This window comes from Akebia trifoliata, chromosome 5 (genome assembly GCF_017979445.1).
Source record: "Akebia trifoliata isolate Shusen 1 chromosome 5, ASM1797944v1, whole genome shotgun sequence".
In the NCBI taxonomy this organism is placed as follows: domain Eukaryota; kingdom Viridiplantae; phylum Streptophyta; class Magnoliopsida; order Ranunculales; family Lardizabalaceae; genus Akebia; species Akebia trifoliata.
The window spans coordinates 6,925,762-6,997,850 of record NC_141379.1 but is presented as its reverse complement, the minus strand read 5'-3'; the positions used below and the strand labels follow the sequence as shown (position 1 = coordinate 6,997,850).

Sequence of the window (72,089 nt, the reverse complement as noted above, 5' to 3'; positions counted from 1 at the left end):
ATGCATGTTCCCAAGTCCTATTAGAATATGACCGTTCTTACTGCTGCTTTCTTCCTAAATCATGTTTTGAGCCGCACTTTAGGGGGACAGGTGCCTCTTCACATTCTTCGACCTAATAACACTCTCTTCCCTATTATACCTAGAGTTTTTGGGTGTACTTGCTTTATTCAGGATATAACTCCTCATTGCACCAAGCTAGATGACAAAGCTGTCCGTTGTGTCTTCTTGGGTTACTCTTCTATGTCAAAGGGGTATCGGTGTTATGATCCCCTCTCTCATCGTATTATTCATTCTCTGGATGTCACATTTTTTGAAAATGTTCCATATTTTCGTACTTCATCTTCTTTGCAGAACTCTTCTCCTTTGTAGGATTCTTCTCCAATAGTGCTACAATCCCCAGTTTTCGCTCCATCTTCATCTTCATCTTCGCCGCCACCATTGCAAGTTTACTCTCGTCGGCCCCCTATCAAACTTTGCCAACCTCTTCCTTGGACTCAGGTATATCCCTTTCTATGGTTACACCTATTCTTTCTATTTCTGACTCTCACTTACCTATTGCACTTTGCAAAGGTAAGCGAAGGTATGTTACTAATCACCCTATCGTCCAATTTGTTTCTTATTAGGGTCTTTCTCCTTCCTATCGAGCCTACCTTGCTACCACAGACTCTATTTGGGTTTCTCGATCTGTATCTGAGGCTTTACGTGATCCTATGTGGAGTAGAGCCATGACTACTGAGATGGATGCATTGCATAAAAATCACACTTGAGATCTTATTTCTCTTCCTTCTAGGAGAGGACTGTTGGTTGTAAATGGGTTTTCACAGTCAAGTACCTTGCAGATGGTATTGTTGATCGCTACAAGGCCTGGTAGTCGTTAAGGGATTTACGCAGATTCTGGGAAAAGACTTTGGAGCCACATTTGCACCTGTAGCCAAACTGTCGACTGTCCGTTTACTTATCTCTTTAGCGGCCTGTCATTCATGGTCTCTTCACTAGCTTGATGTGAAGAATGATTTCCTTAATGGTGATCTGACAGATGTCATTTATATGGACCCCCCTTCGGGATTTCGTCTTCAAGGGGAGTATTCTAGGAAAGTATGTCGCCTTCTCAAATCTCTATATGGCCTAAAGCAGTCTCCGCGAGCTTGGTTCCAACGTTTCTCTGAGGTCATTCTATCTATGGGGTTTTCTAGATGCCACTCTGACCATATTTGCTTTACTCGATGAGGAGTAGATGGTCGCAATACTATTATCTTGGTTTATGTGGATGATATTATAGTAACTAGAAATGATGCATAATGGATTGACAGAGTTAATAGGCAATTGGGTAATGCTTTTGAGGTTAAGGACTTAGGTTCCCTCAAGTACTTTTTGGGGATATAGGTAGTCCGCTCATATCGTGGTATTTCGTTATTTCAACGTAAATATACATTAGATCTTCTTCAGGACACCGGTATGCTTGGTTGTGGTCCTGCATCTTTCCCAATGGATCAGAACCATCGTCTTCATGCTGAATCTGGAGAATTGTTATTTGATCCTTCATCTTACTAGAGACTTGCTGGCCGTCTAATTTATCTGACTAATACTAGACTGGATTTGACCTTTACGGTTAGTGTAGTCAGCCAGTTTATGCATGCTCTGCGTACCTCTTATCTTGAAGTTATGTATCGTATTCTTCGCTACTTGAAGTCTCGTCCTGGTCTAGGCTTATTTTATTTGTCTACTATTCAGCCACATTTGTCTTGTTTCACTGATGCTGATTATGCGGGTTCTCTTACAGATAGAAGATCTACATCTGATTTTTGTACTTTCTATGGTGGTAACCTTATTTCATGGAAAAGTAAGAAACAGAGTGTGGTTTCCCGTTCGTCTGCTGAAGCTGAGTATCGTGTTATGGCTCTTGGCACATGTGAGCTTCTTTGACTTAGATCTTTGCTGACAGAGTTGGGATTTCCTATTTCTAGTTCCTCATCGCTGTTCTGTGACAACAAGTCTGCTATCATACTCGCATCTGACTCAGTCCTTTATGAAAGAACTAAGCATATCGAGGTTGATGTTCACTTTCTTAGGGAGAAAGTTCGATATGGGCTCTTAAGACAGTCTTTGTTCCTTCTTCAGATCAACTGGTCGATATGCTTACAAAATCTGTTGGACCTTCTGTCACTAACTCTCACCTTGCCAAGCTGGGTCTAGTTGATATATTTGCCCCAGCTTGAGGAGGAGTATTGGAAATATTAGAATAGTTAGTTCTAGTTTGACTAAAATTAGTTTATTTAGTTTTATTTCTTTGTAAGTGCATTTATGTCCATTCCCTTATTATTGATTATAAATATATGCCAAGATCTCATTATGAGACTTGACTTTTCTCTTCTAAATTTCTTCTAACTACAATATTGACTTAATTACTTTGAAAACATAAATGTACTTTTCATTATTTGAGAAATCCCTCCCTTCTTTAAGGTTCACAACTTATCAAAAGAAGATCAAGTTAAAATTAGTTCCTTTCAAGGATGGTGACTGAAAAATTACAAAATGCCATAACTCAAGTAGTATACTTGCCAATTTTCATTTGTAGTATACAACAGAAGGTTGTGTATTGTGATAGATGCTAGAAGTGATGCCCTACTCATAGAGGAAGAATGAAAAATGGACCATATGGGATAACAAAAAAGCACAAACTTCCATAATGAAAAGTAAAACAAAAGGTTATGCTTGATGCGGTTTCATTCATAATAAAGCAATCTGAAAAATAAATCTAAGTATGCAAACTGCAATCCGAAAAATAAATCTAAGTATGCAAACTTTTTTCTACGGACTCCTGATCAGTTAATATACATGAGATGCATTAAGGGAATAAATGCAATAATAACAATCAGATCCTATATCAATAACACATTCAGCCACAGTGGTTATCCATAAAAGGCTTCTTGTCATTGTAAATTTATGCCCTTTATGTAAATCTATTTCTTGTAAGGAGCCGGATTTAGTCCTTAAGATCTCAAGAGTCAGTGAACCAATAAATGATAAGGCAAACAACCTCTTGAACTTCAGGGAAGGAACTGGTGAGAATGTAAGGATGATATTCAAGTTTGTCAAGGCAATGCCAAGCAGGTACAATGTAGAAAGCTTACTTATATCTGGTGATAGACATGGCTTGTCCACTATAATTAGAAGAACGTAAATTCTCTCAGACCATTTCCTTGTGATAACATCTCTCCATGGGCCTTCAAACTCATATGTTGCACATGTATGTTATGTTTCCCAAGTCTAAGAAAGTTATAGAACGCATCATCGAGCAGTCAAAATTTGAAGTTCAAGTGTTTAAGGTAGAGGCTATTACGATACAAAAATTGACATTCTAAACAATAAAGAAAACAATGGACAAGTAGAATTATATTTGTGGCTTAGAATTGTGTGCTATTTCAAAATGTTTCGACAGAACATCCGGTTTAGTTGAAACCAGAACATCGAATGTTTTGGGAATATTTTGAAATGTCTTGGAATTTCAATTTTTTTTCCAAGAACGAAAAATTACCTCAAAACAAGATTTAAACATTTGTTATATGATCATAAGAGAACATATACATAGTTGCAAGGAGTGAAAGGAATGTATTAAGGTGCAGTAGTTGAGAAGTGGAATCCAAAATATGTTTAGAAGTCAAGTTTTATCTTATCCAGTCTCTATCAAATGTAAACATACTTCGACTTATGAATCCAACTTTTGTCCATCAAGGGTATATTTGTGAATCTAACATCCATCAAAGAAACCAACATTAAAATGGAGAAACGAGAAAGAATTAGATATATTCTAACTTTTATATCATAACATTCCTAAAACTTCATACTTGCATCCAAGTAAAAGACAAGGTTACTCATCGTCCATGAAGTATTTATAGAATTACCTAAGGTATGAATCAACCAAGTATACCAAACTCATCATTACCATGGCTGAGTAATAACAAGTTTAAAATCCAAACATTCATACAACATACCTATTGTTGTTAATAAGATCAATAGGAATAGAAATCATCATCACATCTAATAACAAGAAAATTATAAAAGTACCCCACGTATTAATAAAGGCAACCCACATAGCCGAACTATTTAGTCTGATATAGGTTAAAAGTTTTGGAATGTGCTGATTTTGGGTGAAGATGATCTTTATGATGAGTAGATCATCCTTACCAAAAATCAGCTCATTCTGAAAATTCTAACCTCATCAAAACAAGTTAAAGAATCTTATTGTGATTTTTCACTTATTAACAAAAATGCGTGTACCAAATTGAATATTGGAAAGTATCTAACTGAAATTCAAACTGCAACAGGCTTATCAAATTACAACTAATTACCAAAACTAACAACTAATTCCTTAACTGAATTTCAAACTCAGTTTTGTATCAAACTGACAATTTTCTAAAATTTTGTAGGTCAGGCTCATGTGAGCAAAAATCTTCTTACTGCATATTACAATACATAAAAACATGATTATGTGTATGACAATATAACATGTTACAATACATTTAGTAATATTTGGATACTCTTCATTTACAAACAGTGACAACCCTTTCCATTTTCTTTAAGCTAATCAGACGCTCAACCCTCCAAAAACGTAACTCAAATTCAACAAATGCCAAACCTCTCTCCTGCTTCTAGAACTGTTGCTACTAGCAAAGCATTCCAACTATTCTGTTTAGTTATTTTCCTTGTATGCTGTTGGTGACTGAGCTTTACTATTAAATCTGATGTTAGACCCCTCATTATGGTCATATTCAATGTGGGAAAGTAATCCCTTGACATCTTATCTCCCTATCTAAGAAGGTCATAGTTAAAAACAAATCAATTGACCCCACAAGCACCCCATTAATCTAATTGACACATCCATGAATAACAAGTTTAGGGCATCCATTCCATACAATTTTTTATTGTCTAAGGACATGACAACTAAAATAGTTAGGATCATAAGACTTTGTCCACTAAAGAGATTTCCCTCCCTTTTATATATATATATAATTGATGTAGAATTCAATAAATGACAACATATTTAGAACTTAAGAAAGAAATCATTGCATATAATTGCTTTCTATTTACTTAACACGAGAAGAAGATTTACGTTAAAAGTAATTCCATACCTTTAAGCTTGTTAAATATCAAGTTAGTCATCTCTTCAACGATATTTGAGAAAGGATGCAATTGTCAACATTGTTATTATAAATAATAAAGTCAGTGGCAACAAATGTATCTACAAACACATGCCAAGTGAACACTAATATTCTGTCATGGGATTTAGTCATTTGTTTCAAGTTTCACAATAATACTTTGGAAACTGAGACAGTAAGCCATCTCATAACACTAATATATCTGCAAACACATGCCAAGTGAACCCTAATATTCTGCCAAGTGAACACTAATATTTTAACTTGTCGTTACTACCTCAGACAGTAAGCCACTTAAAGTTTGATTATTGTACCCATTCTCCATAACTTTTCAAGTGTAGACAAACACCAATAGTCCACTTTCTAGAGAAATTGTTTCTCAGCAAATGAGTAAACTTACATGCCTTTTGCCATTTATAACGTGATAAGAAATGGTAGGAAAATTCCTAATTTCACTAGTTGATTGAAGATATACGACACCCAACAAATAAAATGGTTTACACTAATTTTATATAAGGAGCTTCCCACGATAGAAATGCAATGGAATAACATTTTTAGGTATTTTAGTGTAAAAGCATATTGTTTTGCAAAATTAAATATTTAACATAATAATAAAAAAACGAGTAAATATAACCATTAATTTTGAGATCTGTTCCCATTAGTTGATCAATTCCCCATTTTTAAATCATGAACTAAAAAGATTAACACTTTTAGAGAAACATTTTCCTTATTAACATAGTAATATTTTAAGTCTTACTAATGGTCGATTTGTTCAAATGGATTAGCAATCCAACACCACAACCTTCTAGATGCCAAGGAACACCCCCTCCCCCCCACACAAAAAAAAAAATAATAATAATAAATAAATAAAAATTCACATTTGCTTTTGGACTTAATCTAATGTTTTTAAAATTGACGGGTAATGAACTTCCACCTAATTCCCAAATTTAAAATTAAAATCCAACAGTGAAAAATAATTTATTTTTTTCAAAATTGATAGAATTTTGTCATCTCTAACCCTAGAGCATCATATCATGTTTTTAGATGCCACAAAGTGAGCCCAAGGACCCTTAGTAAGGGTGAAATCCTTACTAACTTAGTAAGGCTGGTTGGATTCATACCTTTAGAGAGTTACTATTGGCACCCAACTTTTACTTATTATACCCCAATTTCCTAAATTATTTATCACACCACAATTAAAGATTAAAACACATTCTTCAAACATTACAAAGATTAATCCGCATGTCACCATTGAGACCAAGATAATCTTTTACCTCTAAAATAAAATAGTACTCGGCATATTTGTAAAGGAAAACTCATGGTCCATATAACAAGAAAAAATGGAAAGAAAATAACGAAGTTCATAAATTGGGTATAGAACAACCTACTTATAAGAACAAATGTTCCAACAAAGAAATATACTCCTTATTTTGAAATGAAAAATGTTAATGTTAGGATACACCTCTGATTTTTCTTCAAAAAACAACACAAATTACCTTACCAGTTATGCCAAAAACAACATGAAAAGGGAAAATCAGAACTCAAAACTTCATACATTTTCATAGTAGGCGATCAAACAGAAGCAAATAAAAAGAATTATATAAAAAAAATAAAAATGAAAAATAGAACAAGAAAGGGTTTGAGAAGAGGAGCGACTACTTACATGATATATATAGAGAGAGCACTAGAATGAAGAAGTATAGGAGATTTGGTTATCTAGGATCAACTAAATACTCTAAATCAAATTTTTTGAAAAATAAATAAAAAAATTAAATTCAAATTAGCGTTGTACCCTAATGATAAAAAAAATTTCAAAGCCAATTGTATTGCAAGGAATTGATACAAAGAAAAGGAAAAAAAAAAAATACATGTTCCAACGCTTGACAAATTTGGGTTTTGAACAGAAACCTTCATTTCTAATTTTTTTTTCTTCTTCTTCTTCTTTTGAGAAATCGTGATACTGTGGGATCGTTAGAGAATGGGACGAAATATATAGTGGGAGTGCGAGAGGGTGAAAGGAGAAGAGGAAACGAAAAACTTATCGCCAAATTGGAGATTGTGAAGGCGCCAAATTGAAAACGCTTTGATTCTTCATCACTTTAATGACATTTTGGAAGAAGGAGCCTCGATTTAGGATTTGTTAATCGCCATCAATTTTTGCCATTAAAATCAACTCAATCGATCTAGGGTTTCGTTTCTTCCTTCTTTAAAAGCGTTCGTTCTTCTTCACAAGCGTTTCCAACGAAATTGTCCCTAATCGTCGTTCTTCAATGACGTTCCCAACGAAACTGCCTCTAAACTGTTCCTTTGTTGATGCTTCATAGAACCGCCTAGCCAAAAAGCCTCTGAGAGATAGAACATTGAACAGAATATATTGAAAAAAGAGAAAAGAGTTACAATCTCACATAGGGGGTCCCAAATGCATTCTCCCTTGCATACACTCCATTTCCAAAATTTTAGATCAATGATTTGTGAAATCACACATCAACATCATTCCAATCCCTATTTGCTATTTGTGTGCGAATCAATTGATTTTACGAGAAAGAGTTGAGATGCAATAAGTGTATCCTCTTTGAAATATACACTCTTTATATAGGAATTTGAATTTGAATGATTGTATTTTTAGATGTTTTGGTTTACCTCAATATCTCAATTAATATCAATTTTATTCGAAAACTCATCTAACTCAATTATGAAATAAGGTGTACAATCTACATTATATAAATGTTGTTGTAAATCAACCACAAATGAAAATCTCATAAAAACATCATGCCAAATGAAATAGTCATAAATTTAGTCTGTGAAATAATCATAAACTTAGTCAGTATAAATCATGTTATTTATGCATGAAATGAAGAAAAATACCAGCAATTTAAAGATAATTATTAGTGTACACTCAATTTTTCATATCAAAATTTAAAAACATTAAAATTTTAAACTTGCAACTCAATTCAGTCCACACGACTTAATTTGTGAACTTTAGAAACTTGGCCAAGTCAACTTGAAACACATACAACTCACAGTTTAATTTCAAGTTGATTATTTTTATGAGGGCCCACCATATCTCACTCGACACATGCAATGCCTCTGCGGATAGCCCCTAAAAAAATAATTGGTTTGAGATTTTTTTTTTTGTTGTGAATCCATGATTTTTGACGCTTTCATGTAGAAAAATTAACATAAACCCCACTTTCAAAATTTTAGATTCATAATATCTACAATTAGAATTATCAAATCAATTTTTGTGAAACCACAAGCACAAATCAACACCAAGACCATTGAAATCGAATAAAATGACATTAAGATAAAAAAAATTTATAATCTAATTTAAAATTAAAAAAAGTAAAATATAATAAAAATTTAGAAAAAATAAAATTACTAGAGAATGGTGTTGATCTTCCCTTACGTTACATTTTCCTTCAGAGAATCCATTACTTCTGCACGACCTCTTTGCAACATCTACTTCATCTCATTATCAAATCTCACATGGCAAAAGACCATGCATGAATTGATTGATGTTCACATATTTTTTATACTTTACTACTTGAACAATTATATTTTAAAATATGTTTTGAAATTATATTTTCTTTATGAACTTGAAATTTTAAATTCAAGTCTCATGTTTTTGTTAGTTGATAAGTTAGAATTCTTTAATTGAATTGGACAATAGTATTTTAAAGAAGCATTTTGGAATTAGAAGCTCCCGCACCCATACGCGCTCTAGCCACTAAAACTAAAGGTTCTTAGTATTATTAAAAATTAATTAAAAAATATTTGTTAAATTAAATTTTTTTAAAAAATAATTCAACAACAATAATTTGTTTTTAAAGAGAAGCGTTTTTTAAGATTACATAGGAAAAGGCCATTTTTGTAATTTTAAAATATTAACGTGATTATAGGGATTGCAATTTAAGTACGATTTATGAGACGTACCGTTTAGAGGCGGATACTACGCTATTTTCGGGAGATTTTTCAATTAATCCACTCCTTAAAATATTTTAAGATCCCCATATTTTTATCTAATTAAAAGAAATCCAAACACCCACTTTAGTTTAGAGAAACACTTTTCTTACTAATTAAATAAGATTTCAAATCTTACTAAGGATAGTTGAGTTCAAATAGATTACCAAATTGGCAATCCAACCCATCACCCCTCTAGATTTCATGGAAATCTCATATCCAATTTTTTTTTTAAATAATTTATTTTTTGAATTGATCAAAATTTTAAAAATGACAGTTACTAGATTCTTACTAAACTCCCAAATCTAAAATTAAACTTACACATATGACTAACAAAATTGACTAAAAGTGAGCAAGTGATCATAAAAATAAAAATAAAAATAAAACTCATTAAGTAATATATCGGGCTAAGATCAGGATCAAGGTTGGTTTGTTAGCAATCTAGTAAGGATTGGATTGGTTTCGACACTAATTTGATAAGTATTGGATCATACTCGGATCGTGGATTTCAATATTAAGATCCAGATCTGATCCATTAACATTTGGATCGAATCTGAATTGGGCCAAACATGATTTTATATAAAAAATATGTATCAACAAATATAGAATATAATTTATACACTTTTTAACATATTATCGGATTGGGATCCTGATTGGATCCAATAAGATATCATATCGAAACCTTATTGAAATCCAAAACATAGATCCAAAATTGAAGTTATCGAATCAGATTTCGGGTCTGATCCGATCCATTCACAACGTAGTATTATGACTAAAACTTTATTTCTAAACATCCAAAAATTATTTTTTATATTAAAAAAAAAAATAATTTATGGTGTAAGGGGAACAACAAGGTGAAAGCATAGTTACAAAGTTCTTCAATTTTATAAAAAATAAAATTCTTTAAATGATAGATTAATTGATTAAATTGACGAATCAACGAATAATTAATGATTTAAATTGACAAACTCTGATTAAATTGACTTATAAGGTGAAAATTTAAGTTCTAGGATAATCTATATGCTCAATTGATGAATATATGAGTTTAATTCAACCTTCAATTTTAATTCTTAAATTTGGGAGTTCATGGTCATCCATTTTCAAAACCTTGGATCAAATCATAAAATATAACGGAGATTGGATTTATTTTAATTAGATAAGAATATAAGGGTCTTCAAATATTTTAAGGAGGACCTCAAGCAAAAAAATCCCACGAAAGTCATTAACTAATATCGCGAGTCTGCGGGCGATTCTCAATCGTCTTCAAAATCGCGGATTCTTTTGTTACGAGTTGAGATCCCATACGTTGTCCCGTTTCTATAAATAGGTTAAGTGTCTACGTGGCAAACTTTAATTAGATAATGGATTTTAAAGCCGTTCATCCAGCCTAATCTATTAATTACGTAATCAAATTGTGCCACGTAGACACCATTTGTATACATAGAAACGAAATTCCGTATGGGATCTCGACTGTTTTTTAAAACTAATCAAACATCGTGATTGTTTTGAATTGCATTTGCTTTCAATATATTATTACGTATATAAATAGATGTTTATCCATTTAATTTAGTTGAGCTAAATTCGGCAGATATCTGCAATATAAATTAACTTGATTTCATTCCATAATTTCAACTTTCAAATTATCTTTCATCTTCTCTCTTCACCAACAATGGTGATGGATCATAGAAAACTTATTCTTGTTCTAGTTCTTCCTCTACTTTTATCGCAATTTTCGTTAAATTTGGCGGAAAAAGTAACTATTACAGTAAAAGGGGTGACTAATATTGCTAGAACAGATGATAACTTTGTATGTGCTACTTTGGATTGGTGGCCTACCGATAAATGCAACTACAATCAGTGCCCATGGGGAAAGGCTGGCATTTTCAACTTGGTTTGTAATTTTTTTTATTTATCGGTTTTTATATATATATATATATATATATAGAGAGAGAGAGAGAGGAGAGAGAGAGAGAGAGAGAGGTTGAGTAGCCCTAAAGTTTGTCAAACATTGTGACAAACATTTTTTAAAACATGGGTTAGAAGTTTTGGAATGAGTTGATTTTTTGGGATTAGAAGTTTTGGAATAAACTGATTTTTGGTGAGGATGATCTCCTCACCATAGAGATCATCCTCACAAAAAATCCACTAAGTTCAAAGTTTATAACCCATGTTTTGAAAAATGTTTGACAAACTTTAGGGCCGTTAAACCGCTATATATATATATTCATTATATCTTCATAAATTCTATATTAAGTGGTTTTGTGGTCTTTGCAGGATTTAAATAATAAAATTCTTCGAAATGCTATTAAAGGTAAGTTCATCAAAGCTAAGCAAGTTGAGTTAGTTTAATTAATATGTTTCTTATACGGAGATGGAACGATTTTAGGGAATATACATTTCATGGGAAAATAAAATCCATCGTTTGATTGTAATACCAAAACCAAATCTATCAGGGTCCTTTAAGTAATTCTCCCAAAATTGTTTTGTGAAGAATTATTTATTTTGAAAATTTTAAATATCTTTTTTTAGTTATTTTTAAATTTATTATAATTTTGTTTGACTTATCCAAGTTGATTTGAAACATTTTTTACTTGACTTCTGGGACATTCATTGGATACTGTGTTCAACACCGTGCTGATGTGGCAGTGTTGGATTTTTTCTTTTAGAATTATTGATGAAGTTGCTTTCAATTTGAATTTTATTTAGTTAAATATAAATTGATGTGTGGTCAATGATTGGCATTGACAAATAGTCAACTTTATTACAAAATGTTTCATGATTTTGGAGTAATTATCTTCAATCTTAATGTGTTAGTAATTAAGGGTTTATTGGTTTTATTAAAATTACAGCTTTCAATCCTCTAAGAATCAGAATTGGAGGTTCATTACAAGACCAAATATTGTACAAAGTGGGAAATGCAGTAAAAGATTGTCCTCAAATGAAAAATAGCACAGATGGTTTATTTGGATTCACTAAAGGTTGTCTCACAATGCAAAGATGGGATCAGATCAACAAATTACTAAATCAAACTGGGTGATTATTTAATCTTTATAGTTCTTCTTCATCATTCTTGTTTCTTAACTGCCAAAAAAAACCTAAGATGTTATTCATGATTCAATATTGCAGGGCTGTAACAACATTTGGGTTAAATGCACTCTTTGGGAGGAAAAATTTAACTAATGATGGTCTCTATGGAGGTAACTGGAACTCAAGAAACGCTCGTGATTTGATCAAGTATAGTATCGCGAAGGGATACAATATCGAGTCGTACGAATTCGGTAATTAAGACTATAAATTTTGTTTTTTCAAACAAATTAAAGTCTCTCAAAATTCTTCTTTTTTTATTTTTGTAATACTAAATGAAACTTATGTCAGGAAATGAGCTATGTGGAGGTGGAGTTTCTGCAAGGGTTGAAGCTAAGCAATATGCAAAAGATGTAATAGCTTTGAAGAAACTTCTCAATGATCTATATAAGAAATCCCCCACAACACCCCAATTATTGGCTCCGGGCGGCTTCTATGATGAGAAATGGTTTTCTATTTTCCTTCAAGAATCAGGACCTAATGTTGTCGATGGATTAACCCATCATACCTATAATCTTGGTGCAGGTATTACTACCCTTCTTTCTCAATATGGTGATGTTGAAACAGAGATTTCTATTGTTTTTGATAAGTTGGTAAGGTGTGACCTCGGTTCAAAACCCATTGAACCCACCTTCACACTGACCACTATTCCTTGCTTGCCTAGCAAAAAAAAAAAAGAGGTTGAGAAGACTTGATTGAGAAAAGTGTAAAATTAGAAGAAACAAACAGCCAAAACAACAAAATTCGAACATCTTGTTCTTACTAGGGGTGCAAGTTGGTTCGATTTGTGGTTAAATCGAAACCGAACAAACACAAATCAAACTAAGTTCAGTTTGGTTCGATTCTGTGGGTTGCCAATATCCTATAATAATTCATTAATTTATTCATGAAAATATATCATTAAGGTACCCATAAGGAAGTCTTTAATCTATGTCGTAACTCCTAAAATAATTCATAATAAATTAGTATATTTACTATATAAGGATTCAGCTCCCGGTTTGGTTCTATACAAGCCTTGAACTGGACCAAATTGATCAATTAGCCATTTTCTTAACCTAGAATCAAATCACAACTTGTTCCAAACCAGCCCAAAACTATTGGTTTGGTTCAGTTTTCAGTTTGAATCAAACCAAGTTGCACCCCTACTTCTTATAACAATCTTGGAAACTCTCGAAGAAGAAACCTCTAAATTCTTTAAACACCAGTCCAAAAGAAAATGAGGCGTAAGATGCTTATTAAACAGAAACATTAAAGGATAAGAAAGGATCATTCCAAATCTAGAATGGAATCTATCCTAATCATCATCATAATCTAAATCAATCTTTTAATTATTCAAATCTAATCTTAAACGATACCATGTAGCATAGTACACCTTATTACATTGCATCCTAACAGATTTCACAATAAAAGATATGGTAATCTCTTTTTATAGACTAACATAGGTGTGTAAGCTCGTCGTCCGTGTGGGCTTTATAGGAGTTTGTCTAATTTTGGGTTAATTTTGATTGGACTACTCGTATCTAGGTGTTGATCCTGATCTAATACACAAGATTCAAGACCCACTTTATCTTGATCAAATAGCTCAAACATACAAAGATGTTGAAACAACCATCAAGAGTTTTGGCCCATGGACATCTGCATGGATTGGTGAAGCTGGTGGTGCTTATAACAGTGGAGGCAAAGATGTATCTCATTACTTTGTCAATAGCTTCTGGTGAGAATAGATTTCTCTTCAATTAACAAGTTTCTACAAAATAACCTCAAAAGTAATTTGTTATGGTGTTGGATTTGAACAGGTACTTAGATCAGCTCGGTATGACATCAACATTTAATCACAAGGTTTTTTGCAGACAGACCTTGATTGGTGGAAACTACGGTCTCCTCAATACTACATCATTCATCCCTAACCCAGATTATTATAGGTTGGTGATGGAATCAATAGTGATATAGCTAGTCTCGATGATTGATCATATTGTTTTATTTCATGACTTTTTTTTTTTTTTTACCTTCTATCAGTGCTCTTCTTTGGCATCGATTAATGGGAAAGAACGTTCTTTCCACCACTCATAACGGCTCCCCTTACTTGCGTGCTTATTCTCATTGTTCAAGGCAAAAGGTATAACTAAATCATCGTTTTCCTAACGTTTTCGTATAATTTTTTATTTTTATTTTGTTATTCAACAATACTAGATTTAATACGAGCTTATTTTTTCTTTTCACAGCTGGGTATCACTCTACTACTGATCAACATGTCGAACTCGACTTCCTTTGAAGTTTCAGTTGTTGACGACTTGAACCTAAATCCTACAATGGAGGAATCTGCGGTAAGAGATGGACCATCGAGGGAAGAGTATCATTTGACACCAAAAGGTGGTAATATTCAAACCGATGTCATGCTACTAAATGGGTCCCCATTAGAGCTTACTAAAACATCAGATATCCCGGATTTGAAGCCTACTCTTGCTGATCCTTCTTCCCTTATCAAGATTGCTCCTGATTCAATTGTCTTTGCTACTCTCAGAGACTTCCAGGCCCCTGCTTGTGCTTAAGAGCTTGTTTTGTAGGTTAGAGAGTTATAGGGGATTCAAAATATGAATGGGTTCCCCTCAAAGTTTTTATTTTTTATTTTTTTATATCTATTTTGTCATTTAGAACAGAATTTGCAAAGTTTTCTAGTTTCATTAAGCTCAGGTTGGCTACTGTAACAGTCATAATGGTTTTTTGAGTATTTTCTTTTTTTGGGTCATAATGGTTTTGAGTCTTGATCTTTCATTGTCAGTTCTATAATTTCTTCTAACCTATAAAGGTAGAATTGTTTCTTAAAATAATTAGTATAACTGGAAAAAAAAAAAGTGTCTTCAAAGAGAACGAAAATTTTATTGAATTAAAATACTAGTTTTATTCTTGTATTTTATTGGTTCATATATGTTCACGCATCTACACTACACTCATGAAAATTTTATCTTTCACCTTTAAAATTTATTTTCTTCAACATTTAAATCTCAAGATAGGGTGTTTTTAGGGAGGTTGAGTGTGATGGATTTAGGTAAGAAACCTAAAACCATCATTGGTATATTTTCCAAGATTTGCTGAATTTATCGGAATTGAGTCGTCATCGTGTTATGGTTTGCCAACTCTAATTCTTTAGGGGCGTTGTATCAAGAAATGAGAAAGATATTCTATTCGTATTACTGTCCTTAATTCTAAGAAATCAAGTGTATCCTGTGCCATTGATGATAACTAAATTATTCATAACTCATGTCTATTAAACAAGTATTCAACACAAATAAAGAGATACACCCCAAATTGTGTAGATATTGAGATTCAAAGAAGATGAGATGAATTTAAAGAATAATTATAATTATTTTTCATAAAAATATATATTATTCTTAAAACAAGAATGAGCTTGAGAAACTAATTGGTACAGTAACTCAAGCTTTATATTTAATTAACAAAAACTTACAACACTAAAACATCAGTCAGTTATAAACAAGCTGGAGCTTCAAAGTGGGGAAAGGCAACGAAGGCAATGGACAAAGGAGCGACAAATACAGGAGATTTCACATTGACAAGAACGGGATCCAACGTTGGAATGTCTCCGTTCTCTGTAAGCTCCAACGGAACCATATTTAGAGCCATGGTTCGGCTTCTAAGGTTCCCATACAATGGGGTTAAATGGTACTCCTCTCTCCAAGCTGTCACATCTGATGCTTTCCTTCCTACCCATGAAACTGATTTCTTAAGGCCATGCAAGAAAGAATGTTCTTTGTAAGTTCTCTTCTCCTCTATGCGCAGGTTAATGTTCATATTGTTTTGAACAGTGATTCTAAAATCAGTATTGTTGCTTAGATTGATTAGAAGTAGAGTTATGCCCGTCTGTAATGAAACAACAACAATTTTTATAAAAATCTGAATGGGTATAAATAAATAAACAAATGTGATGATATGGGCCTCACTCTTTGTTTTGAACAATGGGCATAAGCACGTAAAAATGATGATGCATCACTATCAACATCAAGAACTCCTTTCCCCATAAGTCGATGCCATAGAAGTGCACTAAATAATAACCAATCCATCCAACAAAGCAGTAGTTCAGTTTTTTATTTATTTATGTGCCTTTCAAGATAAACCACATTTCTATAATAATGCAAATATTCTTGCCTGTAATAATCAGGGTTGGGAACAAGTGTGTCTGTATCGAGAAGACCATAGTTTCCACCAATCAAAGTCTGTCTACAATATACCTTCGTATTATACTTGGATGCCATCCCAAGTTGATCTAAGTACCTGAATTACATAAATGAATATGAGATAACCCATAAAAAGAATTTCACGAAGAAAGAAAATATAATGGTAAAATGAAAAATTCTCTGTTATACTATGATGATAAGAGAGTTAAAGATAGGTAGACATTAAAGAAAAGCAAACAACCAAACCTACCAAAAACTGTTTACAAAGGTGTCAGACACAAGATAGCCACCACTGTTGTAGGCTCCACCGGATTCTCCAACCCAAGCAGATGCCCAAGGCCCATGTTTTTGTATAGTTTGTTGAAGCGCGTTGAAAGTTTTAGATATCCCACTTAAATGATTTGGGTCCAATATCTTACTCACAAGATGGGGATCATTACCTGAAATAGAGGCATGTTATCTTATGAGAGCTGCTATTAGCACCCTAACTTTTACTTATTACACCACAATTTCTTAAATTATTTATCACACCCTAATTAAAGATTAAAACACACCATTCAAACATTACAAGAGTTTGGTTCAAGTTATTACTTCAACATTACAAAGCAATATAACATATTCAAATAACTTCGGCACTGGCTTACTATTAGGATTAGGTCCATATAAAATCCTAAATCTAACAAATAGAAATCTAGAGAGAGAGAGAGAGAGAGAGATTTCTATTGGCACCCCCAACTTTTACTTATTCTCATTCATTGACTTATTTTTTATTTTAATTGGGTGTAATAAGTAGAAGTTTGGGTGCCAATAGCAGCTCTCTATCTGATTGTATTGGCTCAAGAATCCTGTTAAACAATGGAACCAGTTGTATATCAAGGAACACTCCATTTTTCAAAAGAATGGCTTTATGTGTCTTCTTCTTTCTTTTCTATGTAACAAGGACAATTCATTTTTAACAAGTTTTACTCACATTTACACACTTTACCAACGAAATCTTTTGTATTTGTTTTAAGATATTATTCATATATTGCTTGGATTGAAATTTATAATTTGGGTTTTAGTTCACTTCATATCAATGTTGGACACTGACATCTGCATCTGTCTTAAGTTGCATAACTTTTCAGCTACCATTTTATGGGACTTTAGGGTCTGAGAAAATGAATAAGCTTGACATACAGAGTGCCATACATATAATATGAGGCACAAACAGTGAAGCGTGACACATTGCAATGGATCGGACAGGAAGTCATTTTCGTTTGAAATGTTTTGCTGTCATTCTTTTCTTGCAATGTGATGATGGCAGCTATAATCCTAGAATCACTTCTCTACCAGGAAACAATGGATGAGACTCAAACATCTACACCAAAAATCAACCTGACCTCAATGATTGTAAGTATCCAACCTATGACTTTTCTACGAGAAAATGCAGAGTATATAATCAATAAATTTGTGGATAGGATAGTTATGATAATAAAAGAGAGCTTCTATTGCCACACCAACTTTCAGTAACAGCACCCCAAGATGTGTGCTAATTCTTTGGTGATATGCATATGAATTGGGGTTGCATTAGCAAAAATTGGTGTGGCAATATAATCACTCTAATTAAACCAAGCTATCTTTCATAAATAAATAAAAAGGATAATTAAGTTAGGTTCATTTTTTATGTAGAGGACATCCGAGGTTCCTAGGTGGGATCATTGTCTTATCAATCCTTTATTTTTAAATGTTCCATGTTATGCTGTCTATTCTACCGTTACAGTTTACAAGACAGAGAATAGAGAATATCCATTAATGTATTATTTATATAACTTGTTTTTCCAAGTAAAATAAACACTGAGAGGAAAGGGAACTATAATTTTAAGGAGATAGATCAGGTCAGAAAGTATCCATATTCATATAGTTTTTTATGATCTATTTTCCATATAAAAGTGTAAGTTTATAACAAATGTAACACTTTTATTATCAAAAACATATCTTTTAATGGTATCAAGTTAATTATATAGACTGTAAGGAAACCATATATTACCTCACCCACCTGCACCCAAATTGTATATATGATGTGTTATAACATTGACTGTGTTATTCCCCGAAACATCAAGAAGTTTAGCATACCACTCCTCCTGAAAGAACCCTCCTGGTGCTAAAAGAAACGTTTTTTTATGAAAGTTCTTGTATAATTCATTGATGGTAGCATTGAGGTTGATTAGGTCTTTCCCATACTGTTCGGCATCAACACTTGCACCAACTCCCTTCCCACTTAGCTCATTTCCTAGTTAGATGCAATAGAGGAAAGTGAAAACAAGAAGAGCAGAAAAACAAGAAGATAGAATATCAAAATTATATTAACAAACAATACCAAATTCCCACGAATCGATTTGGTATCCTTTAGAAATGGTGTAGTTTATGAAATCTTGAGTGTTACTAGAGTCCCAAGCACCACCCCAAACAACCTTTTTGATTTTTTGCCTCCCATAAAGTGCATTCAAACCAAACGTCACTATTGCCCTACAACCAAAAGATTCAGACACCCATCATACCAATACATTAGATGACCATAACCACCTTTTCTATGTTTTTGTTTAATGGTATATAATTTCTAACAAATACAAACTTATAAATTTCCTCCTCTTCAATTGAAATAAAAGAAGGAAATCTTGTAAAAACTTGAATAGAATTTTGAAGTTGTGAAACTTTGCTGCAAACAAATTTGAAATATCCAAGCATTAGAAGTCACAAGTGAATAGTTATTTAATTTTCTGTTCTTCTCAATATTCAGATCAAGAGGAATTTCAAACAAATTGCTTGTCAAAGCAAATAAGAAAATCCAAATAATTGTTTTTCCTCTTCTTGCTTGCTCTTAAAAAAAGTTAAGTTTGACATTTTATGAAATCTACAAAACATTAGTCCATATAGTCACATTAATCTTCTAAATTTTTGGTGAGCATAAACTGTTTTCAGCTGGTTAACAGACTCTACACATGGCACTTAGAAAACATATAAATAAGTAAAATAGGAAAATAGGAAAATAAAGTCAAATTTTAAAAATCTTACCCTGTCTTGTTGAATAAGTGATTGAGCTCATCCCACCTATTCATTTGTAAACAACCCTTGGAAAATCCAAACAACCCATCTTCCATCTTTGTAAATGGATGACATGGATACTTCAAAATTCCCACATCGTACACAACTTGGTCTTGCAAGGAGCCACCAACTCTTATTCTCAAATGATTGAAAGCTATGATACCATCCATAAAGAAATGGAAAATCAGTAATAAAGTTATTAGTATGTTTTAAAGAACAGAATTCATAACCAAAATCGGTTGAAATATAGCATAATTCATCAAGCATTAAATCAACATTAGTATCATTTGAACATCGCCTAACCTTGGATGGCCTTGGCAAGAAAAGGATGCAACAAGTCCTAAGAAGATCAAAACAAATATATCATTTTTTTAGAAAAATTACGGTTTTCTTCATTTTCCCACGAAAATAAAAAATTACAACAAAAAAGCAAGCTTTCGAAACCATACCAAGTTTAGAACAGAGGATTCTCCCCAGGGGCATTGGTTATAGTTACACTTGCTGGGAGGCCACCAATCAATAGTAGCACAGATGAAATTATCATCAATCTCAGCAATCTTTGTATCAGCCTTAACTATAATTGTTGCATCTGTAGGTTCTTGAGACAAAATCCGAGAAAGAGTGGCAAGAAACAGAAATAAGAACAACCAAAAATTCATTCCCAAATCAATCACAACTGCTTCAACACCAATGCAACTTGAACAAAATAACTGCAATAAAAAGACAAAGTTAAGAACTTTATCAATAAAAAACAAATGAGTTTCTAAATTTGAGCTTTCAACAACTTGAGAAAAAAAAAAAAAAAGAGAATATAGTCTGAAACAATATATATTGTGGGGGTCAATTTTGTGATAAATCGACCTCGATCACGATTTCATCATTAAATCCATAGAATAATAGAAAAAACATGGAAAAAAAAGATAACAATGATTTTTTATTTGGCTCGACAAACGTGCTTACGTCCATTGGCTCGGGGAGCCGTTTCACTATAAATTGAGTTTATTACATGAACTTCTCACCTCGGTCTCCCCCTTTCCCCTCTCCTCCCTCCTCAATTTTTTTCTCCTCCTCAAGGCCTTTAAATAGAAAAATCTTAATCCTACTTAAATTATAATTAACCCTATTACCCCTAATCCAAATTAATAATTACATAAAAGGAAAAAATCCACTCAAATTGGGATTCTTCCTAATAAGATAGAGTCATCTTCACATGATGCCTTGTGCCCACCTCGAGATACGCATTGATGGTGCAAATGAACGATCAAGATGGGAGACGATTTTATCCCTCCACATATATGGAATAATACTTTTATTTTTCTTCCTTCGTAGATAATTACTATAGGTAAATATCAAAATTACTATAGGTAAATATCATAATTACTATAGTTATTTTAATTATTCAAAAAAATGGATCAGCCTGTTCTTTTAACAAAATTTCTCTCCACCAACAAGAACAAATATGGGTTTGTAGCAATATAGGAAACATATTTTGCTTTCTCCCAAAAATTTGCATTTCTTTTTCCACCAAAATTATATTTTGTTGAAGCAGATGTAAGGGAACCAATATCAAAGTTACCCCCAAAATCGTCAAAATATTATAAAGAAGTTAATCAAGTAAATTCAATTGATTGAAAAACAGTTTTCCCCATAAACCAAATCAATGGGTTTTAAAATGTGAGCTCCAAACAATTCAAAAGAAGAAAATTTGACACAAATTAGGGTTGTTTGTTACCCATAAACATATTGGACATTTTTCTTCCTTTGAAGCAGATCTAAGGAGAAGTGAAACCAACGCTTCTAACATTATTAATTTAGATATTCGAAGAATAACCCAGTTGAAAATGAATAAAAATGAAATTTGGTTTCGAGTTTAATCTTAAAAAACTCAACCTAATCAGTCTGAAATCTCTGCTTTATACCCACAAGTCTGAGCTCTTTCTTTTTTTCTTTGAATCATATCTATCAAGAATGAAATTCAAAACTACCAACAAAAATTCAGAAAATTGAAGAACAACCCAAGTAAAAGATAATCTCAAATGACTGAAATTTACCAATAATGTCGTCCGTTGAGCTTCCAAAATCTGCAGTAAACTAAACTTCCTTTTGAGGGATCACAGCTTGAAAGCTTGGGTATTCTTCTCCTAACAAAAGATGGTACTTTTTTCTCTCTTTATCTTTGCTTTTCTTCCACTCTAGACGTCATCAACTACAAGAGAAACGTTTCACAAGAAATGGGTCGTCTTCAGATTCTTTGCCTAGAGTAGAAATTCCGCTATTCTATAGCGGTTTTTACCAGGGACAACTCTGCGAAGTTGTTCTTCAAGGCAACTCTTTTTATAAGAAGAGTTATATTGCCAGGACAAGTTCTTTATTTTGCCAGGCATGTCAATTGCAATTTGATTTAGTACAAATAAATCCTTATGTCCCTCTTTTGCCCATTTAGTCGTCCGAAGTTGTTGATAATTTTGAGGATAATTATAAAAGCACCCCACGAATTAATAAGGGCAACTGATATCATTGAAGAATTGTTTTGTCTTATATGGGGTAAAAGTTTAGGAATGAGTTGATTTTTGGTAAAGATGATCTCTATGATGAGGAGAATGTCCTCAACAAAAATCAACCCATTCCGAAACTTCTAACCCCATCAAAATTGATTTACAAAATAGATGAATGATTTACAACTTTTGAACTTGTTTTTATGGGATTAAACATTTTGGAATGGACTGATTTTTGGTAAGGATGATCTCCTCATCATAGAGATCATCTTCACAAAAAATTAGCTCATTCAGAAACTTTTGACCCATGTAAGACAAAATAATTCGATTATGGTGTGGGTTGCCCTAATTAATTTGTGGGGTGTTTTTATAATTACCCTAATTTTTAAAAAGTATTTTTAGGTTTGGGCATTTTACTTGTGGGAATTACCATTTGATGAGCTGAAAATGAGTTGTTTATGATTTCAACTAATTGTTCATTTTAATTACCAAAACTTGGATGATCATGTTTTCATTAAAAAAAATTTAGAATAGTATAGAATTCAACGGTTTTAAAGTGCTTATTTCACTGGTTTAAAGTGTTTCACATGTTTAAAGTGATCATTTCCTATGAAATTACCACTTTAAACCTACAAAATAATCACCTTAAAAATCTTTGAATTCGTTATCGTTCACGTTTTGGTAATTAAAATGAATAGGGAGTCATATAGTAAATAAGTCAAAAGTTAACCACTTTTTCGTAAATATCCCTAGAATATTAACAAATGGATTTCTTTCCTAAACACCCCCCTTCCCTTAAAATTTTCTATGGTAACTAGATTGTTCATTTATTTGAACTTTTTTCCCCTTAATGTCCTCACCTCACCTCTCTTTCAATTGGTGAGCTCGATGATCCAATTTTCGAGATTGACATTTTACAACCATCGTGATCAACAGTTATCACAACGTTTGAACATGAATCATTGAGATCATCAAGGATTCAAATTGTTGTGACAAACAATTTGAGTTCGAGGTTTAATTGGGATAAGGGGTCATTAACAAAGAAAGATTTTACTAATGGTTTGATTAAGATTCAGCCCCAAAACTTACAGTACATTAAGGGTATGTTTGATTGCATGGAAAGTCACTTTCCATGGAATTTGAAATCCATGAAAAATTAGTTGTGAAAAATAGGTAGGGTTGGAAAATCAAATTTCATTGTTTGATTTCACTTGGATAAAATTATGGAAAAAATATAAGAAAAAAAAAGAAGAGGAGAATGAGGAAGAAGATGAGAGGAGAGGGAGATGAAGAAGAAGATGACGAGGAAGAGGAAGAGGGAGGGGGGAGGATGTGGCGATGGCGACGGTGACGGTGGAGACGGCGACGATGGCGACGACGGAGGTAAGTGAGAAAGATGAGGGGGAGAACGTGGTGGTAGTGGTGACGGAGAAGGTGAGGGATGGAGAAGAAGAGAGAGAGAGAAGGTGGTCGGAGACGGAGATGGTGACGACGGTGATGTTAGTGTAATGGTGGTGGTAGGGAAGAATTGATGATGGAAAATATGGGTGGATTTCATTTTCTCACCCATATGGGTGGGAAAGTGAAATCCATGATTTAGTGGACTTTTTGAATGGGATGGAAAATGAATTTGCATTTTCATGTGCAATCAAACACTTGAAAAATGTCATTTTCCATGGAAATTGATTTTCCACCATATTTTCCATGTGCAATCAAACATACCCTTAGAAAGATTTTTCATGTGTTGGCAGCTGAAAATCTTGGTTTTGAAATATTTTTTGACATTGAAAACATTTAAGGCCAGGTTCGGCAACCAACTTTATGGAACCAACAATTTGTCCTATATGATTTAAAAGTTTCAGTCCAATTTGTACCTTCTAACCCCATCAATAGTGATTAGAATTGTGGATCGTCAAATTTTTATCAGTAATTTGTCAATTACTTTCAATGGATTTAGAAGTTTCAAATTGGACTTTTAAATCATATAAGACAAAATTAGCTCCCTAACATTGGCTATCGAACGCCACCCAAACGTTTATGTCAATTGTTTCATGTACGTTAGTCACTAGTGATTCTTTGGCTGTTTCAAATAAAATTTAGATTAGATAACATATTTGGATAAAAAGATCAAAACTAAGATTGTACATTTTCATTTTCGTAGCTAAATTTAAGGAAAAGGACAATTAGTAAGAATCCAACTTGGTTTCCTAAAAATTTCATGGTTAAAACAAAAACCCAGATCAGATTTCAGGATTTTAAACTGAATTTTCAAAGGAGACTAACTCATATAATACCTAAAATTTAAAAAATGCAATATAATTTGTCGTATATATATATTATAGATATATTGTGTCTTATCTTATGCATCCCTTTCTCTCCCCTATATAATATAGTTTAGTTGAACCTTTCAAGTCACAAGAAAGGTAGATTTAGCAAACTAGGTTAAAAAATGTAGCAGAACCAGTACTAGTTTAATACAATAGAACCTCAATTTAGGAATGATGATTATATTAATGGCGTTATGATTCCATTATGTTCCAAATCCTAAGGTTGACACTAATGTTTTATTATAATAAGCTACTACCAGCTGTATGAGAACTGATATCAGTGCCCAACTGACCATAGAACTAGGTGAACTTGTTTTATATAATGGAAATTAAAATATGTTTTGAGAATGGAGAAAATTAATAAATAATATTAAAGATAGATCTCTCTCTATTAGGTCTTCGTCAAGAATGCATCAATCATGGGTGAGTCTTATCAAACAAACATTCATGACTTTAAAAAAACACATCTTAACTCCTGTCATTTTCATTCTTTCCTTTTGTGCCAATCTCATTTTCTATATGAGTGATTTTTTTTTTAGCTCACAGTCTTGTAAGCAAATTTGCTCACAGCCCAACAGTTTTTTGACATGTGGTGCAAATGATGTAAGCAATAGAGACACAATTTCTCTCCTACCTACACATCCTCTACCCGCATATTTTAATTTTAGATTTCAAATCTTAACATTGATTGGTGGGCCCATATGGATTATCGCATTGGCAATCTAACACTATAGCCCTCTGTATTTCATGAAAAAACTCAGATTCTAAAATAAATAAAATAAAATTTCTTCCTAACTTGATCTGAGAACCCAAATTTAAAATAAAAATTCAATGGTGAAAAATAATTTTTTTATTCAATTTTTTTTTAAGTTATAGAATTTTTCCTCTACAATCCCATGGCACCAAATTATGTCTTTGAATGCTACAAAGTCATCCAATCAAGAAAGTTTCATTTTTCAGTGTGAATAAGAGGAAAAAACTATCTCTTTTATTATTTACGTCATTTACACCACCTGTCAAATGGTTATTGGGCTATGAGAAAAAAAAGGTCACTACTTACTATATGTCCACATTCATACCTTTACTTGTATGAATGTCCATCTAATAAAATATAATTATAGGGCCCACTTTTGTGAGCGGCATACTTTCATCCATGAACATTTTATCTAACTAGAATCATTGTCTCTCCTCTTCACCCTCTCTTACTTTACTATATTATTTTTTTACTCATTTAACTCATTTTATTGTCTTTTCTCTTCACTCCATCTAATTTTACTATATTTCACTTTTTACTCTTTTATTCCATTTTATTATTATTTTAACTTTTACCCCTTAATCTCAATTTCTTTTAATAATAGTTCTTAACTTTATTTGTTTTCACTTTTACCCTTTTAATCTCAAAGAGGAGGCATGTGCCTAGGTGAACTCTAGTGTGTATATATATATATATAGATACATACGATTTATTAGAATTGTACATGCAGGTAAAAATATAGATGTCCTATGTTTCTAATTATAATAATATGGATTTACCAATAGGGTGATTTTCAAAAAAAAGCTTATATACCCAATTTAGTAATTATTATTTTTATAAAAACATTATTTGATGTATGGTCTAATTTTCCATTCATGTATTTAACTTTTGAGTCTACTTTCAACTCAAGGGCCTAAAGGTAAATTAAATAAATTGTTTTTACAATGATCGTATATTAAATAATTATTTTCATTTTTCTTATACAAAAGTGGGTATCTGATCAGGCTCATAAATATTAAAAGGAAGATTGATTCGGTAATTTTGACAAAATATATAGATGTTCAAGTTAGAGTTGTCAATAGATCAGGTCCGGATTGGATCGAGGTTGATTTGATACATATCCAATAAGAATCCAATCAAATTTGAGATTGATTTGATAAGGATCAAATCAAACCTTATCAGGTCAAGTTCTTTTTTATATATATATTAGATCTCAATACTCTGATTTAGATCTAATCCATTAACAATCAAATCATGTTAGGATTGGGCCAAACCTTTTTTTTAATAGAAAATTAGGTTTGGCCTAATCAGATCAGGATATGATTGATCCAAACCCAATCCAATAATATATCGGATTGAAACCTTATTGAAATCCAAAACATCGATCTAGACTCAGAGTTATGGTATTTGATTTTGGTTTTGTTTGCTCCATTGACAACCCTAGCTCAAGTGATTTTCCCTCTGAAAAGCAAGTCATTGGTTTGGGTCTTGTGCGTTCTAAAACACACAATTAGTAAAGTCTATGTATTTTACCACATGTAAAAGTGTTGGGATCCATTGACTCATGAGTGATGGCTCGCAAGAAAACACATGATCCCAACCATTTAGAAACAATATCTAATCGTTGAGATTTATACATGTTTTGATAATAGATGTCTCAGAGATACTTAACTCGATGATGAATCTCAATCATTGGATTTTAAGTTTAAAGAGCTGGAATCATGTGTTTTTTCCATGAGTCATTTTTCATGAGCCAAGGGATCATGATCTGGGTTCAATTCCACCATCATCTGAGCTCATAAAAAATAGATTTACCCAACTATAGAGAGAGGGGTAGGTAAAAGTTTTAATGAGAACATTTTTGTCATTTCAAATAAGTCGGTATTTTGGCTAAAAAGTCTATAGGCAAACCTAATCAAGCAGAGAGTCGTGCTTGAGAGACTTCGTTTCAAACTGCATTGATGAAAAGGTGCACACATAACTATAAATACTTTTCACTCATATCTCGAGAAAATGCATCATGACCACCACATCAATGCAGTATGAAGATCAAGTCCCTCTAAGATTTTCCAATCAAGAAAGGGAAAGAGGGAAGATCCAAATGAAAGAAAAGAGAGGAGAGAGAGAGAATAGAGAGATGGTTTGTATTTTTCAATCAGTTTAGATGAGTACACCGTTGTTGACAAGTCAAGGGATAACATTCTAAGAAGGTTGACAATAGTTTAATTTCACAATCTAATTGAATGACTTGATTTGGTCTGGACAAGAAAATTTGACTATTTTACATGTGAGTTCTGCTAATGCAAAAGAGCATCTTTGGCAAAATAATTGCCATACATTATCGATATTTTTCTAACTTATCCTAAGCATCCCTTTCTTTCTCCTTTATTCCACAATATGGTCATAACCTTCTAGTGACAAGACACATGTAAATTGGAAAAGTAGGTCAATGATGATTCAGTAGACCATGTACTAGTTTAGTATAAAACAACTTCAATGTCTCCTATAAGCTTTAGGAGTGCTCAAGTCTCGTTATCTCTCATTATTTTGCAAAGAGTCGTGTTCAAGTGCCCAAAAAGATTAGACCTCATATCTCACATCATGACGTGAAAATGGATAAGATCCATAGATGCTTTTTCAATTGTGTCTCGAGGAAAAGTTCTATGGTTCTTATACACTTCACGTCAGGGTCTACGATGTGAGATCCAATCTTGAGGTCACTTTAGCATTATTTTTAAGCAAATCCTAGGGCTGAGTATTAAGGTCAAGGAATTTATTTCATGTGATGGAAGTTAATATTGGAGAAAATGAATTGTGAGGTTGAAGATCTCTGTATTTAATATTCAGGACTTAGTCATCATGAATGAATGTGTAAATCATGGATGGGGTGGGCCTTGTCAAGCAGACATTCGTGACTTCAAAGCTAGGGCATTCCTTTCTCAAACTACATCACTTTCTTTCTTTTCTTTGCTTCTAATCTTCCACACTATCAACATTCATATAAATTAATATATATTTATGATAATATAAATTTTCCATAGGGTGTTCAATGAAACTTGTCATATACTCATTTTGTAATTATTATTTTTATGAAAATGATGTATTACCACATTTATCTTCATTGTGAACCTACATTCAAATCAAGGACCCAATGGTTAATTTATTAAATTATCTATAAAATGATTATAAAATTGGAAATATTAAAAGAGAGAGTAGGGATCCATAACAAAGGTATCTGACCTTGGTTAGGAAAGAGACACCTTTATGGATCCCTACTCTAAAAAAAATGGTCTGATAAATAATTTCAACAAAATACATAACTATTCTGATAGCTCCTCCTCTGCCATATCTATGGCGCCATTAAAGGAGGATATGAGCCCTAAGCATATTGACATATATTACTATTTGTGTAGTGTACATTAACATGGATTGTCCATGGGAATAGGATTTTCATTGGATTGAATCATACTCAAAATTGGACCTATGCTGATATGACTAAGAAAAATGTTGAACATTGAAATTTACATCATTTCACACAATACTAATGTGGATGTGTGTCGTGAAAAGCATCAATGGTTTTGTGGGCACCTCCATGTCGGCAATGTGTGAAATGATGTAAAAGTCTTTGTTACTCTAATATGACTCTGTGACTAATATGAAAGGTCCCACTCTAAAAAGGATTTGATCCTTAATATAGGAGAAAGTATATACATTATGTTATATGTTTTGTGTAAACATGTGATGTATATCAATTATATACACATATCTATTGAAATGGACATGATTCAATCCAATAAAGACCTAATATAATAAGGTCCTGGCTTTGATCTAGACATGATCTTGGTCCTAGTAGATCGACTCCAAGATTAACTTCGAAATGATTAGAGTATGACACATTGGAAGCCCAAGACGTGCATCACAATATTTGTTAAAGCTAAGAAATAGAGAATCCTCGTACCTTATTGCTCAGAGGGAAAACGCGACCATGACATACATGTCACAAAGTAATCCAAATGATCATAGAAATACCTTCACTTCCCTTCTTTCCATGTCATCCCTTCACTCATGTTCCTACTCACCTCCACAATTGAGCCCAACCACCATTACCTCCAATTTGACCTATTGCTATCAAACCCATGCTCCATCTTCCTTAATGCACAAGTTACAGATGGAGTGTCAATAGTTGATGGGTACTTCCATCGTTTGAGCTTACATTTTCTCAAACAAGTAATCCTAATGCCAAAGGATCATAGGATTCACTTATCTAACTTCCTAGAGTATCTCAAAGGAATGTTAGTATCTTTCACAACTTTGATTTTTTTATTTAAATGTATTGTGTAAAAAAAAAAAAAATACTTATTTTGATATTTGTATCAAAAATATTTTTACAAAAATGCTTATAAGATTTTTTTTTGATATTTACAAAAATGCTATTATACAATGGCCAAAATAGTATTATTTTTTAATTAAGGTAAAATAATAAACGTATCTTAAAGGCATCTTCAAGAGAAGAATACGAACTAGGCTTTTAACTGTTGGATTTTAATCACGTGTCTCGAGCTTATTTTCCACGTTGGTCACTTGCCACATCACCTTTGTCCTTCCACACACTCCAAACCCAAAGAAACTCATCAATTTTGCCTCTCCTTCAATAGCCCTAAACTTAGTTATCCAGCGCGATGACCAACAAACTTGTTCCAATCGGCAACCAAGTTCAAACAATTGACAAGTTCTCTCTCTCACTCTTGGAGCGAGGTTGTCGGCCGTCGCGGATAGGTAGGTTTGCTAGGGTTTTGAAGAGGGAGAGAGAAAATCGATTTGGGTTTCTTCAAGTTTGGAGTGCATGGGGGAATGAAGATGATGTGGCAAGTGGCTGACATGGAACATAAGTTCCAGATATGCAATTAAAATCCAACCGTTACAAGCATTGTTTGTATACTTATCTCTCACAAATGAGTTTGGGAGAGATGGATTCTTTTCGAAAATGAAAATTGAGAAAGATATGGCACTTAAAAACACGTTCGGGTGTCATTGATCATCCCATTTTAAATGTGGAAATTGAGTAATGGTCCATTTTCAAAGTTTTTTATCATTAAAAATAAAAAAATGGTAATATAAACTAAACCATGAACCTTAGAAAATTATATGTCAATTGAGCAAACAGTCCACATGAATGGAATGAGGGCCTCAGTCCATGCCAATGAGACAACTACGTACAATTAAAAGGAAATTGAAAAGTCAATAATGGTGGAACCGGTCAAATTATTGAAACACATGCCCTTGATATAACAAGTTTAACCAAAGGTTTGACTAACCCTAGGTCAAGGTATTTTTGGAGTGGGAGTGGACAAGGGAAGAACGTGTACCCATGACTTATGACTTCTGAGGGATCTCTGTAAAGTTGGGTAATTTTATAAGAAAGATTCTATTAACACACCAACTTTTACTTATAACACATCTATGTCCAACAACTACTGGTTTGAATACAAAAAAGATTGGTGTGTTGAAAGTAAAAGTTGGTGTTCCGATAGAATCTCTCTTTTATGATTGTGCTAGAATGAATGGTGATCATTTAAGAAATCCGTTTGTGAGAAATCTTGGACTTCTAGAATTTCAGAATCCATTTGGCAACGATTTTTGTCATTTTTGCTGGAAATCTTACACCTCCAACCAAATAAGCAAAGGCCTACAAATTTTGGATGAAAATTATGTTTTCTTTTCTAAATAATTCTATCCGGTTTTTGTAAAACTAGTCTGTTCAAGAAAAAAAAAAAGAAGCCAAAAATATACATTTTTCTGTGGTTTCTTCGACGTCAAATTGCCATACATAACCTACTATGATCTTCTTCAAAAGCATATTGTCCGATTATTAGGTATTTAAATATGGGTTGGATCCGTTGACTCCTAAAAATGACTTATGAAAAAACACATGATCCCAACCCTTTAAACACAAAATCCAATAGTTGAGATTTATGAGTATCTTAGTAACACAAATCTCAGAGATATTTATCCTAAGGATAAATTTCAACCATTGGATTTTGTGTTTAAAGAGTTGGGATCATGTATTTTTTTCACAAGTCATTCTTAGGAGTCAATAGATCCTGACCTTTAAATATTAGTAGTTAGGAGTATGTGTTGTGATAATATGACACTCCCCTCTGGCGCACGCCCCGATCACTGAACCGTAAATCAGTTGCCTTGGGATACATAAGAAAAGGATTTATGATTATATGTGTATTCTAAGGCAACTGACCTACGATTCTCTGATGGAGGCGTAGAAGGGCGTGTGTTAGAGGGGGCGTTAGAAAATCATTACACTAGGAGTATAATAGTATTTTGTTTTTTAATTTTTTTATTTTGATAACTGGGTATCCCTGTAGACAGCGGACCAGACCCATATCAGGGCATTGCCCAGACCATAGACCATGGTGTTGTCTAAGGATTAGTCACTAGTATCAACCGCTTATCGGTTTGAAATTTCCATTGACTTGAGCCAATTATCGAGGTATAATAGTATTTTAGGTTAGCTTATTGTTGATGGCGTAAACTGCAAGAGGACACATGTCGTGAGCTACTTGCATAAAACATTGATTGGACACGTGTCGCATGATCGTCACCCTTAGGCCCCATGCTTACGTGGCATCCATATATATGAAACACATTGAGTTGCTAAGAGAAAATGTGTGTGGTTCAAATTTGTTACGACGTCAAAGGAGTGTCATCATTATGGGAGACAAGGAGGGGTCTCCTCATCATCGTGAGAGGAAGGAGCCAAGAAAGAGGAATGTAACGCAATGTTTTAAAAACCAAACCTATAATCCAACCAAAATTTTGATTAATTGGTCGGACTGAGGTCTGACCGGGGTTCAATTTGGATGGATCGATTTTCATTAGTTAAATACTTATATATGCAAAATTAATGAGTTGTTGACCTCAAATGGATTACCAAATTGGCAGTCCAACACCACAGCCCTATATATTTTATGGAAAAACTTAGATAAAAAAAATCAAAAAAAGAAAAACTAGCTTGGACTTGATCCAAGATTTGGCAAATGTACGGCTAGTAAATCACATATGGAACGCGCTCAGAGACCGTACTAACAATTTGAGGCACCAACGTGGCAGATTGGTGGCGCCTACATGGAGATGTCCTATTTGATGAAACAACAGTATTCTAGGACAGGTGGGACTCTTGGTGGGGGTAATTGCTCCCATACAACTTTGAGACACCCCTATATTTTCAACTAACTCCATTAACTCCATTTGTAACCCCCCCCCCCCCCCCCCCCCAAACGTTGCTTCTTGACTAGGCCTTCTTATATACTAATAAGAAATGATCTAAATATCCTTTTCTTCAACTTCTAACCAAAAACCTCTGAATTTCTCTCTTAAATCATTCGTCTTCAAGTTCTTCAACTATACAACTAACCGTAGTTTGCCCCCACTACAAGAAAATCCTAGCTCTGCCCCTGGTGGGGTTTGCCCTAATGCTATTTAAGACAAGGAAACCCTTTGGTAGATTACACCTATATAATAATATAGTTAGTTCGTCTATATTTGGATCAGATTTAGACATTAGATTTGAATTTAGAAGACGAAAAAAAACAAATGAAGAATATAATACAAATTTGCATGAAAATATTGAGAAGTGCTCAAGGAACATTGCTGTGCCATCAACATATGAGGGTGTTAATTGGTTAAATTAACAAGCCTAGCTACATGACCTTTATATAAAGTAAAGGTGCTCCATAAGAGCAACTCCAACTTAAACCTCCATTTTGTGTCTCGTGTGAACTTCCATTTCATTAGTTAAATTTGACTAATTTACGATTCCGGCTCACTGTTCATTTTAATTACCAAAATGTGAATGGTAATGAGATAGTCACTTTAAACTTGTGAAATTGTCACTTTTAAACCTGCGAATTCGTTACTGTTCATGTTTTGATAATTAAAATGAACAATGAGCCGGAATCGTAAATTTGTCAAAAGTTGATCATTTTTTAATAAATATCCCTATTTATATTGGTATCTTCTCTGAATTTAGAAAATGCTCTCCTCTAAACTAAATTCATCTCCAATGCATACTACCCTCTAAATCACTATTCACGTTTCTAATTCATGGTCACATAATTAAAAAAATGATAAAATTACTATTAACAACCCAACTTTACTTGTTACACCCCAATTAAAAAAAAAATCAACCATTTAAAATAAATTAAAAAAAAAATATTTTTTAATTTGTTTAGATTTCTATCAATTGAATTTGTCTAAAAAATTAAAAAATTGAATAATAATAATTAAAAATAAGTAGGGGACAAAAATTATATTTAGAGCATATTTTATTAAAAAATCAAAGTCAAGAATGACATTTATGTAAAAAAGCAAGGACACAATTGGTGTTTACATGTAATGAATAGTGAAATAGAGATCATCTCTAAATTACTTCTTCGTCTCCAAATCTAGAGATGTGAATAGTAAAACAGAGGGCTTGTCAAAAATATAGAGACCAGTTGGAGTTGCTCTTAGAGTGATCAGAAAATATGAGTGAAATGGTTAAGTGTCCCAAGTTTTAATTTTTAGGGGCAGATGTGTTTTTTATTTATTTATTCCTAACTTGGGCCCAATTGTTAGAGTCTTGTAGGCTTAAGTAGCTAGCCCAACCACAATGACCCAAAGGCCTAGTTGTTTCATTGAAAGGCCATGGGCCTAGCCTGCTTTTGTCTAAGTGAGTCTTGATTAGCTCATTGTTTAAAACCATGTCAAATAGCCCATTATTTTGAAACAAAAGAAAGGAAATATCAAGTAGGATTCAATTGTTCCAAATTCCTCTTTCACAATTCACACCTTAACAATTAAATCTGACTTTGTATGGAAATAAAGCATAAAACCATGAACAACCAGAAACCTAGGAATCAAGAAAAATAGAAAAAAGGGAAGAAAGAAGGAAGACCCTTACTTTCATGCAAAGTTATGCTAATTTGATTGGCCCCCTCTCATATTATCTATCTAGCTATTATTATTGAACACAAAGAAGAATCTTCACAAACCTTCCTTCCTCTCTAGGCTTTTTTCTTCAAATAAACACCTCCATGGTCCTTCCCTTCCATGCATTCGAACCCATTTTCAGAAACTTCAAACGACGTGGAACGTTGACCGCTGTGGTCTCAAAGAATGGAAAATTTGGTTAAGCAAATGAGGTAAAAACCTGATGTTCACCTAACAATCTTTGAGATTAATGTATATTTCGAAATACCTATAATAATTATTGCATCAAGACAAATTACAAGAAATATTATCAATTTCAATTTCGAAGTAATGTGTATTTGTTACAAATAAGTAATTTCGCCATGGCTGCTTCATTATATAATCTTCCTCAAGCTTCATTTATATAGTCTTAGAAAATCAATGTTTCTATGATGTCTTATTTCTATATTTTGCTAATAAATTCTCCAATCCAATGAACAAATTATCATTATGTTTTATTCTGACAAGTATGTTAGTGTGAGATTTTCTGGTTTTGGACAAGAGAGCCAAGAAATGGCCAACAACAAAAATGAAAGAATATTACCACTACAACAGACATTATCCTTCAAAGGAGGTAAGTATTCATGGATATAAAGTTCTCTCTTCTTTTTTTTTATTTATTTCCCTTCTTCAAAGATATCTGGGTGTGGAAGATAAAGCCACACATAGACATATGGCCATCTTAATGATACTGGAAACGGATAAAACTTTTGGTCCAATTACATAACTTGATACAATTTTTTAATTGAGTCGTGCTGGAGTGACCTCAAGATTGTACCTCATATCGCACATCCTAGAGTGAAAGTGTGTAGGAACCATAGATGCTTTTTGATTTGTATTTCGGTGAAAAGCACCTATGATTCCTACACGAGATATAATCTTGAGGTCACTTCAACATTATTCTTTTAAAATTATTTGTGAACTCCAATAAATTTATTTGTCCATGCCTTTATGCCCTTTTGCTTTAAAATTTTTGAAAAGTTAAATGGGTAAAGTTAATTTTAGTACAAAAATTTTACATTGATGGATGAATTTATCTGGGTAAGTGAATATTTCAAAATCGTATCTGATTACGAAATTGGACCAAAAATTTATATCCACCCATGTAAAACACCCAATAGAGATGAAAAATAAATCAATGAATCAAAGAAACCAACCCAACAATTGTTTTATTTTGTAGAGAGGAAGGTCCAGAATTGGTGCCAAAGACGATTTTCTAGCCAAACAAGTAAGGATTACGATTATAGCGATGGAAGCGAGTTCGCAACGGTGATTGGTGCAGCTACATTTGCCATCAACTCACTTGAAACCTCTTTGATCAAAAGCAAGACCGTAAAAGAAGAAACCAAAGAAGGGTCGTCAGATATTGGTAGATTTTCTAGACGATTTTCAGGAAAGAAAGCAAAAGAAAATGAGCATTCTCTTGGTAATTTTCTAGAAATTTACCAAAACAGTAGAGTTTTCATAATTAATTACCAAAACGGTAAATTGTAGCAATTAATTCCGAAAACGTAATTTTACCATTTTCGGAATTAATATTTTTTTACCAAAACGGTAAAAACAGTAAAATGTAAATTTTTTTTACCGTTTTGGTAAATAGTCGAAATGTGGTGCATGTTTTGGTAAATTTGCCAATTTTCTAACCATTGTTCAAGTTTCAATTAATCTTCAATTTTCAGGAAAATTAATGAAGTTCTTTTACTAAGTAAAGCTTCCATGAAACAAATTAACAGATCAAAAGAATACGGCTGCCCCAACAATCAAAAGGACTCCAACTTTTGCTGATGCATACATGAGTGCAGCAACTATTGGAAATGCAGTTGATATGAAACGAAGACCAATCTCTACACCCACTGTGGATGCTAAACTCTCAATAGACGACATAAGAAGTTCGGAGGGGAACGCATCGGTGTCTGGAGGCAGAGAATCAAAACTAGACAAATGGGAGAAGAATGAAATGGCAAGGATAGAAAAAAGGTGACTTCAAATCACATAATTGGACAAACAAATCGAGTCATGCATGCCCCGGGGTTAGCTCAATCTTTGTGGGCAAGTCTCGATTTCTTAAATACAAGACGAAAGGAAACAATCAATAAACCTAAACATCAAGGATTCAAGACTAGCATGAAAATTTATATGATTACCAAAGAGAAACTTATCATAACCATTAGATTAAAACACGACCAAGAAACAAAATACATAAATAATAATCTATAATTCAAGGCATTGGCATTGGGTGTTATCATTGATTACTAAGCAGAAATTTTCATTTTAGGCATGAGAAGCTGAAGTTGACAATTCTTTCATGGGAGACCAAGAACAAGAACAAAGCCAGACGTCGAATGGATAGAAGAGAGGTTGAGGTTTTGCTTACATTTTTTTTTTTCTTTCAAAAATTAACTAAGATTGTGACATTGGGAACTGATTTATTATTTCCTGAAACTACAGAGTAGACTGGAGAAAAAAAGGTTGAAGGCCTTGCAACACTTCCAGGATGATGTAGTAATCATTAATAAATTTGTTAACAAGGCAAGAGAAACCACAGAGGAGAGAAGAAAAAATCAAGAAACAGAAGCAAAAGAAAAGACAAAGAAGATCAGATCAACAGGGAAGACTCCTGTTACATGTTTCTTCTGCTTCTAAATATCAAGAATAATGATGTTTAACTAGGCTTCATCAATGAGTTTTTAATCTTTGAAAGTCTACAAAAATTCTCTCATGTGTTGTTACCTCATTAACTCAAGTCTCAAGTCTCAAGCCTATATTATATATAAATTACACAATATTACAGGTTAATAAGAAATAAATACTCAATAATAGAAACAAAATCTCAGCATCAGGTCCTAACTCTTTTGATTTAATATATTGTTTCGTGGAAAGTGTGGGGAAACAGCTTACTATAAGCCTGGCAAGCCAAAGAGAGATTCTTGTAAGAATAATTTACCAAAACGGTAGAGTTTTAGAAATTAATTACCAAAACGGTACACTGTAGCAATTAATTCGGAAAACGGTAAATTTAACGTTTTTGGAATTAATATTTTTTACCAAAACGGTAAAAACAGTAAAATATATTTTTTTTACCGAAAATACCCTTTTTTTGTTTTACATATATATTTACAATTTTAGCTTTAAAAAAAATGAAAATCCAACTAAAAAGATTCACTCTCTTTCGGTAATCCAACAATCATATGTATTTACAATTTTTTTTTAACGGAATCAATTTTATTTTCGTAATTTCAGTCAAAAAATAAAAAAAGGGCATTTTCGGTATAAAAAAAATATTTTACTGTTTTTATCGTTTTGGTAAAAAAAAATTAATTCTGAAAACGATAAATTTACCGTTTTCAGAATTAATTGCTACAGTGTACCGTTTTGGTAAATATGCAAAATGTTGTGCATGTTTTGGTAAATCTACCTTCTTGTAAATGGTGTTGGGGATTCATTATTCAATGGGTCACAACTAAGAGATCTCCTATACATGGTTTCAAAATTCGTCTGAGACCGAGACGTATCCCTGACTTGTCTCGGTATCACCCAGCAACGAGACGGACGGACAAGTCAATGTATTGGACGAGATTTAAAACCCACATCCATTTATTCTCATTATTGAACGAAACGTGTCAAATGTATTGGAAAACTCATCTGTGATGACTTGGTCTCGTTCATGGACGAAACGAGATGTCAAATTAAACGAGTTTTAAAACCCTGATCTGACCTGTCATATTCTTTTGGGTAAAAAACAACTAAGGGAAGGGAATTTTGGATCAATTCCTAATATTAGAAAAAAGTAAATTTTTATTCAAGTGTTTATTTTTTATTTTTTATATATGCATTTTGGATATTTTGAAAAAATGAATCTAATCAAAATCGAGCTTACAACTTTTCAAAATTGACAATGAAAAATAGATGGAGTTATAGATTGTGCTTTATTTTTTTTTATAAGTGACCAAGTCAAGTCAGTAATTTCATCCCAAACTTTCAAAATATATATTTACAACCCCATAAATATATGCCGTTGTGTATCTTGAGGAAAACAACTTATGGTTCTATGCACAGCCACGTGGGGAGAGTATGGGGGAGTATGTCGAAAAAATCATTATTCATTATTATATGTACATTTCTAGTATTTCAAGTAGATTTATACAGTGATGAGATAGATGCTAACAAAAACATCTATTTTTCCATAATAAATTATTGTTGTTTGTTCAATAATCTTTTGAAATTTTTTTTTTTCTTTTACTAGATTTATTAGATTTTCTATATATAACTTGTAGTTCATTTAAAGGGTGCACTCATGGCTCATGATACCTAAAAATAATTAATTTCTTTCTAGATTCAATTTTTTCATAGAAATAATAGAAGAAAAATCAAAATAAAGTAAATCAACTCAATACACACAAGAGGAATCCAGACCAAAAGATACAATCTCCCAATGCATTCATCTCCCAATTTAAAGTTAATATAATAGACAATTCAAAAAATAAGTAAATTCCTATAATTGGGTTTGACTTGTTCAAGAACACTCATCATAAATTTTAAAAATTAGGGATGAAATTACCAACTTGACTTGATAACTTATAAAGACACAATCTACAACTCTGTTTTTCAATATCTATTTTGAAAAGTTTATAGTTCTTCACTAGATAGACCCATACTATGATAAGTTCCCTTTTTTTCAAAGTTGACATCTTCAATTCATCGTTACCTCACCGTAATCCTTTATAATAATAATAAAAAAATCCTATATTATTTTGTTTAAAAAATTATGCCATTTTCTACTCAAAAATTCCCATCATCTTCTTTAAATTTGAAGGTTAAAATTTATTACTCTCAACATGAAGGTTGGGTAAAAATTTACCTTGTCGGTTAAAGATAATTAGTTTTAGGAAGAGAAATCAAAGGGATTTTGATTTCTAATTGGCAAGGAGGGTGATGAGGTCATTTTGTATAAATCTATTAGAGAATGTCGAGATCAAGGACGAATGTAGGCGTTTTATTGAATATTTAAAATACCTTATGTTTTTAAACTGATGACATTACAGTCTTGAATTAGGTCTTCTTCCATGGACTAATGAAAATGACTTAAATGCCCCTTTTCTTTTGATTATTATTATTTATTTATTTTTGAAAAAAAAAATACTTTATTGTGCAAATTCTTTGAACAGTCTCTTTTCTCATTCCAATACGTGTTGGACAATTTCAACTTAAAGTGATCGATGTTCCAATACTGGTATGTCGACCCTGTTATATATACATCTCTTAATTCTCGACAAACTAAATGTTGGTCGTAGGTGTATGAATAATGGTGCCGACATAACCAATGTCGAATCTTTGGAGTAGATTGAAAGATTTGTATTAGATATCTTCAAGTGTTCAAGATCAATGAAGAATATTTGTCAATGGTGTAAGACGTTTGTCATGTCAAGGTAATGTATTATTTTTATGCTTTACCAATAAGTGATTTTTAGGGTCTAGTACCATTCTAAGCTGGTTGGGCGTTGCAGGAATCACATCGTGCCTTTGGTAAAGAAATCAAATGTGTATTATCTTGCACATTGACTCGTTCGAGAACCTATATGACTCGTGCAAGATTCTGGGATGAATTACCAAGTTTACTTGGGCACTTTAAAAATAAAAAATAAAAATCCACAACCTGATCAATTTTGAAAAGTTAATAAATTATTAATCTCTGTTCAATAATCTTTTGAATTTTTTTTTTTTTCTTTTATTAGATTTATTAAAATTTTCTGTATATAACTTGTAGTTCATTTAAAAGGTGCACTCATGATACCCAAAAATAGTTAATTTCTTTCTAGATTCAATTTTTTCATAGAAATAATATAAGAATCAAAATAATGTAAATCATTTCAATACGTAGAAGAGGAATCCAGACCCCAAAGTTACAATCTCTCAATGCATTCATCTCCCAATTTAAAATTAATATAATAGATTATTCAAAAAATCAGTAAATTCTCATAATTGGATTTGACATTTTGTATTGTTTTTTCTCTAATTTAGATGACCTCTTTTACATATCCAAATTCTAAGAAAAAATGAAAACAAAAGGAATAATATGAAGTCATGGAAAAAATGGTAGTCAGCAGCACAAAAGATCCATCTTACAATGCCAAAATCTCAATTGCAGTAAAGGAATTTTCTTGAACTATTTTTCGACGAAATTCCCATTTCGGATCACTGTTCATTTTAAGTCCCAAGACATGAACAGTGAGATCGCAGATTTTCCAAAGTGACGATCTCACTGATATGAAGTAGCGAGATCACTGATATTTATTTGAAAAGTTGCAATCTCGCTGATTATATAAGCAGGATCGTCGCTATATAAACCACTTTGAGAAAAAAAATCAGCAATCACACTACTTTATATCGGCAAGAAAGTCACTTTGAAAAATCTGCAATCCCACTCTTCATGTTTTGGGAATTAAAATGAGCAGTGAGCCGGAATCGGAATTTCATCATATTCAGCTCATGAAATGGTAATTTACCCTTTCTCATTGGGTTGAATTGAACCTGTCAAAAGGAAGAACCCCCAAAGAAATGAATTCCAGAGGCAACAGCAACAACAAAAACAAAGGGTGAGGATGAAAATCCTCAAATGCTATATCTACATATAAAACAAGAACATAAATATTATCAATTATAACAAATCCTTAAATCAGTTTCAATTTTCTTCTTACAATAGCACTGATCATATACATAACAAAGCACCTGCAGACAAGTAGAAAATTTTCACATTGGAAGTTTCTACTACCTGAGACATTCAGATGGACGAATTACACCATAACTAAATGCATATAAGTAAAGGAACCAAATGCATTTCAAGTGATGATTTCTCTCACTAGCCAATCCAAACTAGGGTATGCAAAGCATAGTATAAGAAAAGACGGAAGTGCAAACAGAACAGTAACGAGTATGTACAAGACCAAGATAGCAGCACTGGCAGGTATTGCATATAAGATGATGAGAAGAAATACTACCACCAATGGGAACTTAGCGGTTAAGTGAACAAAGAAAATTATTGACTTTCGCATTGAAGAGTGGAGACTTTCTATGTTGAGGTAGGTAGCAACCATGCTTACGTGATCATGGCTAGGCTCCAACTGTTCTTGATGATGTACATACGGTGCCCTTCTGAGGTTACTTTGGTTAACTTGGCTTGTTGGGGCTAACATGTTGTTTGAAGACCGAACCGGTTGATGGTCTCCACAAAATGTGGAATGAGAGTTCACTCGATCACCATTCAAGCTCTCGACCATCCAGAGAAGGAAAAAGTTCTTGCGTGGGAATTTGAGATTCCCCTTGTAAACGAGTCGGAAGGATAATAGGTGGCACCATGGACAGGAAATGAAGAGTGGGAGTTGGATTGGTACAGCAGGGAACTTTACGACGGCCCATTGGAGGCCGAGGACACAATTCTTGCAGAGGGTATGGCCGCACCATAAGACATAAGGCACGTTCTCAACGATATTGAAAGATTCCCAACATATTGGGCATTCGAGTCCTTCGTCTCTGCTAGTGTTTGATGAAACCTCGTCATCCGAGCACTCTGAACTAGCTTGATTTAACTTTGAAGAGTCATGCTTCAGTCCAATAGATCCAGATATGGATTTCGAAGCAAAACTCCACATGATAACAAGTCTGATTATGAAAGAAACATTAGTGGTTAAAATTGTAGAGATCCATAAAAGAAGTATTGTTGGCTCTATAAATCTGCACCTTGAAGGTTGTCAAGTTCTAAATTTCAACAACATTTTGCCCCTTGGAGCCAATCCTAAAAAGAAATGGTAATTTGTAAGGAAGTGAATGATGACAAATTCTAGCAAAGAGATCTACAACCTAGGGTGTAATTGGGTATAAAAATACCTTTTAAGTCGATTACATGTTTTTATCTTAAACCTATAATTTCATGTTTTTTTCACATATTAGCTACATTAATATTACAAATGTATACATGTAGCAGATCTATGGAGAAAATGATGCATTAATATAAAATTTTAGTTTTCTTTTAGATAATTAGAGCACAAACAAAACATTTGGGGTGATAGTAATTTCCTTTCTTTTCACCCCAAACACAATCATTTAGGGACCTGGATTGATTTGGCAATGAAAATCAATGATATAATTAAATGATATTATCTTTAATGACTTATCACAAGCTTCACCTTTCTGATTCTTAGTCCTTCAGATATTTGTGTTACTATGGGCGGAGTGATATTATTTTTTCTTGAATTTAAGATATATGGCAAAAAGGGAAAGAAAGGAACTCGGGGAGCCCTACCAAATATTATAAGAAGAAGAAGAAGAAAAACAGGAACAAAAATCAAGATACTTATCAAAACAAAAAACAACAACAACAACAACAACGATCAAGACAGCGAGAAAATCCAAGGTCGAACATTATGATCTCTCATTACATATAAAATCCTCTTTGAAAAGAAAACCTGCAAAACATACATCCTTAAAATCTTGGAATGATTTGCACCAAAAGAAACAAGGCTCTCACCTACCAAATATAGAAGAAGGAAGAAAAAAACAGCAAACAACAATCAACATACTTATAAAAATAACCAAAAAATAACATAACAACAACAATCAAGACAGCGAGTCCATGATCGAACATTACAATCTCTCATTACAAATAAAATTCCCTTTGAAAAGAGAATCCACAAAAGATACACCCTTAAAATCCTTGAATGATTTGCACACAGGGCTTAAAATGCCATCACAGATGGCGTGCTACTTCCTACGAAAGCGCAATTATTTTGTTTCTTCCATAAGTTCCAACAAATAGCAAAAGGAGCCAAAGATCAAAGAATCCTTTATTGCACATAAAGATGGAATACAAACTTTGAAAAAGAGAGAGAAGATGGAAATTGGGGAAACACGCTAAATCTGGAAGAGAGTAATTAAATAAAACCAAATGGCTGAGGTGAAATTATAATGGATCAAAAGATGATTAACTGATTCATCACTTTTTTTGTACGTAGAAAAATAACCAACAAGGATAAAACTGGTGCAATGATATAATTTTTCATCAATATCCTATCTAAGACACCCCCAACCAGATAAAAAATGGCACCAAGTGTTTTTCAAGGCATCTGAGGCATACGCCTCAATATTAGGCATGACTGATGCATACACCTTTTAGTCGAGGCGTATGCTTAGAGTTGCCAATGGGTTGAGCTCCAATCCGACTCAGCCTGATCAACCATGGGCCAGTTAGGGCATTAGGATTAGGTTCAATTAGTTACTTGATCGGGTGGGCTTATTGGGCCACAAATCACTCCTTTTTAATTGTGTATATTATTAGACCAACTTCCATATTCCATTTGTAGGGAGCTTCCATGACTGAAAAAATCTCCAAATTTGGGTTTTTTTTTTTTTTTTCCCCTTCCAATAGAAGAAAAATATTTTGAAATATCAAAAGGGATCTAGAGTATTCTCCCTTGAACTTGGCTGCTTTACTTTTTCCTAATATATTCTCTTTTAAAGGTATTATTTTGGCCAAGTGACATCTAAGTATCCTCTTTGACTTGGATACTTAAAAAACATGGAGTTTTTCTACGAATTGAAATTACACTTGGAGCTTCCATATTGGGTTGGATAAAAAGGAAAACCAATACTTCCAATTCGGATCTAGACAATTTTTTCGAAAGAGAAATAGATATGGTCTGAAATTAGGACCGTATACATATGGATCGGGCCCAAACATTAGTATTTTTCTTGAGCCTGGCGCGGCCTGGCACGAACTGGCCCACTGACAGCTCAACATATGGCTTACATGTTAATTTTTCTGTTTTTCTAAACTATACACTAACTGTATTTTCTGTTTTCTTCCTCTCTTAGTCTCTTTTGTTCTATTTCTTGTCTTTTATCTCTAAGTTAAACATAAGTGGAGGAATTGAATATAAGACAGTAGAATATGTAAAGAAAGTTGTTGAATTAATTCGATTCATAAATTAAATTTATATAGTACACGCAGAGTTATATAATCCTACTTTTTATGTTTTGGAAATGACAAGACTGGCATATGGGCTTAGACCCATAGTTCAGTTGGTTTGACACATTGCAAAGCAACTTTGAGGTCGTGGCTTCAAGTCCACTCCAGCTTATCCATACAAAAAAAACGCTGGCAGATAGGAATGTCATTCCCACCAACTCTGGGTTTTTGACGGCCAATTATTACTCCTGCATCTCCTTAATTCATATCTACAGACATTACAAACGGATTGTAAAAACAGAAAAAAATGCATCAGTTTCAGAAATAAATCTGCAAAGGGCGTCCCAATTTACACAATTTTTCTAACTTTATGGTGCTTCTAAGAGTAAGCATGAACCAAGTCTAAGCTACGATCAACTCAAGGATACAACCAAACCGATAAATAAACCTACAAGGACTCCTCAACTTGATGCCCAAGAAGATAACTAATTTTCTTAGCTCAAAAGGGCCCAAAACAAGATGATCATGATACCGATAATTCTCACCAAAAAAATGACAATAATGATATGGTCTTTCATGAACAATTGAACTAGGTCTTTTAGTTATCAAAATATTCTTAAATTCCAAGAAACAAGTTACCAAGTCCAATACCAGCACCAGCAATTACCGTAAAAATACCTGATTTATTAAGTCACAATATCACTACATCATGCTTTAGTTTTTTTTTTATCAACGAGATTGTCATTTTAAAATTAAAATAAATACGTGTGATCTCACTACCTCATGTTCATGCATGTTTAGGGAATTAAAATGAACAGTGTACTGAAATGGAAATTTTAACAAAAATTGTGCATGTTTTACGAATTTTCTCTTTAAAATGACATTAATCAGAAACACACAACAACCAATAAAAGCCCTAGAAATACAACATAAAATTGTAATCCCAACAACACAGATATCAAAGTTTCCAAATTTCACACATACAACAACATAAAATCCACGAATCAATCCAATAAAGAACAAAAAACCTAAATCTAGGGCAACATCAATAATTAACCCGAATCGATGATATTCTAGGTGAAAAAATTTCAATTTTTTGGAGATCATGAGAAACATAACAGATTAATTGAAGAGGAATTCTAAAGCAGAAGTCTTTCTTACCGATTATATGTCGAAAATTCAACGATTTAGGAAAGAAGAGGAGGAGAAGATCGAGAAGAGGTGAAAAGAAGAAGAAATCTCTTCCTCCCAACTCTCCTCACGAAACATCCTTCAATTTGTTTTCTTTTTAGATCTTGCGATCACATCACCCAACTTCTTCCGAACCTCATTTTATAGGAAGTTGATTTTGGCACACCTCACCGTTTACTTATTATACTCCAATTTCTTAAACCTCATTAAAGATTGAAACACACTCTTCAAACATTACAGATATTGTGACACAGGATTTACCGTGATTCTCACAATTCTGACGTGGAGATGCATGCATAATCGTAGATGATTTTTACTCGTATTGCAAGAAAATACATTTATGGTTATGTGCACATCCCACATCACAATTGTGAGCATCGCAATAAATGCCCTATGTCATTCCAGCATTTTTCAATATTATAACACTCTATTCAAACAATTTCAGTAACTTGAGTACAATTATTATTAGGCTCATATAAAATACTAAATCCAAAAATTATAAATTTAGTAATATATATGTATATGGGGGCTGTTCATGGGTCATATGTAAAAAAATGATTTTTCAAAATATAGGTTAGAAATTTTGGATTGAACTGATTTTTTGCGTAGATGGTCACTATGATGAGAAAATCATCCTCATAAAAAATCAGCTTAATCTGAAGCTTCTAAATCCATCAAAAGTGATTTACAAATTATTGGCAAAAATTGATTAAAAAAAATCGACGGTCCACATTCTAAATCACTTTTAATGGGGTTAGAAGTTTTAGATTGGACTGACTTTTTTTGTTTTTTGGATGATCTTCCCATCATAGGGATCATCCTAAAAAAAAATCAGCTCAATCCAAAACTTCTAACCCATATTTTGAAAATTTATTAATGTTACATTGTTTTTTCATATGTCCCTTGATCCGTTCCTATATATATATAACACAATCAAACTCATTGTCCTATATGATTCCACTCAGAGACAATGGGCCCAAAATAGTATTTATGTGGGCCTATTACACCATATTTTCATTACCTAATGGTTTTTAAATGAGACGATATTGATTGTAGATCTCTTGGGACCAATCATTTTTTTGCCCATTTTTGTTCTAAGAAAACAAAACATCTCAAACTTTGATCATTAGAGTTAAATGGTGAAATAGAATTCATGTTACTAAGGCAATAACGACAATAATATGTAAACAATAATGATCAAAGAAAATAAAATGTTCACCGACCCTGAATTTTAGATTTTCAGGATAAGACTTTCACGATGATACTGCATGCGACAAGCCTTAGAATAAAATAAAATGAAATAAAAACGAAGGCATTAAGAATTGAAACCCAATGTTGATTATCCATGGGCTTGGCCCATGATGAAAAATGCCCAAATCAATATATATATATATTTTTTTCTGTGCATAGGTTAATCCTGAGAGAGGCCAAATAGTGTGGTACAAGTAAGCCCAGAAACCTGCCACGTGGACTTTATTATTAGTGGTTAAAGCATTCTGATCTTAGTTTGATGTCAAACGTGCACGGTTGGGTTTAGTGGTTAAATCGTTAACCAAACCCCAAGCTATTACGCGCTCAATAAGAAAAAAAGGGGACACGTGTAAAATATTTGTTGGTGGAAGCTAGACTATTATGGTCTATTGAACATGGCAACTTGCTAATGACACATGCGATGTACCCAACATCACTTACGAAAGTGTTGATTTTGTCTCCTAATTAGGAAAGTTGATATGACTTCTAATACTCGAGGCTCAGTTGGGTATATGGGTGTCTATTGAGAAGTCTGGTCCAGCCTGCCCGATTAAAGAAGGGTTAGGGCCTTAATCTTGAGTCCAAAAGGTTGGGCCGAGTTCAAAATTTTCCAACCCGCTAAATCTGGGCTAGGCTAGGGCCAAACAATGCCCCCCTCTATAATATTTTATGTATAGATGGTTGTATGATTTTATAAAAGATAATTCAAATAAATTACAAAGAATGATCTAGTATAATCTATAATCATTTTTCAATCAAGATATTGGACCCCTATTTTGGTGAAAAAAAATCAATAGTTTGCTTCCGATGATTTCAAAAAATGCATTAATTTAATTTTTTTTTTATAAAACCCAAGTCCTTTAGGTAGGGATGTACATTCAGGTAAACCCGAACCGAATTTTCGTGTTCAGTCTGGGTATGGCTAAAACTGAAACCAACCCAAAAATCTCATGTTCAGGTTTAAGTTCCAAAGGTCTAAACCGAACCTAAACTAAACCAGAATTTTTGAGTATTTTTAAGGTTCGGGTTCGGCCGGCTTTGGGGAGAACCAAAATTTCAAATATTGGATTGAAATATTTTTATACAAATGGGTTCTCGGGGAGTCAAACCTTGGATTTGGTAAAACCCCTAAGTCTTACCAACAAGCCAAGTGTTAATTTGTGCTAAAACTATTAAAAATAAAGATATTACACGAGATCCGGTTTCGGTTTGATTTTTTGTCCTTATTTCTGGTTCAGTCTGGTTTTGGAGGGGTAAATCCAGACTCAGACAAAAAAAAAATCGATTTCAGTTTGGTCTTTACCCGAATAGGTTTGGTACGTTTTTTCAATCCGGGTTTCGGGTTTTGGGTAAAATGTACATCCCTACCTTTAGGGCTGGGCTTGGACATAGGACACTTAGGCTTGATGGGAATATAGGGCTGCCCACGCATAACCCGCCACTTTATGGCCGGGTAAGGCTCAACCAAGCCCCGGCCAAACCTGCCCATTGACAACCCTAGTTGGATACATCAAAAATCATTTGTAAATGTTAAAAAAAAAATAATAATAATAAAAATAAAAATTAACAATAATAAATTACCAAGATAAATTTTCATGAGTGCTTGGTGATGCGTCATAAATTTTGCTTGGATTACCTAAATTCTTAAGAAATTTTAGTGAATGATTTGCAGTATAAAAAGTATCTAGAACCCTTCGCAAATGTTATTTACTCTAATGGCTTCTCTCTCTCTCTCTCTCTCTCTCTTATTTCATACAATTAACAAACTCAAAATTTTTTATGTGATTTAAGCCCCGTTTGGCTAGAAAGTAACCATGAAGAGCGTAGATTTGGGAGAAAGTAAATTTTAGAAGTAAAGAGTAGGTCCTTTTTTTATTTTTTGAAAGTAATTTTCTAAAATCAATCCATACAAACTTTTTTACTTTTTACTTTTTAATTTTCAAAAAGTAAAGAAAGATGATCACTATTTTATGTGTATCCAAAATCTGAATGAGCTCTTAGACACACTTCTTGAATGTAATCTTTTTTTGAAACTAACCTAAAATGATCTAAATGTCCTTATCTTCAACCCCGACCAAAAATCTCAATTTTTTTCTCTCTAAAATTTCGATATCTTCGGTCTTTAGGGAAAATATTGTAAGTCCTATTTGTAATCTCAATCTTCATTCTTACCATGCAAATTATCGCGTCATACTCGATTCCACCCCATGTCTGGTAACATGCACGTAGTGAGACCTACCCTTTTTAGGGAGCGGATCCTCCTTAACACATTTTTCCATGGCAACTTGTTGCACTTTCTTGAACATGGACAGACAGACTGCCTCCTCATCAGTCTTAGATTCATGATCTTGATGATTTACAAAATATTTTGATCTCGTCTAAGGCTTTGAAAATAGACAGCCATTAAGCATTCAAATTTCAACAAAAAATATTTTGTTGTCTTAGCCATGTACCAATCGTTTAAAATTGCAAGAGGGTGCGGTGCTATACGAAAAAAGATGTGCTACCGGAGGATTCGCCTCCTTTTTTTAGGTCCCACGAAAGAGATTGCTTGATGAGAAGGGTCCGCTAGACCCAGAGGGTGTCCTCAAGAAATTCATAGATTCGTGGGGTTTTGAACACTTGACCCACCTTCCTGAGGAACTCATCAAGGCTTGGCTTTGCCACTAGGCCAATCTCTTTAGGGGTGCAATCCTACAAATGGAGTGGGAAAATTCTTAAGTGATGGAGTGCAACTAGTAATAAGTGGTGTGCAACTAATTGGTTCCTATTTTAAATTGAGTCATGCTAGAGTGACCTCAAGCTAGAACCTCATAGCATACTTCTTATCGTGAAAGTGGATAGGAAACATAAATAATTTTTCACTCGTATCTCGATGAAAAAATGTCTACGGTTCCCACACACTTTCACGTCAAGAAGTACGATATGAGATTCCAGCCTGAGGTCACTTCAACATTATTCTTTTAAATTATAGATAAGCCCTTTGATACATTGTGTTTGCACACGCCACCTTCTAGTATTTATTAAAGAGTTGTGATAATTTGACACCCCCACTGTGACCTATACCTCACTAGGCCCCCACCATAGAACCTTAGATTATTTGCCTCGGGATACATAAGAAAAAATTTATGATTTTACATATCTGGAGCCAAATAATTTACGGTTTTGTGGTGAGGGTATAAGGGGGCGTCAGAAAATCATTAGTCTTTATTAAAGGGATCTTATTAAAAGATTCCCTAAGACACATGCTAAGATGCATTTAATACACCTCCAAACTAAGGTATTTTGAGGCATAAAAAGAAAACAATTCTTTGAAGGATTTTGCTAACATGTGCATTAAGGGCACATATTAACATGCATTAAATACACCTCTAAAAGACATTCACTATAAAAAATACCCTAAAAAGAAATTCTACCAAAATATCCTCTAATGCTTATTTCCAAGTTATATTTAATGTATCTTAACATATGCCCTTAGGCACACATTAACAAACCCCTTCTCTTAAAAGAGTTTTGCATTAAATGCACCTTTTCATGTGCCCCTAGGCCACAAGTTACCTTACTGAAGAACATTTTAATGAAATAATAGTAAAATGGTAGAATTACCGATTGGAGATTCTAAAATATTATAACATTATTTTGTAATTTAGATTGTTGTAATAGATTAAATCAATACTAATGTAAATTTTATTGTCAGTTCATCACCATTGTTACCAAAGCCTCATCCAAGGGATTGGGGGTTGGGTTAAGGAATCTTATTCCTCCATTCAATTTTGTTCAAATCCACGTCTTCTATATTTAATTTGGATTCTTTTAAAGGTTATGTCCAAATCTTTATAATATCATTTAATTATTAATTAATTAAGTATAATTAATATTAATAAGAGATGTTATGAGAATGCGGACCCTTTGATCTAATGTATATGATGAAATGAAAGATGATAACAAAAAAGATTTATATGATTTAGCTATGCCTACGCCCACGGATGACTATTGTCCATACTTAAAAAATAGTAAGTTTCTCAATCGGAAACCAACTCAAAATGCCAACAAGTGCGAGAGAACGTTCTTTTGCTGATATTATTACGAGTATTCGATACTGGGTTATTCATAGCATTACTATACCTTCCCTATTCATTGCGGGCTGGTTATTCGTCAGCACAGGTTTAGCTTACGATGTGTTTGGAAGCCCTCGCCCAAACGAGTATTTTACAGAGAGCCGACAAGGAATTCCATTAATAACTGGCCGTTTTGATTCTTTGGCACAACTCGATGAATTTAGTAGATCCTTTTAGGAGGCCCAATGACTATAGATCGAACCTATCCAATTTTTACAGTAAGATGGTTGGCTGTTCACGGACTAGCTGTACCTACCGTTTCTTTTTTGGGGTCAATATCAGCAATGCAGTTCATCCAACGATAAAAACCTAATCCAAATTATAGAGCTATGACATTCTTTTTGGTTACCCAATTATAATCAACTCATTTTTTTTCTTTCCAAAATACCATTTTCCCCATTTTCGAATATAGGGTGTGTTGTTTTCTGCAATGTAGAGGAATCCGCTACTTGATGCAGGGGAGGATTTACAACGGGAGCAACGGGAGCACTTATCACCATAAGAAATCTTAAAAATTTAAGAATTTATGCTACTGCAACGGATAACGGCGATAATAAATAAATAAATCTACCACTATTGTCTCTATAAACACCCTAAATTGTAGAAACATTAGATAAGGGACAAGGACTAAATTATTTAAGGATCAATGGGCTACTAGTACAATGCAAGATCTAGTAAAAAAATTATTTCGGTCCGACCCATGGTGTTGGACTCAAGTCCGACACACACACTATATTGGACCCAAGTCCGACTCACAAGGTTAGACCCAACGAGCTTTTTTCCTGGGTTTGGTCCCCAAATGTTGGAGAAGTTGTTACAATTTTTTCACTTAGGGTATGTTTGATTGCACATGGAAAATAGGGTGGAAAATCAATTTCCATGGAAAAGGGCATTTTTCAAGTGTTTGATTGCACATGAAAATGGAAATTCATTTTCCACCCCATTCAAAAAATCTACTAAATCATGGATTTCACTTTCCCACCCATATGGGTGGGAAAATGAAATCCACCCATATTTTCCATCCACAATTCTTCCCTACCACCACCACCACCATTACACTAACTTCGTCGTCGTCGTTGTCACCATCGCCGTCACCGTCGCCGTCGACTCCGTCTCCGTCTCCGACCACCTTCTCTCTCTCTCTCTTCTTCTCTTTCTTCTCCATCCCTCACCTCCTCTGCCACCACCACCACCACCACGTTTTCCCCCCATCTTCCTCACTTACCTCCATCGTTGTCGCCACCATCGCCACATCCTCCCCCTTTCCTCTTCCTCGTCATCTTCTTCTTCCTCTCCCCCTCCTCTCATCCTCTTCCTCCTTCTCCTCTTCTTCTTTTTTCTCATATTTTTTCTATGATTTTATCCAAGTGAAATCAAACAATGGAATTTGATTTTCCAACCCTATCTATTTTTCACTATTAATTTTTCATGGATTTCAAATTCCATGGAAAGTGACTTTCCATGCAATCAAACATACCCTTAGATTTCTTTTATTCATTTTCACCCAATAAATCAAAATATCTTTAAGGTAAATTTACCACCTTAACCTTCATTTAATTTTAATTACTATATCAACCATACTCATTGACTAGGATTATATAAATAAATAAAAATCTAATAATGCCTTGCTAAGTAAATAAAAGTTGGACCCTTGCTACCCTCAAAAGTGGTTCAGTGAATTTCTAATGGGAATTTACTATTCTGACCTTAATTTGTTAAAAGCACATAGAGGTAAATTATCATTAAAACCTCCAAGTTTAAAATTACAAATTCAATTCAGTACAAAGATATTTCTTTAAAATATTCAAAACTTGTAATGAATGAACATTCTTATTCACAAAATTATTTTCTAAAAATTTTGATTTGATAAGAGACATAAAATGATAAATTATCATAAAGACCCTATTGATAGAGGATGATTGGAGTCTACATTCTTGATTTTATTGAATATAAATGCAACTTATTATGTGTGGACAATTATATTTGTCGTGTCTGGTCTCACTTCCCATCGCCACTGCACTTATTAAGGTAATTTGTAAAGGGTTGGAGTACTTTGTGCAAGCCTAATCTTAATTGCTTAATCAAAGTGCATCAAGTTGTTATTGTTATAGTCATATTATTGATCAAACTAACTAGGATTGCGGTGCGTACAAACATTTAAAGAAATAATTATTAAAAAACTTCGAGCATATTTTGAATACAAGTTGTTATTACATGGTAAAATGGGTAAATTCGACATTAGGGTCCATCAAATTTGCTTGGATTTAGTCAAATTCGATGGACCTTGATATCAAATTTACCCCTTTTTCACATAGTATGTCGTACTACTAAATTTGTTGAAGAGATGAAATATGGCAAGTTATATATCTTTTCGATCTATGGGTGAGAGAACGAATGTTATATGTAAAAGTGGCAATCTCAACACTACCCGTGAACATGATTCGAAAATAACACAAAATTAGTGGGTTTGGGTCAAGTCTAATTAGGTTTGGATCATAATAATGTCAATCTGTTTAACATAATTATTAAATGAGTTAGGTCTGGGTTCGGATGTCAATCCGCTTAACCAATTTTGACATGTTTATGTATTCTATCAAAATTTAATAGTTATCTTTCAATGATTAATAGAATTATATGTGGTAGAAATATATAAAATTGAATAATTATTTTTAGTGTATTTTAGTATTTTACTCCTTTTATTATTAGCGATTGATTTTACTTAACAAAAAAATATGAAAATTCAAACTAATTAAATCACAAAAAAGTATATTACATCTTAAGATGATTGATTTAAATTCAAAAGAAATAGAATTCAATATAGGGTGTTTCAATATTTCATACAAGAAAAAGTCAATTAAGAATATAATGTAACATGTACAATCTCATCTGAACTATGTAAGTATTCATATATGACTCTCTCATTCAACCCAAAAGATATAAAGTTAAAATATGTATTTAAAATAAAAATAAAAAATTAATCCACAATATGTGATCATCGGATTTTCACTTTTTTAACCCCATTTTTTCATCATCTACTTATTACTATTTTTCATGATTAATAAAATATATAATAATTAAATTAAAAATATAAAAAAATTATTAAAATATTCAACAAAAAAAAAAAAAAGAAGAAGTAAGTAAATTGATAGGCATCATAAAGAAGATTAAATTTTTTTCAACAACAATATAGTATCAAAATGTAGGGTGGGTCATCCAAATTACCCTTAAAAAATGTAAATGTAGAGAGTAAAAAATTCCTTTTGATTTTCAAGGCAGTAGAGGATAAGAGACTAACATTACAAATGAAAAAATTGTTTTCTAGAGAATGGGATAGAAATTCATTTTTCTAGAAAAACAATTTTTCCTCTCATGGTGGAGCATCATCCAAGATTCAACATCCAATAATTAGGAAAAATATTTTTCAATAACTTTTTGAAGATGAGTGTATAGATACATATATAAATTTAAATATAACTTGACACGTGTGTAATGAAGATAATTAAACTTATTAGACTCACTAAACGTTCATATTGCTACTCAAATGATATAATGCGAGGTGGAAGGAGTCCACAGAAGCCAAGTCGATGTCTTTCTGTCAAAGGGAAACTAGTATCCTATGGGCAAAATCAAAGGAAGAAATTCTCAAAAATGATCTAACATTGAAGGAAATGCATCGATCAAACTATGGCAAGGCCTTAAATGACAAAAAAAAATTCATTTATTTATTTTTTTTCATGAGAATCAAATAACAAGAATAATGTGCAAAAAGATAAGGGACATCTTTGTATTTTATGATGATTCCAACTCTAATCAAATTGTGTGACTTAGACACTGTTTCAATAATGAGATGTGTTTTGGATTGTGATTCAAGGGAGAAGATCACGTCCATATCTTTAAAAATTAATTTTTCAAATTGTGCCACGTAGACACCATTTCAAGAATGAGACACATCTTGAATTGCTACTATAAGCGGGGAAATCACATCCATATCTTCAATTTCCTTACTTGTGGCAGCATTAATATTTAAAAACATTTGTTAATGTAAAGGAAAATGTTAAAAAAGAAATATTTACTTACATTGTTTTGAAGATACTTATCTGCTTAAAGTCAAAATCACAAACAAATTTGTTAATATAATAATTGTTAAAATATATTTTTTAAATATAGTTTTGGGTGATTTAGACATTCCCCACTATGTTTTGTTGAATATTAGAGATGCCCCTCTATGTTTTGATATTGATGACATGCATCCCTTGACCTTAGTCTTGTAATTAGACTAAGAGAAAAAGACTCAAATTCCCTCATCGTCAACCTCTAGCCAAAAATCCAATGGTATTTCTACTCAATTTAATCTTCAATTCATCATTTTCTACTTATAACTAATCATTTACATAAAATTCTAGATTCTTCTATCCAAAATCTCATTATTTTCAATTTTTTAAAATCTTATTTGTTTTTTCTTCCCAAAATGAATCATCTTCAATCTCTAGGGTAACTTTAACCTATTCAACCTTATTTTAATCCATCATTTTCTACCTTTCTTTCTTTGTAGAAAATCTTAGATTTTTAACTCAAAATTACATTATATTCTATTTTTACCTTTCAATAATATAAAAACTCTATCTTGCTTTGAGATTTGAAGACTTGAAGTAGATAAAATCTTAAGATAGTTGATGAGGGTTAAATATTTTATCCAAAGAGGTTGAAGATGCATGATTGATTTTTAGAAGAAAATTTTGAGTTTTTTGACTAGAGGTTGAAGATGAGGACGTTTGAGTCTTACCCCCTTAATCTATGTAGAAGACTGAGGTCAAGGGATGCATGTCATCATTTTCAAAACATAGGGAGGGTATCTCTAATATTTAGCAAAATATAAGGGGTATGTCTAAATCACCCTTGATTTTTTAAAGGAAAATCACGTTCATATCTTTAATTTCCTTACCTTTAGCAACATTAATTTTTTAAAATATTTATTAATATAATAATTATTAAAATTTTAATTTTTAATTTTTTTTTTTATAAAAATAAATAAAAAACGTAAAAAAGATAATATTTACTTCCAATGTTTGGAAGAGGCGTTTCTGTTTAAAGTCGAAATCACAAAAAAGATTTGTTAATCAAATAATTGTTAAAAATTTAAATTTTAATTAATTTGCTTTTTAGGAGGTAGATGATTTAAGATCTAAGTAGGGGTGGCAATGGGTCGAGTTGGGTCGTGTTGAGGCCAGGATATTATGAAAATTTACCAATCCCAAATCCAAACTTAACCCATTTAATAATCGTGTCAAAAACTTAAACCCAAACCCAACCCACATATAACCATTTAATAAAACTCTAATCTTTTTTGAAAAAAATAAGTTCCATTTTCACCATAAAAAATAAAATATCATTATTACAAATAAAGTCACACAACTGTAAACTAAGTTCAATGATGAAAAATAACTTTCTTTTTATTTTTATTTTTTTCAATTTACAACCATGTGACATTGGATCATGTTTTTGCATATCCTAAGATGATGTGGTTAGAAAACTTTCTTTATAACTTACTAAGAAAAATATTTTTTTCCTTATAAAGTGTTTTTCAACATTATAGTTATTACTATTATTATTGTCTAAGAAAAATGTGTTTCATTATCACATGAGACATAATAGCCTTGGTAAGATCTTAGATCTTACTGAAGGTCATTTTGCCAATATTAGGAATCAAACACTATATACCTCTAGATTTTAATGAAAAAATGGAGCAAAAAAATATAAATATAAATAACTTATTAAGAAAAATATTTGTTTCTTTCACAAACTAAAGCTTGACAAATTATTAATTTAAAAATATCTTAAATATATATATAGATGAGAGTAGTTCGGCAGCCCTAAAGTTTGCCAAACATCTTGGCAAACATTTTTTGTAAATCACTTTTGATGGGGTTAGAAGCTTTGGAATAGGCTGATTTTTTGTGAGGATAATCTCTACGTTGAAGAGATCGTCCTTACCAAAAATCAGCTCATTTTGAAACTTCTAACCCTAGTTTACAAGTTGAAGAATCGTGGGCCGTCTAATTTTGTAATTCACTTCTAATGGGGTTAGAAGTTTTGGAATATGCTGATTTTTGGTGAGGATGATCTCTCTCCTCATCATAGAGATCATCCTCACAAAAAATCAGCCCATTCCAAAGCTTCTAACCCATGTTTTGAAAAATGTTTGGCAAACTTTAGGGCTGCTGAACTACCTATATATATAGATATCATGAAAAAATTCTAGAAAAAAAAAATGAGTAATTTAAAAAATTCTTAAATAATTGTTGATATATTTAAAATTGCATGTTAATACAGAATAACTAAACGTGTCTAAATGGGTTAGGTGGGTTGAAGTTCAGAACCCAAACTCAACACATTTAATAATCATATTAGATAAGTTGAAACTATTATGACCCAAACCCACTAACTTCGTGTCATGTTCAAGTCGTGATTGTTGGCCGTGTAGAGATTGCCACCCTTAGATCTAATTAAGGCTAGTATGCTTATGTGATAATGAAATACACTTTATTAAGCTAAAAATAAAATAATAATAATAATGAAAAACACTTTCCTTGCTAACTTAATAAGGAAAGCTTTTTGACCACTTGGTTGTAAAGAATAAAATTCTAAAAAAATTATAAAAAGAAATTCAAAAGAAAGTTATTTTTCATCATTGAACTTAGTTTACAGTCATGTGACTTTATATTTAATAATGGTATTTAATTTTTGCGATGGAAATGAAACTTATTTTTTCCAATAAAAAATAGAATTTTATTAAACTGGTTATGTATGAGTTGGGTTGATATACTTATTTATAAATGGGTTGGGTTTGGGTTTAAGTTTTTTACACGATTATTAAATAGAGATCAGGTTTGAGTTTGGTAAATTTTCATAATATCCTTATCTCAACCCCATTGGAACCTTTGCCACCCCTAGTTATATGCAAGAAAGAGATTCTAAAAATTTTTACTTGTGCAAAACTGGTGATAAGAATGTACCCTAAGGGTTCATCCACACGTTTGTTGTTGAAAAATGGCATATTTTATCAACATCAGCGTGGAATTGTTGAAGGAATGACTTTTTTTATGTATATCTTTTTTTTTAATTGATGGCAAAGGTACGTGTTGCCTTGTGATAATTTTGTAAGTATGTCGACAATGATTATGAAAGGCTTGGCATATTATTAGGCATAGATACAAATGAGAGAGTACTTGCTTAGTACAATGGGAGACCTATCTTCGTCATAGCACTTGAGGTGGGGAAGCTCTATAACTAAATTAAAAATAAAAATAAAAAAAGTTCAATTCCACACGAAAACAACATTGCTATACCTTATGATTCCACCACGATACAAATCGACAAGACTTCAATTCTCGTCGTTTTCAATTCCAATAGCCTTGATATGATTGAACATTTTATCGTCGTCGAGGCCGTTTACTCATATTTACAAATTTATTTCTAAATAGTGCTAAAGGTAACTTTAAATCCTTTTATTGATTGCAAATTTCGACCAAGATGGAAAATCCTACCAATTTTCTCTCCAACCCATCACTAATTAAAGAGTCATGATAATACAACGCCCTCTTCTGACACATGCCCCCCTACGCCCCCATCACAGAACTGTAGATCATTTCATCGGGATACATAAGAAAAAATTTATGATTATGTATATCTCGAGGAAATAATCTATGATTCTATGATGGGGCTTGTGTCAGATGAAAGCGTTAAAAAATCATTACACCTAATTAAAACATGAGATTTCATTTAGAGTATTGTCTAAACCCTCAGCTAGACAATTTATATTCTTAGTTCATTAGATAAATTGTACAGTTTATCAATGATAGTGACCAAAGAATTTGAGTTTCAATTTTATTCCTTCTGCATTATATGGTGTTTCTTGCTCGTACCGTTAACTTCTGCCAATATTTCTTGCAAATCATCTTATATCTTGGATTCAATGTGGAAATCAAGGGTCCCATTCGGCACCCAACATTTTGCCCAACAATTAACTTCTAACCCCATCACAAATGGTTTGCAAAAAATGGATGGTCCACGATTTTTTAACTTGTAAACATGGGGTTAGAAGTTTTGGAATTGGCTGATTTTTGGTGATGATGATCTCCTCATCATAGAGATCATCCTTACCAAAAATCAGCCCATTCCAAAATTTCTAACCCATGTAGGACAAAACATATTAGGTAAATTGTTGGGCAAAATGTTGGGTGCTAAACATTTCCCGAAAATCAGTTACATATATCTTGAGGAGATATGTATGATTGGAACTATAAAAAAAAAAAAGTTACATCTTCTATCTTAATTGGATATGAAAAAAAGTTCACTTCACATTAATATTATGTGACAATTATTTAAATAATAATAATAAAAAAACTTTTTCAAGTATATTGAATTGAATTTAATTTAAAAAAAACTCCTTAAATTTTCTCTATGTTTCTGAGCCTAAAAAATTCTATTTAAGAAAAAAAGAGTCGGTGCTAGAATGATCTCTAGATTGGAGCTCATATTGCAAATCTTGATGTGAAAGTGGACAGGAATCAGAGATGCTTTTTCACTCATATCTCGAGAAAAGCATCAATGATTTTCATACACTTTCACATCAGGGTGTGTGATGTGAGGTCTAATCTTGAGGTCACTTCAGCATTATTTTTGAAAGAAAAAAAAAATCTACAAAGAGATGTATGGATCTAAAAAATACCATTACAAAATTACTAGATTTGGTTTTGATTGCTTAGTTGTAATTATGGTATTTTGCTTTTCAAGTGTTTGGCACAAATCTGGAAAATTGTTGCAAAATTTTGCAGATGAAAACATAAAAGATCCAAATAAATTTTTGAACCAAAAAGTTTTTAGATAATAATAAAGACTTCACTAGACATGGAACTCAACTATGTACAAGTGGACCTATGTATTCCCATTTTCTTTTAGTCTATTTCATGCAATTTTAATTATATAAAATTATAAATAGTTGTTAAAACGGTAAAACTATGACATTAATGTATACAAAACAAAGGGTGAATTGAGCAAATTAAATTTAGTGTCTGGATAATTTTATTTACTTACCCTAAAATAAGTCGCAAATCTAGCGTCAGTGCTAATTACATTCTAATGAGATCACATTCCCATATGCAATGTTTGTATAATCTTCCATGAAACATTTGTACAATCAAACCACACAATTCAAAGTTCTAATGAATTGAAAACTTTTGATTTCTAAAGATTAATATGTTTTGCCCCTCAAACAAACCATGCATTATCAACCTTCAAACAATCAAACATGTCTGCTCGAACCACAAACAAGGCTAGATCAACCCCAAAATGGGTTTGGTCAATCCTCAATAGGCCTAGTAAAGACTCAAAATGGTTCGACCAACCATAATGACATTGTTCAAATGGGTTTTGATCAAACCTCAAATAAACCTACTCAACCCTCAAATAGATTTGGTCAATCATTAACAGGTTGGGTTAACCCTCGATCCTCTTTGCCAAGCTAGTGAGCTCGAGTGAGTGAATTGGAAGATGGAAAAGGAATGAGAGAGATGATTCGTTTTTAAGATGATTTAATAGCTTTTTAAGGAACTCTTTTACCCATAAAAAATGTCACATTTTTCCTATCTTTTTTTGGGACTTTACTATGATTTATACGTAAATCTATTTTATACAATATTCTAATAAAATAACCCTATAAAAATAAAGGGGCAGGATCGTGCTTTAATGTTTTATCCAATAAGTTTTGTAAACTAGATTTAAAAGTTTCAGAATGTTTTGATTTTTCGTGAGGATGATCTCAGCACCATAAAGATCATCCTCATAATAGACCAGCCCGTTCTACAATTTCTAACCCCAATTTACAAAATAGGTTGGATCTTGATCTTGACCCAAAAGTAAATTTTCAAAAAATTTATAATTATGTATATTCAAAAAATTTATAATTATGTATACAAATTTGTATGTAAGAGCATACAATTTAGTTAATTTCAAAAGAAATGGTATGGTATAAGTAAAAAATTGGTGTGCTAATAGAACTATTTTTTTTTTAAATTTTTGTTCTTTAAAAATGTAAAATAAAAAGAGGAAAGAAAATGTCAAACACTTGCAATCATCATTTGGAAAGCCGTACAAGTTGTTCTTTATTTTATGTACATCTAAACCGTACCAAGTTGTCAAAAAGGAATCAATATCTGTGCAATTATGCGAGTCTAGACATGAAGGATATCTCTTTAGTCTATTTTCATGAGTTGACGCAATTGATGGGAGGTAATTGATGACAACCAAACTGATCGGCAGATAATCTTTCCTTCTCCATCATTGAGAAAACGATTCGTTGTTATCTAAATTTAAATTCTATATAATATTTTATGTCCTCTCATAATATTTTGTTTTTAGAAAATATCTACCAAAAAGTGTCCTATCATTTAAAAAAAAAAAAAAAAAAAATTTGTTATTTTATGTTTAGATTTACGAGTGGAGAGAAGAGAAAATTATATAGAGTGAGAGAAATGGAGAGAAGAGAAAATTATTAAGTGGGGGAGAAAAGAGAAAAAAAATATGAATTTTCTTTCTCTCTAAAAGTGGAGAGAAGACGAGAGAAATCATTTTAAAATATTTTATAATTTTAACTCTACCCCTATATCTCTTTTAAGATATTTTAAAATTTTAAAATTGTCCCAAATTCTTTTCTGTCAATCTAAACATGGTGGAGAGAAATTTTCTCTTTTCTTTTCTTACCTTCTCTACTCTTTTTTAATTTTTCTTCTCTCCACTTCTCTCAATCCAAATATAGTCGAGAACTTTGGACAACTTTACAATTTTAAAATATCTTAAAAGAGATCTAGGCCAGAGTTGAAATTATAAAATATTTAAAAGGATTTTTCTCATTTTCTCTTTACTTTTGGAGAGAAAGAAAACTTAGTTTTTTTTTTTCTCTCCCCACTTAACAATCCAAAGAAGAGAACTGGAGAGAAACTCATTTATTTTCTCTTCTCTCCATTTATCTCAATCCAAACAAAGCCTTACGGACATGCTTTATAATATATTAGTCTAAAAAAATATCTTAAAATATTTTTTTAATTAAAATACCTAAACTACCCCTACAATATCTATTTTAAATGTTTAAGAAAAATCGTATTTGTAATTTGTATGTGAGGTTGGCCCTCCACGTTTTGATGAATATTTCAAATACCCATCTATTGTAAAATTGATGACATGCCTTTTAACCTTAGTCTTTTCTTACATTCTAAAGAAAAATGATCTAAATCATGACAAATAAGCCATTGTTTTTTCTTCCCAAAAGACCTAAACTATTCAACTTACCCTAAGATGATGATGATGATGATCAAACTAATTTTTGGTGTGTAGGTAGATTGGTGTAAGATCTAAAATATTAAGAAACCTTCAAATACATATTCAATTTATTAAAATATACAAATATTTTAAATATTGAAACATATTTTTAAAACTCGACTCTAATCTCCATTGAATCGAATCAACCTCAAAACTTGTGTCAACTCAAACAAGTTATAGATAAAATTAAATTATTTTTATAAATACTTTAAAAAAAATATTTAGATATTTAAAATAAATAAAAAAGATATTTCTTGTTCTCCACAAAAAATATTTTATATAACCAAATAACTCGGTCAAGTTTTTCGATTGATTCAATGCATTTTCAAGCTGACTTAGAATGTTGGTTCCACCGAGTTTGACGACAAGTCATTGCAAAATTCAATCAAGTTGATAGCAATGTGAAAGACTTGGTTGGTCGAGTTGACAAATTTGAATTTTGTAAAGACTCAACCCCAAACTAGGTTGAACCAACTTGTTGAGTCAACTCAAAAATACACTGAGTAAGGTCAAAAACTTGATCTTAGTTATATACAGTATTTTTGTGACAAAAAAAAATATTTTTATTTATTTTAAATATAAGATTTTTTTTTTTAATTTTCATAAAATTAATATAACTTTATTTGACTCATTTGAGTCCATTCTCAATTTTTCGAGTTGATTTAATTTGATGGACATTTGATCTTACTTATATAACTTTTTTTTCTTCTTACATTTTGATTATTTTTCATTAATTTGTAAGAGAAGACCAATATCGGGGGCGGCAAACGCCATCTCAAACACGGTTTCCAAACTTCTAAAGCTTTGGAAGGGTAATTCAAGTATTTTATAAAATAATGTTTTAATTTGGTCTCAAGAGTCCACATTATTTGGAAGAGAACTTTATGGTACATACTTTCAATAAACAAGTCGTTTCAGTTATTTTTCCAATAATTTTTTTCTTGAAAATATCTTTATTATTTTGTCTTTCAATTAAAAGAAGTAAAAGTAATTTGGTTATTATGTAATAAATATTTTTATTGAAGTTCTAACTACGATTCCAAACACGGTTTCCAAACTTCTAAAGCTTTGGAAGGATAATTCAGGTATTATATAAAATAATGTTTTAATTTGGCCTCAAAAGTCCATATTATTTGGAAGAGGACTTAAACGAGTCTTTTCAATCATTTTTCCAATAAATTTTTTCTCGAAAATATCTTTAAAATATATTGATTATTTTGTCTTTCAATTAAAAAAAGTAAAGATAATTTGATTATTATGTAATAAATATTGTTATTGAAGTCCTAACTACGATTTCTTTCAATCCTTTACCATCTTAAAAGCAAATAGATCTTCTTATATTTTCCTTCGTTCAATTACTAAAAATGTTATATACGAAGTTTATTCCACATTTTAGAATGAGTAATGATGATAATATGACATGTTTTCCACGCATGCCCTTGACACAGGGGAAGAGCTAGTAAGGCGTTGGTGCGAGCAATTGTCCTTACAAAACTTTGAGACACCTCTATATTTTTAACTAATTACATGCCCCATTTGTCCCCACTCCCTTATCTCTCTCCCCATTTGCCCCTACACTCACACTTCCCTCCAATTTTTGCCCCTCTCCCTCTCAATTTTTTGTTTATGACATTTCCTTTTTATTGAGCCTTCTCATATATTAATTGGAAATGACTTAAATATCATTTTCTTCAACTTCTAATCAAAAACCTCTAAATTTCTTTTTAAAATCATTCATCTTCAAGTTCTTCAACTACACAAGTAACCATAGTTTGTCCCCACTACGAGAAAATCTTGGCTCCACCCCTGCCTTGACTCCCACTTACGTGTTTGCTCACAACCTAACAAACATTTGACATGCGGCACAAATGGCATCAATAATAGAGAGAACTTCTCTCTTACTCGTTATCCACAAATTTATTTTTTTAGATTTCAAATCATAAAAAAAGTTGTTGGGTCCACATTGATAATCCAACAACATAGACTTAGATTTCAAGAAAATATTCATATGCAATATATATGGGAAATGTTCGGCACCCTACGCTTTACCCTGCACTTTGCCCTACGTGTTTTGTCCTACATGGGTGGTTAGAAGTGTTGGAATGGGCTGATTTTTGGTGAGGATGATCTCTACGGTTAGAAGATCCTCTTCACCAAAAATCAGCCCGTTCCGAATTTCTAGCCCCATGTTTACAAGTTGAAAAATTGTGGACCGTCTATTTTTTGTAAATCATTTTTGATGGGGTTAGAAGTTTTGGAATAGGCTTATTTTTTGTGAGGATGATTTCCTCACCATCATCCTCACAAAAAATCAGTCTATTCCAAAACTTCTAACCCATGTAGGACAAAACACGTAGGGTAAAGTGTAGGGTGTCGAACGGGACCTTATATATATATATATAAATATTGTTTTTCGATCTTGATCCAATGTATTGAAAATGGACTATCACCGAGATCCCAAATTTAAAAATAAAATTCAATGGTGAAAAATAATTATTTTTTTATTTTTTTTAAACTGAATATAATTTTGTCCTCTACAATTCTATTGCATCGGATCATGTTTTTGAATGTCACAAGGTGATCAAATTAGAAAGTTTTTTTTTTCACTATGGCCAGGAAGAAAAAGGCGTGTTAGGCAAAAACTACGTCATTTGATCAAAAAAAATTTAAACTTATGTGAGATACCAAGTTACTTTTCCATGGATTGAATATGATGACTTTTGGGAGATGACCAAGGTCAAGACGCTACGAAAAACACATAAAATTAAATTAGTGAATAAGTTTTTTTATTAGTTAAGAGGTTCAATAGAAAATTTAACTTATTAAAAAATAGCATTTTATTAAGAGAGTTGTTATTAACTTTTACTTATTATATCTCAATTTCTTAAATTATTTATCACACCCCAATTAAATATTAAAACACACTCTTCAAACGTCATAAGGGTTTGGCTCAAATTATAATTTCAACATTACAAAACAATATAAATCATTAGAACAATTTCAGCTGTAGTTTACAATTATGATTAAGTTCATATAAAATTTTATACCCCAAAAAGTATAAATCTAGGAAAAAAAGAAAAGAAAAAGAGAGAGAGCTTCTATTGGCACCCCAACTTTTACTTATTCTCAATCATTCACTTTTTTTTTAAAATTAGGGTGTAATAAGTAAAAGTTGGGGTGGCAATAACAACTCTCTTAATTAATTTATCATAAAAAGTCAAAAGAAAATAAAAGAAAAAAAAAATTACTTTTCCATGCATGCCCTCTTGCCTTTGGTTTCCATTGTAAGACTTTTGTAAAATAACTTAAATGCATTTATGTCTTAAAAAAAAACCCCTTCATAATCTTCTCCCAAAAATCAGCAATCTTCTTGCTACTCAATCTCTTAGGTAAATTATTGTAACTCATTCAACCTTATCTTCAAATCATTATATTGAATTTTGTCTTCAATACCTTTTAGAGAAGGTGTGTAGAGTGTTGATCCCACCACATATGATCAAATCTTGTTGAATGCTTCACGTTGACCAGTAACCACCTTGTTTGCCAAGCAGGGAAAAATAAATCCCTCTAATGGAACCCTTGATTTGTGTACCCAACATCCAACATCTTTTACTTCCTCATAATCTTATCTTGCTCTTAAGGTCCAAGGGTTGAGGAGAAGTAATATTAGAGTTGTGCTGGAGTAACATTGAAATGTACATTGATTCTGACATTTTGATGTGGTGGTGCACACATAACCATAGATACTTTTCACTCATATCTTGATGAAAAGCATTTATGGTTATGTGTGCACCACCACATTAGAATATATATTATGGTTGAAAATAAAGGTAAAAAAACTATATCATAGATGACAGGTTGGGAGAGCGGGTTCAGAGAGAGAGAGAGAGAGAACCATGGCTAGATGATGGTATTTAAGTCATTTTTAATGAGTATTCCAAAGCAGAACAAGGTCAAGGGGGGCATGTTCGGGAAATATATTTACCAAAATGTAGAGGCCTATGGCTAAATTACCCTTTTACGATAATCCAAATTTATTATGAAAATCAAAGCATTTTTGTAGAGTTTTACATCGATATACTTTGCTTTCACAATGATATTTTGGACCAAATTTTTTTAATGCAAATGCTAGTAGCCCATCATGGCACGTCATACAATGAGCATATCAAGCATTACTAAAACATGAAAACCCATGTCTAAATCATTCTTTTAAAAATAATCTAAATATATGTTGTTAATCATGACATATTTGTGAAATTTTACTTCACAAAACTTTCGAATCACAATGAATTTTTTTTGTACCAAAAAGTTTTATGCATATGTCAATAGGCCATCATCGTTACGCCAAACAATTGAAATTTAAGTGTAATGGGGCTACTTTTACAAATGTTTGCCAAGGGGCAATAAAGCATCAAAGGTTTGCAAGATTTCATTTTATGTCAATTTACATGTTATTTGTAGTCATAGTAAGCATGCCCTAAATGTACTTAATTTGCGGTCTCCTTCAATAGCTTTTTAGAAGAAAAGTTTTGACCTATTCTTAAAGAAAAACATAAGGTGATTGATACATGAAAAAACAATGTATAGCTAACAAAATTTTACAGTGAAATACAAAGGAATATGCAAGCACCTAGAGAGTGCAAATTTTTGTTTCACATCCATTGTATAGAGATTTTGTTATAGTTTTGGTGCAATCAGGGCCTCTTGGTAAACATTTGCACCAAGTATAGTCTAATACAAGGACCACACGTTCTCATTAATGAAAAGGCCCACATGCATAAACTTGTGTCTTTTTCAATAATTTAAAGATTTGTCACTGACATCCATGTTTCAAGTTTTTTCTATTTTTTCACCATTTTAAGCTTTTGGACCTACAAACTACACAATTAAAAGGGTGTAATAATGCATGTTTATTTATTTATTTTTTGACTATATAATATGAATGAAAGCATTTTTCAAAAATTTACTATTTGAAGTTGCTTGAATGTTGCGACATTTAAAGTAGTCACATTTGTGAATCACATAAAATCTCGTAAAAAATAATGAACAAATCATGACTTTCTTGGGAGCGAATCTTTTGTAGTACTTTCTTCTTGTTGTTTTTTGTAGTGTAGTTAAACGGTTGAGAGAGGGCCACTTGACAAATACAACAAAATCCATCCATTGAAATTTTGGATTTCATTAACTCTTAATTTTAAAACCACATATCAGACTTAAAAATAGGACTCGTGTGGATACAGGAGTCAGAAGTACTTAGAACATAAGTACTCTCAGAAGCACGTTTTAAAGTACTATATGAAGTAGGTGAATAACTATTGTGTATTTGGATGCAGATTTTGAAAAGTACGGTCATAAGTATTTCTGATAGTGTTTTGTGTTTGGGAACTATTATGAATTCTGTTAAAATGATCAAAATGCTCTTATAAGTATTAGTTATTATTTTTAACATTATAACTCAACAAATTATGCTCCAAAAGAAATAAAAGTACTTACTGTTGTTATTCATAAAAACTAATATAAACACCCAATAATTATAAACAAATGGAAGAGATTGTGAGCAAATATATACAACCACTAAAAATATGATAAAGTTTTCACCACATCAATGAATAGTAAAATTGTGTATAATTGTTTACATCAATCTTGCAAGAAGAAACTTTCAACCATGGTTAGAACCCTAAAGATACATTATTAAGTGAACAATTGGAGGAGCAAGAAATCCAAATGCTACACTAAGAGGCTCCCACCAAATTAATGGATAGTAATATAATATTATTCAATTGCATTTTTTAGGGTATGCTTGTATTTTTCAAATTTTTGTCCCAAATGCTACACCAAAAGGCTACCGCCACATCAATGAATAATAATATAACATTATTGCAATTGTCTCTTTGAGGGTATGCTTATAATTTTAAAAATTTATGAAGAGCATACTTGTCCCAATCCCGTCATTTTGATGGTATTTTATGGTTCTGCGCAAGAGTAGTTTAGAGAAGTAGTACCATTGGTCCTTCGTGGAAAAGTACTAAAATGACTCCAAAGTAAAGTAGTTCTCTCCAGGAACTATTTATCTAAATACCCTTAAAGTGCTTTTAACTCCCTACAAGAATCAGAAGCACTTAAAAAAGTCAATCCACATAGGCCCTTAGATTTAATGTCTTGACCATTTGGATCCTCCAAATTAAGGCCCAAATGTCTCTCTCTTTAATCCATTGAGCCGTTAAGCTTTCTATTATATAAGATAAATGTTCCCTAAAATTCAAAATATAGAAAGCAAATTTTTGACCTCTCTTTTCTTCTCTTCTCTATTGTTCTCTCTAAATCTCATTAATCGAGTTCGTTATAGGCTTGTTATTTCCGAATGTACTGTTAGCAAGTACGTGACTGTTGAATCTTGAAAACCAACCGTCGAAGCCTTTTGCACTGTGGAAAAGATCCTAAAGGGATACGAATTTAATTTTAAGGACATCAACTTATCCGTGCCTTAGTCACTGATAAATTCTTCCAATTTCTTCATGTTTTTACATTATTATATTATTTAGAATCTATTTGTTTCAAGAACACATAATCAAAACCTAGAACCAAACTTTGCAACACAAAGCATTACAGAGGATTATCTACTCCCGACTTTTTTGGGATAAAAAGATCTTGCAAAAAATTGTAAAATCAAGATAAATCTGTGATTAATTAAGAAAATGTGTTAAAGTTAGCAACAAAAATTTGAAGTATTTAATTGTCAAAACTAAGGCCCTTCTTGTTTGTACCGCAAATGATAGTAAACATAAATTTTTTTGAAACTTTGCGTAATATATTTGCTTGGTTGTTATTTAATAGATGGGTCTCATTATAAACTATCATTAAACTTAGTTAAAATCTTAATGAAATCTCTATAAATTTTTCTAGAGCAAATAGCTCTTGAAAATTTTCAGTTTTTCTTCATAAATACAACTTAAGAGAAACTGAGCAACATAACAGAACTTGCAGTAGGCAACAAGTATAGGTTAACCCTCTCTCTCTCTCTTAAGGAAAATCCTTGTCTTCTTTTGTCTCCCACTACATGTTTCAATCCTCACTGTTATTACTGTCTTCTCAAACATTTTTCTATTGTATAACATGACCATAAATTTCAAAAATAAATTAGCAAAATAAAATGTATCTTCCAAGTCTAAATGCCTCTTTTGTATTAAAATAAATGTACAAAAAAAGAATAAATAAAAGTATCATTATTCAAAAAGCAATAAATATGAATTGGATAATTATAAAAGCACCCCCACTAATTAATAAGGGCAACACACACCATAGCCGAACTATTTTGTCTTATATGGTGATCAGCCTCACCGAAAGTCAGCTCATTCCAGAACTTTTAACCCTATGAAAACTAATTTACAAAAAAATGGACGATTTGTGATTCTAGAACTTGTTTTGATGGGGTTAGAAGTTTCAAAATGGATTCATTTTTAGTAAGGATCTCCTCATCATAGAGATCATCCTCGCCAAAAATTAGCTAATTCCGAAACTTTTAACCCATATAAGACAAAATAATTTGGCTATGGTGTAGGTTGCCTTTATTCATTCATGGGGTGTTTTTGTACTTACCCATATAAATTTCATATGGGTATGATTTGAGAATTCTTGGCAGCACCATAAATATATTTAGCTGTTTAGGATTAATAATCTTTCATAATTGTGATTAGATAGGCATCTTGAAATATTTTTTGCTTCTCGAATTACTCTTCTTCACTTCTTGGAGGCTATTTAGAGTTTTTTTTAAAAGCTAAATGACAAAGAATTATATTGAAGAGAGAAAAAATTACAAAGGGAAAGAAAACCCTTACTTTACAAAACTGATTTGAGGAAGAACAAGCCTAACCCTAGTTAGAGCATTCCTAATAATTATGGGAAGGAAGAGAAAATTAGAGAATATTTGAATTTGTTGACAACAATAAAAATTAGCAAAGCGTTAGCTACTACATTCTTTTCTCTCCACACATGATGAATGATTGTTTGTTCAAGAATTTAACCAAACAAAATCAATATAGGTCAGGATGAATTTGAATCTTGATAGAAATCAACAAGGTATCAAAACAAAACTCTTTTGTTAGGTTATTTTGTATTTATTTAAAAAATCAAACTTCAAATGGATTTTTAGTCTTTAAATCTAATTTGACATTGGGTGCTTTTATAATTACCCATATGAATTTCATATGGGTATGATTTGAGAATTCTTGGCAGCACTATAAACATATTTAGCTTTTTGGGATTAATAGCCTTTCATAATTATGATTAGATAGGCATTTTGAAATATTCTTTACTTCTTGGATTACTCTTGTTTACTTCTTAGAGGCTATCTGGTGTTTTTATTTTTGCTAAATGAAAAATAATTATATTGAAAAAAGAAAAAATATAAAAGGAAAAAAACCCTTACTTTACAAAATAAATTTGAGGAAGAACAAGCCTATCCCCAGTTAGATCCTTCATAATAATTAGGAGAAGGAAACATAAATTAGAGAATATTTGACTTTGTTGACAACAATAAAAATTAACAAAGAGTTAGCTACCACATTCTTTTCTCTCCACACATGATGAATATTTGTTTATTCAAGAATTTAATCTAACAAAATCAATATAGGTTAGGATGATTTTAAATCTTGATAGAAATCAGCAAGGTATCCAAACAAAATTTTCTTATTGAGTTATCTTGTATTTATTTAAAAAAGTTAAAATCCAAGATGGATTTTTAATCTTTAAATCTAAATCCCACTTTTTTTCACTGTAAATTATCATTCGCATTTTACATTGTCAATATGTGTTTGGAATTTGAATCAATTTTAATATTTCATAATGAAAATTTAAAAACGAAGGATTGGAACAGTGAAAGTGCACAACAAAAATAAGTTATCATAGTAATAGTTGCACATACTAAGTATGTTGTAATTATGATTGTTGTCAATCACATTTTAAATATACCGAGAGAGCTCCCACACTAATAGGGATGCAGAGAGACAAGAATACATGAACTCGATCATGTATAACGATCACAAGTGTTGAGCTAAATTACTAATGAGTGTTGATGCATTACAAAATCTATGTAAATTGGTGAGAGATCAAAGAATTATGAGAGACACTACATTGTAAAGTGGAAGAGTTGTTGATGTGATTTCTACATTTAATTGGACATAATGTACTACATAGAGTGTTAAAAAGATAATTTTATAAATCTCGAGAGACTATCAACAGACAATTCAATAAGACTTTAAATTGCGTACGTCAACTATATAAGTGCTTAATAGAAGATCATGTAGTTGCAGCCTACAGAGGCGAGACCCCATTAGAAATTAGCTCTTACACTATATTTATGTCATATTTTAAGGTAAATAAATAAATTACTTACTTCTAAAAATTATCTTTTAAGAGTAGAGAATCATACGTTGGTATTATTTTAGGATTGTATTAATGCATTAGATAAGACACATATTGTAACAATTGTGCATTCATTTTTGCTGAATGGGAAGGGGTTGTATATGACTAAAAAGTATTAGATGATGCACTTGTGCAAAATAGACAATTCACGTTCCTTTCAGGTTGGTTAGAATATTTTTTTTTAAGATTGAGTTATATAATATTTACAATAAACTACTAATATTTGAGATATTATTTATATAGAAAAATATTACCTCGTGGTGTTGGTTATACTAATCAACTTGAATTTCTTGCCCCTTACAGTAATACAAGATGTCACATCAACGAACACAAAAAGATGCATTTTAGGAAATGGAAAAGAAATATTTAATAAACAACATTCCAATCTTCGAAATGCAATCGAGTGAGCATTTGGAGTTGTAAAGAAACGGTGGCCCCATATTATTGACAAAATCACATTACCCATTTAGAACTTAAGTAAAGATTGTGATTGCATGTTTTATATTGAATAACCATATCAGGGGAGTTGATCCAAGTGATCAATTATTAGAAGAAGTGGATCTATAGCTTCAAAATGATTTTGAAAATATTGATGGATTGGAATCAATACGTCTATTAGTATTCAAACTGCTCATAGAGTAAATATTCTAAGATGAACTCAATTTAGAGATAATACAACTTAATAAATGTTTAATGATTTTAGAAGTCGT

General features: G+C 32.2%; 4 protein-coding genes across 5 annotated transcripts; 2 read left to right on the top strand and 2 right to left on the bottom strand.

Annotated features, from left to right (window-relative positions):
* The first annotated feature begins 10,737 nt into the window (after positions 1-10,737).
* LOC147401324 (heparanase-like protein 1) lies at positions 10,738-16,105 on the top strand. Its single transcript, XM_086442555.1, has 9 exons — positions 10,738-11,004; positions 11,388-11,424; positions 11,963-12,146; positions 12,240-12,391; positions 12,489-12,722; positions 13,722-13,911; positions 13,994-14,119; positions 14,214-14,313; positions 14,420-16,105. Exons 1-9 carry the CDS (start codon positions 10,783-10,785, stop codon positions 14,744-14,746), a joined length of 1,572 nt encoding a protein of 523 aa, XP_086298681.1. The 5' UTR covers positions 10,738-10,782; the 3' UTR covers positions 14,747-16,105.
* LOC147401323 (heparanase-like protein 2) lies at positions 15,537-21,785 on the bottom strand. Its single transcript, XM_086442554.1, has 10 exons — positions 21,520-21,785; positions 19,918-20,178; positions 19,772-19,808; positions 19,439-19,622; positions 18,744-18,892; positions 18,423-18,656; positions 16,638-16,827; positions 16,359-16,484; positions 16,154-16,253; positions 15,537-16,073 (listed from the first exon to the last, which is right to left on the bottom strand). Exons 2-10 carry the CDS (start codon positions 20,125-20,127, stop codon positions 15,681-15,683), a joined length of 1,623 nt encoding a protein of 540 aa, XP_086298680.1. The 5' UTR covers positions 20,128-20,178; positions 21,520-21,785; the 3' UTR covers positions 15,537-15,680.
* Positions 21,786-33,994: 12,209 nt separating this feature from the next.
* Positions 33,995-36,838, top strand: LOC147401322 (uncharacterized). Its single transcript, XM_086441569.1, has 6 exons — positions 33,995-34,241; positions 34,545-34,642; positions 35,249-35,494; positions 35,802-36,045; positions 36,344-36,425; positions 36,517-36,838. The coding sequence occupies exons 1-6, from the start codon at positions 34,216-34,218 to the stop codon at positions 36,709-36,711; spliced, it is 891 nt and encodes a 296-aa protein (XP_086297695.1). The 5' UTR covers positions 33,995-34,215; the 3' UTR covers positions 36,712-36,838.
* Positions 36,839-40,651: 3,813 nt separating this feature from the next.
* LOC147401321 (uncharacterized) lies at positions 40,652-45,347 on the bottom strand. Of its 2 annotated transcripts, XM_086442553.1 has the most exons (3): positions 45,188-45,347; positions 41,803-41,857; positions 40,652-41,724 (listed from the first exon to the last, which is right to left on the bottom strand). In XM_086442553.1, exon 3 carries the CDS (start codon positions 41,712-41,714, stop codon positions 40,905-40,907), a length of 810 nt encoding a protein of 269 aa, XP_086298679.1. In that variant the 5' UTR covers positions 41,715-41,724; positions 41,803-41,857; positions 45,188-45,347; the 3' UTR covers positions 40,652-40,904. The 2 variants fall into 2 exon arrangements, with proteins under 2 accessions (XP_086298679.1, XP_086298678.1); XM_086442552.1 differs by lacking the exon at positions 41,803-41,857.
* Positions 45,348-72,089: the final 26,742 nt, after the last annotated feature.

Coding starts and splice junctions, on each gene's coding strand:
- LOC147401324 (XM_086442555.1), top strand. CDS start 10,783: ATGGTGATGGATCATAGAAAACTTATTCTTGTTCTAGTTCTTCCTCTA. Junction 11,005..11,387: donor AGGCTGGCATTTTCAACTTG/GTTTGTAATTTT, acceptor TGGTCTTTGCAG/GATTTAAATAATAAAATTCT. Junction 14,120..14,213: donor CCTAACCCAGATTATTATAG/GTTGGTGATGGA, acceptor ACCTTCTATCAG/TGCTCTTCTTTGGCATCGAT.
- LOC147401323 (XM_086442554.1), bottom strand. CDS start 20,127: ATGAATTTTTGGTTGTTCTTATTTCTGTTTCTTGCCACTCTTTCTCGG. Junction 19,623..19,771: donor TCTTGCCAAGGCCATCCAAG/GTTAGGCGATGT, acceptor ATGGTATCATAG/CTTTCAATCATTTGAGAATA. Junction 18,657..18,743: donor AATCGATTCGTGGGAATTTG/GTATTGTTTGTT, acceptor GCATCTAACTAG/GAAATGAGCTAAGTGGGAAG.
- LOC147401322 (XM_086441569.1), top strand. CDS start 34,216: ATGGAAAATTTGGTTAAGCAAATGAG. Junction 34,242..34,544: donor AATTTGGTTAAGCAAATGAG/GTAAAAACCTGA, acceptor CAAGTATGTTAG/TGTGAGATTTTCTGGTTTTG. Junction 36,046..36,343: donor ATGGCAAGGATAGAAAAAAG/GTGACTTCAAAT, acceptor TTTTCATTTTAG/GCATGAGAAGCTGAAGTTGA.
- LOC147401321 (XM_086442553.1), bottom strand. CDS start 41,714: ATGTGGAGTTTTGCTTCGAAATCCATATCTGGATCTATTGGACTGAAG.